General features: G+C 39.0%; 1 pseudogene; it reads right to left on the bottom strand.

The window, feature by feature from the left end:
• Window positions 1–9450: 9450 nt before the first annotated feature.
• LOC134390191 (transport and Golgi organization protein 1 homolog) lies at window positions 9451–33342 on the bottom strand (annotated as a pseudogene).
• Window positions 33343–57888: the final 24546 nt, after the last annotated feature.

Raw genomic sequence — 57888 nt, 5'->3', positions numbered from 1 at the left:
GGTTTCATTGAGCTTCTTAGATCTATGGGTTTATAGTTTTCATAAATTTTGGAAGTCTTTCAGCCATTTTTCCTTCTAATATTTTTCTGAATACCTCTTGTCTCCTCTTCTACAGGGATCCCAGTTACATGTAGGTTGGATTCCATATCCAGCCACGATAGCTTTTTAGGTACTCTCTCTACTCTCCAGTTACATTTAGTTGCTTAAAAGTGTCCCACAGCTCTGACTTCCAGTAGTTTTGTCATACTCATGAGCTAACCAGTACTCTGATGAATGAAGGGGACTCTTAATGGATCTCCAGAGTTTTCTCGGCATGTAGCTCTCTCCTCCTGGTTCTCCATCCTATGAATTCCAGCTGCCCTCTTCTCCATGGACTCTGAGCACTCTCTCAGCTCAGGGTGTCCACTGGCTCCACTTGGTTCTTCCCTTCTGTGCCACAGCCTGGGAACTTTCTTAACACTGTAAGCTGGGACAACTGTACTGACAGCATTTTTTCCTTATCGTTCAGACATTACTGTCCTTTGTTGCCTGATGTCCAGTGGCTGAAAAAATGTTATGTTATTTATTTTGCCTTGTATTTTCTTTTTAGTAGTTTCATTTGGGAGGGTAAAGCCAGTAGTTGTAAAGCTATCATGGCTGGATATGGAAATCATTTGCTTATATTTAAATTGATTTTAAAAGTTACCTATAGGGAAGGGTTAGAACAGACTGAATGGAACTGGGACAAAAGCTAGAGTTCTCCAAATATACCTTGTTTTACAAATTGACTTTGGATCCTGTAAACATCTTTGATAATTATTAAACAAACAAACAAAAACCTTTAAATGTAGGCTCTAAAACTTGAAAGAAAAGTGAAACCACCTATGTATCAAGTTGGTAGCAAGACCACATAAAAGAGTGTTTTTCAAACTCACCCTAATGGGATATATCTTAAAGACAAAGGAACTGCTAAACAGTCTTAAAATACTTTCTATCACATACTGTTTGTGGTAGTGTTGATATGTGTATTTTTAATACTCATATGACTATTGTAAAATAAGGTAAATATATGTTGATGTCATTGAAAACTGGGATTTCCATCATCAGAGGAAAAACAAATGTTAGATGAAAGAAAAATCTCTCTAGCATCCTGAATTTTGATTGGAAGTAACCATATGACATTCTGATGAATATTCACATAAAAACCCCCACATATTTCCTAGCTTTGTCCTCTGAAAAGGCCTAGAAATGATGGCCAACTCAAAAGCAATAAGCAATCTCAGCACCAGAATGTAGTCTCTAAATACAATTATCCATTAAAAAGAACAAGGGCTCTTTAGAGAAACAGTTCCTTCAAGATCTTGGTAGGAAATGTCCAAGATGAGCTGTGATCATCTTGTCATACTAGGAGGCAAGGAAGGTTACAATGACCAGTAGATGGTGACAAAAAAGTCCCAAGAGCCAAGCTGAGGAGCCTCGCAGTAGCCAAAGATGAGAGAAATTGAGCATCACTAAGAATAATCAATATCCTTGATTGGACTGAAACACACCAAATATTTTAAAATCCGTAACATCAAAATGAACATAAGAGAAAACAAACCAAAACCACCCTTTGGGCATCACTGGATAATGCTGGAAAGACAACTCATTGTTTTGAAAACCGTTTAAGTTAAGAAAAAAACATAATTACCCTGCCTTAACTATACATACCAAATCTCAGTGTAAAGAATAGTTGATCGTAGTTTCTCTTTGTAGAAGCATCCCAGACTTTAAATGAAGAAGGAACAATACAAAGAGGCTATCATCATTTTGCAGCCTGTAATATAGTGACAGGTTTAGTTAATGTCACCGACGATGACTGAGATCAGAAAAAAAATAAAATAAAAGAGCAACACCCAGATGTTAAATGTTTCCTGATTCTTGTCAAACAAAATTGGATTTGCATCTAACTACTTTCAATCCTCCGACTGAAAGTGACTAGAAAACTTGGTAAAATATATGAAAAGATCTGTTTTTCAGATAGAGAACAGGCAGCACACACCTGTCATCCATGAGTTAAAGAAAACAAATAGGCAAGCCCTGCGACCACCCAGCTTTCTCCCTGGAGGCACTTTCTAGACCTCTGTGCAGGGAGGGGAAACGCAGGCAGAATACATCATTCCCACTGTGGAGGCGGCAATCAGAGTTTGGGGAGACTAAGGTACCTGAAATACACAGGGAAAGGCACCAGAAAGATAGGAATACAAAGGAACAGAGTTTCAGACTTCTGCAAGGGGTTCTCCTTCAGTTCTGGGCTGAATTTTAAGCAATACCTGTGTAGGGTAATTATTTATATCAATAGGTACATTTTAATTATATGTAATTCATATCTGATTAAAGTTGAGTTAAGATACTTATCAATCTATTACAACATCAGGACCTCAGAAGGATCCTAATTTGAACAAGAACAATTTTTAAAAGGAGAGCATGATGGTTACCAATATTATGAATATATTTAATACCACTTAGCTGCACACTTCAAAATGGTTAAGAGAGTAAATTTTATGGCAGGAAAAAAAGGAGGAAAAGGGATTTTAAATGTGCCAAATATCGAGTGATATTAAGGAATTATTGTTAAGTTGGGTGATGGGCCCATGGCTTCTGTGCTTTAGCATGTTTGAAATGTCCCATGATAAGATGCTAAAAAAAGTAAGACATAACTTCAAATGTTTAAGGGTTCCCTATGTAAAAAGGGAATTAGATTCTAAAGAGGAAATCATGTGGAAGAAAATTTGGAGTCAATATAAGAATGAACTAGCCAGCAGAGGAGTGCGTAGCCTTGGAATGTAGGTGGCTCTACCAGGAACTGCTGATGCACAGAACTAAAAATCACTTGTCAGGGCTGGAGTAGAAGAAATAACTGCAACTAGTGAGAAGTTGGACTAGGAGGCTTCTGAGACCTCTTACATAAGGTTTCACTAAATATTGATCAATGAACCTGACCTCTGGTGCAGGTTTCCCAATCACATCAGCATCCCATTACTCCCTAAGCCCTGTCGAGTAATTATCTACATGATCTATTGGACATTTAAGATAAACTATTTCCCATATTCTTCACATTTCCCGGTTTTCATAGATATTTGCTAAGACATTTACTTAAGCTTTTCAAAAATCAGAATTACGCTTTATACCTCTTGGAATCTTTTGTTACTAGCACAATGTCTTGTACATATTGGGCCATCAAAATCCTTTTTTGACAATCCCTTTCACATCAGCATCTGTAACACTGAGCGAGCACTTCTATCTTACCATTCAAGGCTGTGTCTTCCCTTGTCACAACCAATCACAGACGTGTCTTACAACACATCGTGTCACACAGGCCTACAAGAGGGCACTGTTCATATCTAGACATACAATAAAAAAGAATCTTCCCCACATCTGGAGGTGGTTAACTTTTTCAAGTGATGATGATTCATTCTGATAATTAAATTCTGAGTTCTGAGACTGCCTCCATCACTGAAGATTTCATCATGCTAACTGCATGGATCACACACACCTTCATCCAGGCGGCTGCTACCACCACGACCATGGAAAAAATTGAAAAATGGTTTGATTTTTTTCTCCATCTTTCCCATCTTGGTGGTCTTTCTCCTGAATTCCCAAGGTATTCAATGTTTTTACATTGTTCTCTAACCCTCCAAGTGGGAATCAGGTGGAGAATGGGATCCTATGAAATTCCAGGCACTGCACCACACTTAACATTGTCAAATCATTGAGTTTGCACAACAACTGCAGTAGGATTTGTCTTCATTTTTCAGATGAGGAAGCAGAGGTTCAAAGTTTCGTGATTTGGCCAAACTCCTAAATGATGGCTTTGGGATTGGAAACCAGATCATCCTGGTTCAAAACCCATGCATTTTATAGAACGATAACAGCAACTACAAAAAACAAAAACCCTCTTCCCTACAGAAATCTTGCAATAATAGAACCTAGAGGAAAGTACTGTACATTTGTTGAAAAGGGCACTTTCTCCACAGCCCTAAAGGCAACTGAGCCTTCAACTTCTGAAAGCTTGTACATTTCCATAATTTTCTAACAAAATGTCCAATTTCCGCAAATACCAGAAGGGGGAGCTAAATCCTTAAAAGCTTAGATAAACCTCTAAAGAGATTAAATGCCTCATTTGTGTCATGGCTCTCTTCAGAAAGATCAATCTGAATAAACATTCTGCCATAAATGACTCTTTCTAAGAAACACATCTGACCAATCCCTTTCCCACTTAAAATGATTGGCCTAATGCCACTCTTCACGGCACACATGACTCACCCTGCCTCCCTTCACAGACCATCCCCCTCTGGTCCCACACACTATCACCACCAACCACCCACGTTCCCCTGGCTTCATCAAGTAACCTCGTCTTCAGGCCTCCACTTCTCTGAACATGTAATTTCCTGTCTGGCTGAATGCTGCCCCCGTCTCCCTCCCCCAGCCCTTCTATTCAACAGCAAACTACATGTCAAACTGCCATTTGACTCTGCTTCAAGCCTGTCTCAGCATCGTCCCACCACAATGATCCAATTTATTCAATATACTGTTCTACCTTCAGGTAAATACTTCTTTCTGCCTGTATCATATTATGTTTCAAGTGATTGTCTTTATCTCCCAGCGAGACCAAAAGATCCCTGAGGGGAAGAACCATTTCTTACACGTGTGCCCAGCCCTGGCAAGCAGCAAATCCTCCTCTTGTGCTGAACTAGGAACCCATCAAAGCCATACACCTATGGCTCATTTCAGGGGCTATCTTCAAAGGATCAGTAGCATTTTCATAAAGATATTTTAAGGTCTTTAGCTCATGCTCAAAATCAACTTAAAAACTGTAATAATCAACATTTTACTGTGTTTATAAGAAACTGTATGTGTTAAACTTGCTCTCTTAGTTAAATAAACCATGTATGAAAATAGTGAAAGAATTGTGTTTTTCAAAGGAGTAACACTTGCTGGCTCTTCAGCATTTGTCTCTAGTTGCTTTCTTGCATCAACAGCAGTGACAGGAGTGCCTTCTATTGTTAGCCCTATAGTTGAGGGGAAGAACAAGTATTTTATTTTACACTTTAGAAGAAGGATTCTCTTCAGTTTAAATATTTACTGAGTATGCAGTAAGTACTTGTCACTGTGCCTTGAATAAGTGTTTCTCCTAAAAACAATTACACAGAGGAAAAATCTTTAGAATCCCCATTAGAGCCTTCATACCCTTTAATTATAAAATGAACACATCTCCGTTGGGAAAATATAGGAAAATGGTCAGGGCCCCTCAAATGTTCAGAATCTTACTGAGCATTTGATGTAAATATGCACGTGCACCCAGGTATTCCTTGGTTATTGTCCAATGTAATTGCATATGTGCATCCAGGTGTCCTGGGTTATGGACTTAAGTATAAAGGATGAGAGGCTCTGATCCACGGGGGTCCCCACCCCCGGAATGCCCCTGAGGGGCCAGGGGGAGGCCGCTACTGCTGCTGGAGGCTGTTGCTGCCAGTGCCCCTGGGATGCCCTGAGAGGCGACCGCCGCTGCTGCTGTAAGCTGCTGCTGCTACTGCTGAGGACTGAGCTCGTGTCGTCTGCCAATGGCTCCTGGGATCTTTCCCAATTACCTAGCATGGACCTGCATGTGAGGGGTCTATGACCCAGTCTGTACAATGGGTTTGAAGGGTCTGAGCCCTAGCCCTGACAATACAAATGGAAACTTAGTATAACTAAAATAATGAAATGTTTTTGCTTTAATTAGGAAATGCCTAGCCATACAATTAGTGTAGCTATTGCCTCAACCCAACAACTGGAATAGTTGTGTAGCTTTACAATCTCCAACCCACCCTTCCCCCCACCAGTCGCTCATCACCTCCCTGGCAACAGCACCACTATGGGAACAATAGGAGTATTTACTCATGGGAATTGAGAAAAACAAGAATTTTAAGCTTTTTCCATATAGACAGTCACATTCAACAAACATTTGTTTAGTGCTGGTGAAGCAAATTAGTAAAAACTTCAGAAAAACGAGGAGTGAAAAAGAGTGCATCCTGGCTTGCAGATGTAGGCAGAATGCACTCGTGCTCAGCACAGGGTCTGGCACCCGGCAGGTGTGCAGTAACTGTCCTCTCAGTGAATGAATGGCAGCTCCATAAAGAGAAGAGGGTAAACGCCAAGAGAGACCAAAGGGAATCGCTTACAGGGCAGAGAACTGGCTCAGGCCTCTGAGGAAGAGGTAGATACTTACACCTGAAAGTATCTCCACATGAGGAGGCGGTTGGGGCGTGGGTTTCAGTATGTGTTATATGAGCCTGGGGCATGTCTTACAAAGAGCTAGGAGTCCAAAATGCTGATCAATTAGTGAGGGGTAGGACTAGTTGCCTCTAAGGTCCCTCCCAACCCGAAGGTTCAACCCACTATGGATCTATGAAACCTCTTGTGAAGTTTTCCCAATCAAGTCAGCACCTCAGTGCCTGCAATGCACGGACACGCATTTAGGAAAACTTGCCTGTGAAGGTTGATGTTATTTTGTGGTGGGACTTAAAAGATAGGGCAAAGAATTTGTTAACTCTGGAAGCAGAATTTTGCCTAATCCTGAAAGTTTCTGAGCAAGAGAGTAACAAGTATTAATGTGCATAGCTCATCTTCAGCAGCAGAACATTTTGAGTTAAACAAGTTTAGAAGTAGAGAGTATTATATTTGAATGCAATGTCCTCTGGAACATGGCGGGGGGGCTCTGTGATGTCATTCCTTTGCAAATTAGCTTTATTCCTTTCCCTGCTGTGACCTCCTATACTTTGTGTGTGTGCCAGGGGTGGGCAGGTGTCAGCCCAGTGCTTCCCAGTCCTGTAGTGTCACTGGGTAATGCTGCACCTGTGCTCAGAGATCAGAAACTCTAAAAACACAAAAAACAGTAACGATGTCATCATGCCACCATACTGGACAGACAAAATAACACAATCAGATGTTCTCTGATTCACTGGGTAAATGTGAGCTATGTAAGCATTAGAAAGCTGTTGATACCGTTATCGGGTTTTTAAAAAAATATTTTAAACTTCCTCATCTCCCACTGGATGTTTACTGTGTGCTGCAATGACAAATGACAGCCTACAATGGACTGTCACATGCTGCAAAGTTCTGACTGCTCCCTATGAGCACATAGTATACAGATACCTGGACCCTTCCGTGTATTTTAAAGTATGTTCTTCTTTTTTTTTTTTTTTTTTTGGTTTTACCATGTCTAGGTAGCAAATCAGAAAAAGAACTGTACTACATTGTATCCTATTTATGGAAAAGGGGGTTAAGGTGGACAAAAAACACAGAATCCTTGAGTTTTAGAGCAGTGGTTCTCAAACTCTAACTAGAATCAGGCAAGAACTTGCTGAAGGGCTTGTTAGACACAGACTGCTGGTTCCCATCACCAGAGTTTCTGATGCTATTGTTTTGGTTGAAAACTACTATTTGAGAGTATAAGTCTTTTTAAGAATAATACTTTAGATTAAAATGTTCTACACAGGTTAGTGATAGCCAAACATTGGTTTGTAGGTTAGTTATGACCCCTGGCCTCTCCTATTTTTTATTTCCACCTGTTAGACTGAGTCACAGATCCTTCAAACCCATCCTGTGCAGACAGGGCACAGACCCCTCATATGCAGGTCGTGAGCTAGGTAACTGGAAAGACCCTGGGAGCCATTGGCAAGGATGACATGCTTTATTCAGATGCGAGCTCAGCCCCTCAAGGATCAGAGCCATTGTCTTTTATATTAGAGTCAGATAGCCAATTAACACATGGGTGCGAGTCAGATAGCCAAGGAACACTTTGGTGCACATGTGCAGTTAACGTATTTACAACAGACATGCCGTTGTGGTCAGCCAGGTACGAGGTGAGCGAGCCTGACCAGTCTGTCTCGACTTTCCTCACACCATATTTTTAAACTCCTGCCTTTCTCTCAATTAGCTCTGGGATCTCTTAAAAACAAAAAAAAACACCTCTTATGTATCTGCATTATCTTCCCCTCTATTTCCCACCTTTGACTACAAATCTCCTAGAAGGTTTTCTCTATGAAGTGCCTCTACTTTGTGGAGAAAAATGAGCACGTTTTACCTGGGTCTAAGTTGTTCTCAGTATCTGGCATCTGTGATACCTCTGAGGCTCCTGTGTCATCAGTTGTTGGCTGATCCAAGTTGCTGAGCGCTGCAGTTCCCTGCATACTAAGGTCTTCTTTACTCTCTTGTGGGAGATCTTCACGTGGTGGTTGCTTCTCTACAGGGAGGGAAGAGGAGAGTGCACCAGGCTAGCACATCTTGACACCACCTGTGCAGCCCATCTGCACCTCAAGCCCACCCCCATCTCAGCATTCTCTCCTGCACGCCCACCATGCAGGGCATCCCATGGAGCCCAGCTGGGCGGGAAATAGGAGTTTCAGTTTCTTTTATTCCACTTCAAGGATGACTAATCTACATAATACAACTTACAAAGAAGCCTGTATTCCCTAGTATTACATAAATAAATAGATTTATAGTAGGGACTTCAATAATTTAACTCCCCTTGGAAAACTAACATATATGCACACAAATAAATGTGTAGAAGGGAAATTCAATCAAGGGCAAAAGTGTGAAATGCCTCTTCTATACAGAGTAATAAAGAATTTCATGCACAGTCACGCTTGTCTCACAGAGCTAGTACAGAGAAAGGCATTCCACACGAAGCAGGTGGCTGAAGTGTCTTTCAAATATTCCCAAAGTATCTCAAGGAGCCAAAAGAGTACACCCATCCCTTTCCCTAAGACACTCAAGACTTGGTGCAATGTGATCCAGGGCAAAGACAAATTTCTTTGCAGCCTCACAATTTACCCTGAAAACTCATTTGAATTTTTTATTCCCATCCAAAATATATCTTGTTTGATTAAATTCAAAAACGTTTTCCTTCCCTAATTCTCAGGAATAACTGGCATCCTGGGAAGATATGTTTTTCTGAGGCTTTATGTCCTTCTGTTATCTAACTTATATCTTCAGTTCACATACCTCCATTTGAAAAGCCTGGATACAAAGAATAGTGCATGGAACCAGGAATCAGAAAGTTTATATCAGGATACTGGCTTGGGATCAATTCAGCAAATATTTACTGAATGACTTCTACGTGTCAAGGGCTGTGTTAGGGGCTCCTCATACTGGTTCCACCCTTGATTAATCGGATGCAGGAGCCCTAGTTTAACTGGAGAAAGTGACTGCTGCAAAGAGGCACAAAAGAACATGACATCCACAAAAGACGAGCTTTGGGGGGAATGCAGGAACTCAGGCAAGGCTCGGTTAGAGTGCAGGTAACTCGAATAAGAAATTGTACTCAGTAAAGCCCTTTCAGAATTTTACATGATATCTGTACTTTTTTAACAAATGCAACTCGTATATCATTTTCTTATTTATGTCTTTCTCTTTAGTTTTCTATAAAGTTTCATTTTGAAATGTTAATCAGTCTGAACTGTCCAGGAAAAGTAAGAAATTCTTCTCCATACTCCAGCCTAAACAAAAGAAGGCAGGAAGGAACATGTGGTCACTTGTGTGGTCTCTGTCCTTCACGCACCCTGGAAAGGTGAACAGAGCTTTATGGAGAAGGTATGAGGCACTTCAGCGACCCCTTTCCCCACCTTCTTCTCCAGGCCTGCTCTATGAGGCCACAGGCAGGTACTTTACCTTCCATGGGTCTGCCCCAGCCCTCCTCTAGGGGTGGTGCCATTACCAGTGGGGCAGTCTCGTCCACTGTAGAGTGCTGGTACCTGACCAAATAGATAAGGTCTTGAATGTCATCTAGCACCACAGCCTCTTCAAATATATTATTTCCCTTCATTCCCAGATCTCTGTTCTTGGACACACGTGTATCGAGCATGTTCTCTGCTACGTTCAGAATTTGCAACTCAGAAGCACGGAAGACTTTATCTCGGACTTTTTCCACATTGTCTGGCAGGCTCTCCCGCTGTGCTGACTTCAGGTTTAATGACATTTCTTGTAGCATGGCTTCCAGCTCACGGACATCGAAGTACTTCTGGAACCGCTGCAAGCACTGCTCTTCTTTAAAGAAGCTGCTTATTATACGCAAGTCCTCCCTATGGTCACTGTGCTGATGTATGTGTACATCTACAGGTGTATGTGGAGTCCAGTGGGACAGGTCATCTTCAAGTTCTTCAGAAACAGACCCCTGGTATTCTGTGTCCATGAATTTCTCTATATCCTCGTGGTCCTCTTTTAAGAGTTCTCCCCCAGGCTTCTCTGCAACCCCGAGAGGATCCTGTGGGTTGTCTTTCTTCAGATCATCTCTATTCTGAAATGCTTCACCTTGCTCTATAGTCCTAGTTTTCTCCTTGTTCGGGAAATCAGTTATGTCAGACGGATTCTGTGCTTTCTTATCTACCAGAGGGCTCTCTTCTTTTCCCACCACCATATCGCCTGGGTCCCTGCCTATTGTGTCTACTCCTTCGGCCATGGGTTCACCTTTTTCTTTTAGTAACCCAAATCATACTGGTTTCTTGTTTGTTTTCTTCAGTTTCCAGCTCAGGATTAATGGTTCCTAAAATTGCTCTTTCGGTGACTTGCACATTTACGTCTGCCTGCCTGTCTTGAGTCCCAGGGCTCTTCTCTCTAGACTGTTTTGCAATGACAGCATTTTCATTTTCCAGTAGCTCTTCAGGGGGAGAGTCATCCTCTGCTGCTTCTGGATTTTCTGCATGGGAACCTGGCCCTCGTGCGCTGTCAGTCTGGTCTGCCTCCCGCGTGCTGGAGGAGTCCTCGCTGTCCTCTGCCGCAGTGGCCTCGTCTTCTCATTCACACGCTCACTGCCTGCAGCGGCCACAGCTCTTCCTCGTTGCTCAGAAAGACTTCTTCCCGGAGAGGGAGCCTCTGCTTTTTGTTCTCTCGGCAAACTGATATTATCTGAAGAGGAGAATCTAGGCTTATTTTGAGTTTTAAGAAATACTTGCTCTTTAAATTCCTCATGTTGATGCTCCATTGAAGGCATGTGTGGTTCTGGTTCACTTACCAAAACATTCACTTCTGCCACACTGTCTCTGGATGCATTATGTGGATTATCTCCCCAACGTGGCACAATGTCTAAGGATTCCTGTTTAATATTTCTTTCATTCATTTGATTCCCTGCAGCGTTATGTACAGATCCACTCTCTGAGCCACCTTCCAAAATCTGCTCCCCAGGCTTTTCCCCTTGGAGTGTGCCTTCTGAGATATGAATAGCTGCTCCTTTCTGGTCATTTTCTCTGTCACCGGAGGTGGATTTTAATGTGTCTTTATGCTTTTCATCAGCTAATAGTCAGGGTTACTGTCTGGAGTAGAGCTGTGCACAGCCATCTCTTCCTGCCTCTCACCGTCTAATTCACTCTCACTTTGTACCAGGCCCCTCTCAGGTTCTTGAACTTCCCTCCTTTTGCCTCTAATGTGAAAGTTCTGTGTCCACTTCTGGGTCTTCCCATTATTTCTTTCAGGGACTTCTACAATCAAAAGACCGTCTTCTACATTTTCAGTGTCAGTATACTCTATGGCTGATCTTGGTGTCTCCTGTTTGCTATTCGGGATGAATGAATCATCATCTTCCTTTTCTTCCTCTGAAGAAGGACTCTCTAAATCCATCACACCTGTTTTCTCTTCACCTCCCATGACAATAGAGAATATAGTATCCCCCAACTTGTTAGTATATTTTTATCACCCTTTTTGATGGCAGGAGACAAAGTTATCTCAACCTTATACTCTCCATTTGAATTCTGCTCTTTCTCTGTTGAATATTTCTCAACTCCAGACTTCACTGGAGTTTTATATCTTCTTCACTTGTAAAGATTAGTAATGGTAGCTCATCAAAGTTTTCTTTATTTTCATGTTCTTTTTCAAATGTGTAATACTCAGTATCCAATTCCTCATCAAAATTATCTTCTAAAGAAGTAACAAGTCTGGTTGTCTCATCGTCAGATACAAGTGCATCAGCAGTTGAGCCAAATTTGGTTTTCAAGTCCAGAGACATGTCCTTTTGCAAAAGTTTATAAGCATCAATCTTCTCCTGTTCACTGGAAATCTGAGAGCTATTGCTGGTTTTGTTGTTTTCACTTTGTTTAAATTTAATTGATCTTGCAGCATTTCTTCAAGAAGTTCAAACAAAGACTTCTCTCCCTTAGCATCTCCCATTTGACTGTTTGCATGTTTCTCCTCAGCTATAAACCATTCCTTGAGATCATTAGTGTTTTCTAGAAACACACTTGTTTTCCCCTGAGTCAGCTTCTTCTGGTTTAGGTTCAGGTTCATTTTCCTTAGATACTTCAGGAGTTTTTTCCACATGCACATGCAGAGAAGTTTTTTCTACAGCTTTCTCAGAAACTCCAGTTGCAGAATTGTATAATTCCAAACCCCCTAAAAGTTCTTCTACATTATAATTCTCATAATTGTCTCTTCCCCATCAAAACAAAATCTGTCTCCTGTAAGAGAAAGAAAAACATTGATGTGTCACTAACCAAGTGGCACAAGAGCAAACTCTTACCATGCTACTGACAGACATAACTCCAAGTTCATTTTGGCTCTAGAGGGGCGCCTGTGTCAACCTTGATTGATGACTACTCTTAGGCAGTGGGGGGACAGGAGGCTGGAGTCCACTTTCCCACCCAAGTAGTACTCCTGGCTTCGCTTCATTCTCTCTACCTCAGGTAAGGAATGATTCATGTGGCCGGTGAGTTTGCTCAGCCCCATCCCTGTGTTGTGTTTTCGACCTGCCAGAGGGAATTCACAGATGACTTTTAGGTTGAATCCTTAGCAGTAAGCAACAGGGAGTGTGCTGCCAAGTCACCATCTTTAGTTCTGAAGAGTTTGATTTACATGTTCCACAAATGTCACAAGTATCATGATAATCAAATGAAACAGACACTTGGGAAATATTAATAAAACAAATCTTTATTAACTATTACTACAGAGAACTTCAGCAAGAGGGGAGATAAAGTTTACTAATCTTTTAGTAAACATTTTTAGCATAACAGTCGTATAAACACCATTGTTATGTATTTATCTGGTGCATACTAAAAAGAGGATAATGGAAATACATGTTCTTAAAGCATTTCCACAGGAAATGTTCATATTTTTCATGACATTTTAAATTATTTATCAGAAATAAAGCACTCTCTTGGGCCAAGAGAGCCAAAAGGTCTAAATCTTGTGTGTCCTGGTCCAAATCCCCGAGGGTCAAAAGGCAGGTCCCATCTTCCAGGTGGAACGCCTGGTGCATATTCTCTTAAGTCTAGTGGTGGACGCATACCAGGACCTGGAAAACAAACATTCAGTCATGAAAAGATACCTACGAACATATCTAAATTAAGATGATTCCAGGTACATTAACATATTCTCTAATTTCTCACAACCCTAGAACGTCAAGTGGTGGCATCCCGGTTTTATAGATGAGGCAAACTGAGACTTATCATTTTTAAGTTACATGCCTTTGGCCAGACAGCCACGAAAGAGCATGGGCAGGATTTAAACATGGCTCTACCTAGCTCCACACCTGCATTCTTTCCACTATACAGTCTTGCCATGTTTTTCTCATAAGAGCTCAATTTGTACTTAGACGTACCATAATACCATACCAAAAGTGACAGATTATGAAATAGGTCTTCCCTGCAACAAAGAAATTTTGATAAAGGAAACTCCATTGTCTACTACTGTAAAAATTCATGCAATAGCTCAGCATGGAACTAACATACACCATCAAATTCAAGGTGCTTGCTCTGCTGGAGAAGACCTTCTAGCTTCATCAAATTAAAATCAGCAACATTCACAGGATAGCTATTACATCCTACGTTCTCTTTCAAAACTCCTCATCTATTCCCAAGTGAGGAGTGAGGCTTTAACCTTTCCTTCTTTTGTGTTCTGTGACCCATTTCTTATGCTTCTGTTATGGGTGATCACAAGATTTCTGTTGTAGAATCTATGTGTCTGTGACCTACAGGACATCTTGGGTTAAGGGACGTGTCTTAACCACCTTTCTATCCATTGCAGAGCCTGGTACATAGCCATGGGTGTTTAATAAACAGCTGCAGAAATCATATATCTGTCTATCAATAGCTCCTTTTCTTGTCTAGATGAGATAGTTACTGCCATCTTAGTACAGGGAGACTGTGTAGCACTCCATGTGTCCTAAGAACTTGAGCCAAAATTGAAATGTACTCAGTCAGCTTTATCCTTGTATTGCAAAGCCCTGCAATAGCAACTGTTTTAGCGAGGAACAGAGAGAAAAGATGAATATGCTTTACAAGTCAGTTACTACTATTGAAATCATCATACCGAATGGTGGAGGAAATGGCCGAGGCCAGAAATGCCCGCAGAGGTGAGGAGGTGGTCCATATCGAATGGGTGGTGGGATGGGTCCTCCAATGAGGGAGCTCATGGGGGGCACCCCTGGAAAAGGAGGTGGGGGGTCTTTAGGAGCCATATTACCCTGCAGAATAGAAGCATTTCAAGTTTTGAAAATACTTCGGTAGGACAGACAAAAGCACCAACACCAGTAAAAGCTAAAACCCAAAGAAGCAGATGTCAGACACCTGTCCAAAGAACAGAATCAGTGCAACAAAATTCTATCCCTCCCCCGTTTGTTCTCACTGACAGAGAGGTTATAGGGATGCCACAGGAGTGAACGGTCTCACTGTAAGCATATTACTGTTTGTGTCTGCGAATGGAAGGGAAAACCTGGAGGACTGTCAAAGGTTATCAATGGAGATGACTCCTGATTAATGAAGAAGCCACACCACACACACTGTGATGTCCCTCTAAGGCAGGCACTCCCTCCATTCACCACAATAGCTCTTTATTTTCATATTAAGAATGCAGAGAATAAAAAGGAATGAAAAATCCATTCTCTACGCATGTCCTAATAGCTACTAGTCAGAGTACCTTCAGAAGGGCTTTCATATATCTTGAATTCTCAGAACTCTAAATCTCTAAGTATGAACATCTTATTTTCATTATGGGAGAACAGAGTTTTAGATAATTTGCTGAAGGTCCCCCAGCATGGAAGAGGCCAAGCTGGAATTCAATACCAGGTTTGCCTCCAAGCCCTTGCTCTTTCCACCTCTGCTTCTCATCTCTAACCAAGGGGTCTCTACTCTCTCTAAAGTCTTCCACCTCAAAGGGCTTTTGGGTCTAACCCAAGCTTCCCTTGGATAAAGAGATCTCTCAAGAGATATGTGTTCCTGGAGTCCTGCCCTGGAACTCAGAAGTATCTTCCAATAGAAACAATGTTATATATACAATTAGGCAGGCACAGCTCTAATATTTACCTTCATTCATTAGAAATACTATATATTATAAGATACTGACTAATCATTTCCTATGGTAAACTGGCTTGGAAACTCTAAATATTTAAACTTACTTTGATTTCAACATAGAGAAGCACTATGAGGTATGATCAGAAGACTTAGCAGCTATAACAGCAACAGAAGTAACAAGAGAATACAGTGATGTGAACATATTTTAAAGCCATTGCTGGGAATGGAATCAACAGGTAATTACAGATTTTCATTACTATTTCACTTGCAGCAAACATTCTTCTGTTATCAATCTGTAATTTCAGATCATTCAAAGTAGGCTTTGCCAGGGCCGGCCTGTGGTTCAATTAGGAGAGTGTGGTGCTGATAACACGAAGGCCGTGGGTTCGGATCCCTATGTAGGGATGGCCGGTTAGCTCACTTGGAGAGGGTGGTGCTGACAACACCACGTAAAGGGTTAAGATCCCCTTACCGGTCATCTTTTTAAAAAAAAAAAAACCAAAAAACATAGTGGGCTTTGGTTAGCGTACAAGTGGAGAAATTTTTAAATAGCAGTCTTCCAAGTGAAAATATAAGAACTATGGGTTTTGCAACTTCAAATGAATTTACTTTGCCTGAGAGAATTCAACACTGAATCACACAATATAGTTGAAATGATGACTTTTCACATTTTTAAAGTTAATCACAATTATAGCAGATGCTCTGAACAGGTTAATTGTCTAACCAAAACAGGTAAGAGGAGAAAAAAACAACCAACCAACTAGTCAGATTTCAGCAACATTCCCAAATCAAGGACAAGAGTGAGATAAGTACTGCAGTGGAATTTAAAGCCAAGTATATTAGTACTCCTCATATCCTTTCCAGAAATACACCAAGTAAAAGCCCAGTGCAGTCCTCGACCTCTATGTACTTACTGCTCCTGGATGCTCAGCCAAAGAAGTAATGCTGGGAACTGAAGGGCCTTCACGCTCTTGGGGAACAGTTTGCTGTTTAAAAAATAAACAATTGAACACACAAAGAGGAAATGAGGCAAAGAGAGAGTGCTGTAGGAAAAGCTGAATGTTCCTGAAATACCTAATTGTAATTCACAACAGCTGCAGCATTTACCTTGCTCCCGTCCATCACCTTAGAAGGGGAAGAGCGTCTTGAGTTGCTGCTCATCATGGCAGCTGGACCAGATCCTGGGTCTGTGAAAGGCCAGAGTATTTATTTAGACTGATTTTGATTTGTACACTGTGAAAAAATCCTCCACTCACTGTCCAACATGACTTTAGACACTTTGAACACACTTAGGCCTCTTTCCAGAGGCAGAGGGTTTCCCAGACACCTCAGAAGACCATTAGAATGAGACAGAGGCCTGTCCACTGACCCTTGAGAAAGAAATAACTGAGCCCTTGAATATATTTTTTCAGAAGAAATAAACCAATTGTGGACAGACCTGGGTTCAACTCTAGCTAGAAAGCGGCATTAGAAACGGGACTCCCAATACAATTAAGGAAAATCACTTGTAATTTATGCACGGGCTTAAAGAATTAAAATAAGAACTGTTGTGGATTGATATAACAGCAATAAACCCTGCACATTAGTAGCACTGGTCCTGTAATTCATTTAAGCTTGATATAATTCTATAGGCTGATTTGTTTCACTATATAATTGGACTTCAATATCTTACCTAGCATTATAGACATATTTAGGATTTTTAAAACATACTTATAGTATTTCAGATTATAGTGATGTTATACAGAAGTATATATCCTGCATAAACTACAAAGTTGTAAGGCTAGTTTTATAATATTCAGGAGAGGAACCTCAAATTTAAAGATGTAGGGTGATACTTCCCAGTAAAAAGTTAAAAGAAACCAAAAACAAGAAAAGGACCTCCACAGAAATAATAAATAAATGCTTTCTGTTCTAAAGTAGATCTTGCAGTAGACTATCCACCAACACAAATGAAGAAATTTGCTTCTGTCTACTGGATCGACCCAAAATTCTAAAATGTTATTTGCATTAGAAATCTTGAATAAGAGGGAAAGAGCACTCTTGAAAAGTTTATTTCAAGGTCACATGTGAATGCTCACCAAATTCTCTTCTAGGCATATCTCTTGGGTTGAGAGTATCGGAGAGAGGCTTCCCGGGTGGCTGTGCTGCCAGTGGAGGGGAGCATTGTCCACCACTCACAGGGGATGGGCCAAACGAGCCATTGTGGCTCAGAGGACCTGAAGAAGACAGCGTCTTGTTACCACTTTAAGACCTTTCTTTTCTTTGGTAAGTTCTTGGAATTATTTCTAGGGCATCATAACTATTACACACAAAATAAAAAGTAATTTATATACGCTTTACACCAAAAACCAGAATGCTGCTTTTTACGAAATATTTCCCACCTCTCCGTGGAGGGTTTTGTGTGTTTGGTCTTCCTGGCATTGGTTTTACAGTCATAGGCTCTTCTTGCAGCAGTGCCACCTTCTGAGTTATTTCCAATAATCTTGAATATAGAGAAAGAATGGACTTAAATATGAAATTGAAATCAGTTCCTTATTAGAGACCACATAGTACACCCTTTAAAAAATTAAACTGCATTGAAAATAGAGATATCAAAATCACTGACTTGTATCTCAGGTCAGCGGCTTCCCTTTTCTCTTCAGCTATAGCCCTTTCTGCATCGCGAAGTTTTATCTGTTGGAGAAAATATTTTTAAATTCAGTTGTGGTAGAATACACACAAAGTAAAGGAAAGAAAGAAAAGCTTACCCAGTTAGCATGCACTTTTTTGTCCTGAGCAGCAATCTGAAAAGATACATCAAAAAATATGTTTTGGAACTCATTATAATAGCCATTATAACAGTCTGTATTCAATACCAAAAAATTCTGCAACTGTAGGGCAGTATAATTATTACCTGATCTTTAAATGAACGCTCTGATTTCTGCAATTCTTCCTCCATTTCTTCAATTCTGCGCCTAAGAATTGCACTTGTCTTTACCAGTTAAAGCACAACTAGATAAAAATTCAAACAACCTGGCCACATTCCCAATACTCTTAACAACTGTACCCTAAAAGACTTCATCCATACATATAAAAACATATTTACATGGTTATATAAATAGAGTACAAGAATGTTGAAAGCTAATGCTACATAATTTCCTTATTATTTAATGGCTAGAAATTCTTAGTCGATGGAGATTATGAGTTGATAAATTATAGTTTCCTTATATGTTCTTCAATATGTTCCCAAATAATCCTATTAATATCTTCCTTGATAAAGCTTTTTTACCGCCCTTATTAGAAAACTTCCAAGAATTATGACTACTGCATCTATCAAATGGCACGGTAACTTTAATCACTTTTGATACATCCTATAACAAATTGGTCTCTTAAAGAATCACTGCAATATATACTCCCCTCTCCTCCAAACTGTTTGCATTAACCAAGTTCCCTTACATACAGTCTTGCCAGCACTGGGTATAAAATTTAGTTTTTCTCTTGTGAGAACTTAAGGTATTCATGCCCACTGATATTTATGCTTCTGTACAATTATTTTCTTCTACACAATGTAAAGATGGTTATAAAAAAACTAACACTAGTTTCCTTAGCCATTGACACCACCTTTAGAAGCTGAACTCACTTGTAAGTTTTTACTTCCTCTGCAGCCAAAACCACCTTCTCATCTGCAGTTGACAGCTGCTGCTCTCTTTCTTGCCGCTCATACTCTTCTTCACTCAATTTCCTAAGATAAAATGGGTTGTCAAGTGAAAGTGTTTCTCTTTCTTCCCAGCAGTCTAGCTGAAATCTCTATTCAAATGTCACTTCCCATCCTACTCTCAAACATACACAGACATACAGAGTCTAGGAAGGAATTCAAACCTCCATTTAGGGATAAAAATCAAACTATGGCCTGTTGGAGAATCACCTGCATTTTCTAACTCATAATTCTCTGCTCACTAATGAACAAAACAGATGTAAAAACACAGTGGGCAATCTCTTGTGCTGGAGATGAAGAGAGCTCACGTTACTTCAGTGTGGAGACCCAGTCGAATCAACCTAGCATAGCTAAGCTTATTTGGGATAAGCAAGGGAGAATTACTTCTCTTATTTCTACCATGGAAAGACCACTAGTTACTTTTCTTATTTTGTTATGGATGAACTGTTTCTGAAACCAAGACATGTTAAAGGTAGTCAGCGAAAGAGCCCTTGGAACATGTCATGTAACTATGCAATTAACAGAAAAACATTTTCACATGTCAGATGTGGAACTCCTACTACCTACTTCGATGGAATCATGATTAAGGAAAGAGTCCAATCTGAGTATTGGCAATGTTTATTGAACAGAAAAAAAATCCAAATGGTCCCATACTCAGGGTGATATCTACTAGAAACTGGTTTCAACCTAATAACCTTCAAGTTCATGATGTCAATCTACTATGACATAGAGTGTAAAGGGAGCAACATTTAATGATTTAAAAATGCCATTTTATAGTAACTCTTGTACTTGTTTACCCATAGTTCTGATTCATGATACTTAAATTGAAAGTTAACTTTCTATGAATCAGAAGCAAAATTAGAAGAGCTATAGTAAAAAAAGTTTACTAACACCAAGGAAAAAGGTTTACATAATTTTTTATAACTGCTCATTCAGTAATTTAGCAAATATTTTACGTGTGGCTATAATACAGCAGTCACCTTGTAAGGTGCTAAGAAAAAAGTATGGGTGAAGTACTATACCCACAGTAAAAAAAAAGGAGCTCACAGTTTAATGTATAAAAGATATATATAAGAACTGAACAATCCCTCCCTAACTCTGGTTTAGTAAGAAATGTGAAAAACTGAGACTTGAAGAAAGACCAGAGAGAATTTTGCTTCCTATAGTGGATGAGTTAGTCTGAGAATAATGAGAAAATCTTGACAAAAATAGAAAGAATGTGCTCGAAGGCATCAGAGAGCTGATAAGGCATGAAAGATACATGTGTATGGCCAAGATCCTGTAGGAAAAAGAATCTCAGAATTACAAGTAAGACTGGCATTTTAAGCCACTCTTCCCCTAGGTTCATCCACACACTGAAGACAGTGCAGAGAGATAAGGAGGCTGAACATAGCTCCCAACATATCTCTGGTTCAAATAAGAAAGAGGTGGAGTTCTGGGCTGCTGGAGATGGAGGACCTCTAGTAAAAGCCCTGGGCTTTGAGCTGAGAGTAGAAAGTGCTGGATATGTGGAATATTAAACTGTTAATACACTGTCCTTTGAAGAAACTATGACATTTCTGAATGACCTTAACTGCTGACTGGATTAGGTGATGAGGACTTGCTAGAAATAACCTCAAATATTTCCGGTGGGAAGATCACACCCTCCTAGGCCTCAAATTTCCTTTATCATTATCATAATTGTCACTCAATCTAAACTGAGCAGGCACTCCACAAGACAAGACAATGTGATCAAAATCTAAAATACAAGAGAAATGGACTCAATGGCTTCACATAATGGAATTATTTTTACACAGATTTTTAAATTATTGTGCCTTACATATTCAAAAAAGTGAAAATGAAGATCAGGAATTTCAGCAGAGGATTAGAAATTATAAAATGAATAATAGAAAGTGAAATTAAGAACTCAATGACTGACTTTAGCAGCAGGTTTCATAACTGAGGTGAGATTTTAGTACATTGGAAGACAGGTCAAAAGAAAACTTCCAGAATGAAGCAAATTGAGAATGCAGGAGATAGAGGAAATAATTTTTACAAAGCCTGACATGTTTAATTGGTATCTCAGGAGAAGACAAAGTGAGGCAAAATTAATACGGAAAAAAAATACCTCCAAATTCAAGAGGTGTTCATCACCCAAGCAGCATAAATGCAAAAGAGAGATAGAGAAAGGGGAAAAAGGAAAACCCCACTCTTGGGCACCTCCCCATAAAACTGCTGAAAACCAAGAAGAAATATGACTGAAGGTGCTAGGACAAGGGTGAAACATGTGAAAGAGGGGAAATAAGAATGATAACAGATTCCTCAGGGAAACTTTAAAACCAGAAAATAAGCAATTGGTTATCTTTAAAGTGCTGAAATTCAATAACTGTGAAAAATTCTATAGCCAGCAGAAAGATATTTAAAAAATGGAATCAGAATAAAGACATCTGATGCAAAGGTAAATTCATCAAATCTGTTACTAAAGGATGTTCTAGTAGAATGAAAGTGATCCCAAATGGAAGACCAAAGATGTAGATGAATAAAGAATTACAGGGACAATAAATATGTGTGTAAATTGAATTAACACTGCAGGACAGCACCATGAAAGACAATAAAAAGTCTTGTGGAGTTTGAGGTATACAGAATATTAAAATACACTAGCACAAAATTACCTAAGTCAGGAAGGAAATAAAGCCCAGAAAGAGGTAAATCTATTAATTTATGTCAGACTTTTTGATAAGTCTGGGATATAATTTTGAGGTCTTTTAAGCTATGGTCACGTGTCAATTAACAGGGATACATTCTGAGAAATGCATTGCTAAGTGATTTCATCACTGTGTAAACACCAGACTGTGTACGTACACAAACCTAAATGCTATAGCCTACTACACATCTATAATCTGTGGGCCTACCATCATACATGTGGTGCATCATTGACCGAAATGTCATTACTGGATGAGCAAGATGACCTCGAATTAACTACCAAGCTTGAACAAGGGAAGAGAATAATTAACAATGTTCAAACAATTCAAGAGGAAGAAGAAAAGAAACATAGTACAAACCAACAAACGGAAAGCAAATACCAATATGTAGATTTAAACTCAAACACATATTTAGCAGTTACATTATAAGAAAAAAATGAGTACTCACCCAGTGTCTATGGCTATTTATGCCACCACTCCCTCCAGAAATGATTTTAAGGAGCATAAACATTTGAGTAAGCAGGAGATTGGCAGGTGGAAATAGTTTTAGAATACAGTTTTGCTACGGAGAAAACCACACACATGACGACCAGGAGGCATGGAGTGGTATGAAGGGACTGTACTGTGTGTGGCTGTAGGTCAGGAAGCATCCGAAGGCGCTACAGGAAATGGACCTGGAGAGGCAGCTCGGGACCATGTAAGGGGAGCAACCTCTATACCTGCTGAGGAGTCCAACATGGATACTGAAGAGAATGGGGTATCCTTGACAGAGTTTAGGCACATAATGAAATGGACCCACTTGTATTTTAGGATATTCACTCTTGGAGCTTCAAGAAAATTAAACAGAGTGTGGAGGAAGTTGCATAAGAAAGGGAGACTGAAGACAGGTGATTAGTTAGGGGACTGGCAGAAAAGATGACATGTGCCTGAACTAACACAGTGGCTTTGAGAGAGGATAGTAGAATACAGACCAGACATGGTGACTGAAAGGAGGCTGGAGGAGCTGAATAAAATAGAGCCACAGTGCCTGAGTCCTGAAGAATAACTGTCACTTACATGATTCACACTACTATTAGGGCAGAGACATGCTTATTCTTAGAAAAGGTAATAAAAAGAGGAATGTTTCTCTCAAGTGGGCCCAGTGGTTAGAGCTGGCCTGAACAAAATTCGGAAATCTAAATTGGTTGCTTGATGAGCGCAGAATTAGAGAAAGTTAATGGTGTGCTTTCAGTGTTTAATGGAATCAGGCAGTACAAGCATTTTTTAAGAAGTTAGCTTTATTCAGCAATACAGGCCTTCTCCCAGACTGAGTAAAGTGTAAGAGTAAACACAAATAGCAATGCCACAGACAAGCTATTTTGTAGGAATTCAAATATTTTTGTGGAGGAAAACCTCAAAATTGACTACAAAAATACATCTTTTGAGAGATACTTAGCTCCAAATTTGAGATGGATATTTCAAAAGATTAATACCTAAATATACACACCAAACAGATATTTCTGTATTCAAAACTCCTAACATCCTTACCATAATTATATCATGATTAGTCTGAATATTTGATTTTATTAAGTCCTATACTTTCAGTAACTATATATTCCTTTTGAAATTCTTATTCTACTAAAAACCATGTCATAAAAATCACCTGGAATTTGAAGAGACTATATCAAGCACTAGTAAAACAAATGTAAGACTAATCAGAATTACATAAATGACCACAAAGAAAGGCCAATGGAGTAAGTGGTGGACTACAGACAGGGTGTGCATCTGCAGAAAAGAAGCACGTGTGCAGCAGCAGCCGCTGCTACCAGTAAACCGCGCCCCTCACATGAATTACAGTCAACAATTCCCGATGGCTGGTCAGAACAGAAAGAAAAATGCAAGTTCTGGGGAAAAAAAGGCAAAGAAGGAAAGAACACATACCAATCAAAGGTGGAAAAAACCATAAATAATCATTAAGATAAAATTATCTACATTAGTATACGTATATAGTCATGACAATTGTGTTAATAACTAACAATGAAAATCTTACTTATGCAGAGCCATCTCGTTCTGCTGGTATAGTTCACTCAAAATCTCCACTTTCTGCCTCAGGGTTTTACATTCATCCTCCAGTCCAGCTTTGGCAGACTGCAGTGAACTGCAGTCCTTTTCTAATTGCTTTATTCCATCTGTAAAGGATAAAACAGTTGAGCTCTATGTGTGTGCACAAGGACTTCAGAATGTGGTTGAGAAGGTGGTGCCGACAGGAATGAGAAGGGCAAAGCAGAAAGCCATTCCTCGTCTTCCCAATGATATTTTGTATCTTTCCAACATGTGGTGCTTTGTTTTGAAGAAGCAACCTACCTTGCAGGTTCCATTTTGTGGACATGGAGGCTCTTAGCTTAAATTGTAAGAGTTTTAGATCTTCTTCAACTACTGATATTGTAGTTTGTGTCTAAAAAGTGCAGAAGAGAGAAGTATTCTTAAAAGTGAGTCATCGTTAGTATTCACAAGCACTTATGGGACTCTATAAAAAAAATTATACCTGAGAGACCCCCATCATCTGCTTAATTGGAGTTTTCATTTTCCCATTTTGGTTACCTAAAAAACAGAAGGTTTTAATTGCTTTTTCTTCCCTTGCTTTTTTAACTATATATTTTCTTGACTTCCTCAAAACTACAAAATTATCGTGTTCAAATACTAAAAGGAAAAAGCAAATTAACCAACAGAACTAATGAGACTAATTGACTTTTAAGAGAATTAGAAATATAATTTAAAAAGTAAATTCCTAGTATGTACAATAAAAATGTTATCCATGCTGTTTTTGAGCAAGAAGAAATATCTGAGATGAAGCTCTGTCTTCTCTCTCAGATCTCTGCTTGGGTAAGTGTCTTATTTTAGAAAGAGTCACTCCTCTGTTCTCCCCCAGAATCTGTTATCAGGTATGGTTTAAAACAACCACTAATACAAGCAATAGCCAACTTGGGAAACTGTGTTTAGAAACATTTTCTTCATCAGCAAATACTGCTACCCTGAAGCCTCCACTGTCACAGCCTAAGTTAGTTTATAGCTCCAACCACCTCAGTACTCTTAAAACTGGTTGTAAGGCTTAAAACCGCACAGCTACAGAGACGAGTATTAAAACCATATGTCGTCTCTGTGAAGCTGAGAAACAGGTTTCTCCTATTGCATGGGATCAATACTTAGAGGTATAAAACATGACCCGTACAGTTCTAATGCATGTCAACTAGTTCTCAATGGGATGGGGAAAAAAAGGTCAGTGTTCTTTGCATTCCAATTGCTATATCACAACCCAGCAGACCACCTCTGCCCAATGCAGATAGACATATATAGAAATCTAATGATATCTTTCTATGACTGTAAAGCTTAAGAGGAAATTCTGCCAGCGGAGAAGCAGCATCAGTGTACTAAATTAAAGACAGGAAGGCAACAAGGGGTCCAACTTCCTGAGACTGATCTTACCTCCCACCTCTCCATTTGCTAATTCATCTGACTCCTTTCCTCCTTTATTTTGACTCTCAGATTCAGACTCATACTCTAACTGATTCAACTGTGTAATGCAATTAGTCAAAGCCTAGAAAAGAAGCAAAAGGGGATCGGTAAGAGCCTCTCAATTTTAATCCAGCAAATTTCATGAGAATTCATGAGAATTAAGCATGTATTCATGAGAATGAACTTACATTAATATTATCATCTTTGTGAGTAATAGCTACTTGTAAATCTTTCTGAGACTTCTTCAATGATTTGATTTGCTCACTGAGTTCATCATGTGATTTACTCCAGTCTCTGATTTCCTGCTGCAACTGAAAAGTCAAACATGTGAATTCCCACAGGTTAGGGCTTTTGCACTGAAGACACTAGAACTATGTGAATGAGACTGGGAAGTAAGAAACTAAGCCCCTCCCTGACCTGCGACTATGGGTTAAAACCCTTGCTAAAGGAAAGTGGAGAGTGGTCTTAATGTTCAGAGCTATAGCATGAACACTAGATCTGTCAAGGAAGTTGATCCAGTTCACTGCATCCTTCAGAAAATTGGGGCAATTCAAATAACTCACTTCAAGTAGGAATGGAAGAGCATGTCCTATCGTCTCCAAGTCCAGCCTCTTGATTATGTAACCTTCCCTTGGCCAATGAAGCAGTTAACTAGTCGAAGAAGGGTTAAAAAATACCTACTTTGGTCTAAAAAGCCAATCTATTACACCTTTGAAGCTACTCAAGTTAGTAGTTGGTTAATGTTTGATAAGACAAAGACTAAACACTCTGATCATAAATTGTACAGAAGAACAGGAGCTCTGGAACAGATAAGAATGTAGACATGCACTCAGTTCTGGAAGCAGAGTTTTAACTTTGCATATCCAGGTACAGAATTCTGCATGCTCATTTCATTACCTTTAAAACCAATCTGAGAAAAAATATTCATGAGGTAATGGTATTTGGTTGTCTAGATTACATGATCTAAGACATCCATTTTTTTTTTACCTGCTCTTTCTTCTTCTTAAGCCTAGCATTTTCTTCTTGAACCCAGTGGCATTCAGACTTCATCTTCTCTTCACTAAGCTTATCTTCTTTAAGAGCAATTTGAACCTAATGTGAAAACATTCCTATCAGTGAATTAATTCGAAAGGACAAGCACGTTACAATTTCCCAACCAGAAGTAACGTAGTTTTCATTTTCTGCATATTTTAGCACACATCACATTTTTGCTCCTCAACAAAACTAAAACATAGTATAACTATTCCGTAGGAAGTGTAGTCAGCTTTACCTCTGCAAATTCTGAAGCATTCATGGAGATAAGATTGTTTAACTTCTCTATAGATTTCCTGTTTTCTAATATCTGCCATGAGGAAACAGAACACAAAACATATATTAGAATTTTGGTAGAAACATCAGAATATGTGCCAAAAAGAAGAAACAATAACAAAACTTATCCCCCTGCCATCCTGTATGTTTCAGGTAAAAGCATGTGAACCAATCAAGAACTTAAAGAGGAACCATAATTGAGTGCACAAATATTTCATGACATCCACAGCCTTCCTGGTTATGAGATAATGTACTAGATGACCAGACAGAAAGGTGAAAGCAGAGAAAATGAACAAACTTTCAAGTAAACCAATTCAAATCAGTCATTTTTTATTAATGGCAGAGAAAACAAACAAACAAAGAAACAAACCCAAGAACACTTTAAAAATTCTCTTGCCTGAATTAAAAATGGCAGGATTTGAGGGAGATAAGATAAATGTCACATACAGAAGAAATTCCAAATAATTTATGAAGATACTGGCTCTTCAAGGAGGTGGGGCATAACTCTCCCCTCTTGGACTGTGGGTAACTTCCTTCCAAAGAGTCCAGTATATAAAAGGTGGAAAAAGAGTAATTTCTTAACAGAAAAACCTGGCAAGACTACCTTTGCTAGGTGGTCAACTCAACTGGGTGTATGCCATACAGGAAGCCTCTCTACTGTCTTTGCAACTTTCATGTAATTCTAAAACTAAAGTAAAAAGTTTACTGAAAAAGAACTTACAGAACCAAATGTAAGGACTGTTATGGTTATCACAGTTACAGTTTTTTGGTGCTGTACATGTTTCAGAGGACAGAACCAAGTAATATGAAAATTACACAGAGCTGAGGACAAAAATACTTCCATAAAACCACTTTGAATTATATTAGTCCTTAAAATTCCTCAAAAATGGACAGAAGTAGGTTTAACTTCTCTGACTCCCACTCTTACTTTAGATAACAGCATGGAAAATATCGTGTTCAGCTTATGCAGTATACAGAATATTTAAAAGTGTTACACTACAGTAACACTTAGCAGCAAAACTCTTACCAAGTCCTGATTCCTGACAGTATGTTCTCTCTCAGATTCTAACATAACACGAAGACTTTTAGCTGTGTCATCCAGAATTTTACTAGTTTTTTCAAGTGTCTTGATTTTATCCTACAAAAAAAGTTATTATGATTGGTAATAATTACTCATTACTTTTACTTCTGTTTTCAGAATGTAATCGCAAGAAGGGAATTTTACCATATACTTAATCGCTTCATAATGAAGAATCATATTTTGTTTCTTGGTTTCTTGAATATATTTCTTCGATTCCTTGATCTATATAAAATAAAGCATTCAGAATTCAAAAATATAAATTATAGTTGTACGAAAACTTATTTCCAAATAAGTGACCCCTTCCAGAACGAAGCAGTGCTTTACACATATGATGACTGCTTAAGATCTGAATGGTTGGTAGCAAATAATAAGAAAATATGATTTAACAATACTATAATAACTAAATTTATAGTAACTGTAAAACAGGCAGAAATAATTCAAGTGGGAACAATGGGGAACAAAACTAAAAAAATCATTATACCTTCTGTTCATAGTCTGACAACTTTTGAACAAGTTCTCTATTTTCTCTTGTGATGTTTTTCACCTTGTCAGAAATTTGCTGTTCAGTGACTAAAAAGGGGGCAAAAATCAATATGTCACTAAATAAAATTGTTACCCAATGTATTAGCAGCAAAGACATGTTATTTGGCACTATGAGGAAAAATTACTTCTTTTCAAAAGTTTTATGACTTTTTAAAGAGCAATCTGTAGTTAACAGCAATAAGGATATAAAAATATTATTAAAATTTAAGAAAAATATTCTTATAATAGAATGGCTATTTAAATGAGATTCTAGTTTAAATATATTTCAAAAATGGGAAATATAGTAAAACGTTATAGCTTGATGTTCCTTTCTGCATGAAGTACATTTCTTCTCAGAAAATGGGATTCCTTCAAATACATGTTATTTACAAAAAAACAGAATGAAAATGCAAATATATTGATTGATATTTCTATTCCTCAAATTATCTAGTTTAATAAATGTTTCATGTATTGATTAAATCATTAGCACAGGAACGTTGTTCACCTGTAATAAATCTGCATTGAATCAACATTTAAAGTCAGGCTGCCCCAAATTAAACTAATCATCTTCTCTCTAGTCCCACAATTTACTCATCCTCATCTCCTCTCCATTGGTATCACCACCATCTACTCCATCATCCAACCTAGCAACTCAGGAAAACTAAAACTTTCAGGAGCTAATAAGTCAATCAGACATAAGAAGTCATTATATCTACTTCTAGCTTATATAAAACTCATGACAAACACCAATACAGAGGAAACACTACCAAAGATAAAATAAGTCTAAAATTTTACCTTGATAAACTCTACTCTTTACCTGGAAGAGAGAGAAATAAAATTAAATTTGATGTTAAACATTTTATTAATAAAAATATATAGTTCGTAATATAACGGTGAAAAATCATAACCAAGTGAGAGTTTAATAATTGTTTGACTCAGCCTAATGAATTCATAGGATTAAAAAAAAGAAATGGTTAGAAAGAATTTCAAATTTAATTGGTGGCGATACTTCATAAATAGTCTCGATAGACAAAAGCATTAAGGTAAATATACCTTGCAGCTAAAGATATGTTTATATATCTATTAAATGAGTACCAATCTTACAAAATGAACACGATTTTAACAACAGATATGGCTAATATTTCATAATATACTAATGCTTATTTACCTAAAATCATTTATTTAAGAACCCAAAATAGCCAAGATGAGGTCTAGAAACAATGATTGTTCAAAAAGAGTCTGAGGAAACAAAATTAAAGGTATAATCTTTGTATTAAGATATGCCTCTTTCCTTCACCAGAAAACATCTTTGAAATCTTATTCAAAGTTGGATATTGGCTGAATTTAGAAATACTTCTGGGCGTGTGGTCCCTTTCAGTCAGGTTTGGGTCTTTAAAAACTATGACCTAAAAATATTACTGGAGCTTCAAAAAGAGCTCTGGTCATCCTGGCTAAGGGAGCAGAGGAAATGGAGACAGTCATCCCTGTAGATGTCATGAGACACATTGGGATTAAGGTCACCATTGCACGTCTGGCTGGAAAAGACCCCGTACAGTGTAGCCATGTTATTGTCATTTGTCCTGATGCCATTCTTGAAGGTGCAAAAAAAACAAGGACCATATAATGTGGTAGTTCTCCAGGAGGTAATCTGGGTGCACAGAATTTATCTGAGTCTGCTGCTGTGAAAGAGACACTGAAGGAACAAGAAAAGAGGAAGGGCCTCATAGCTGCTATCTGTGCAGGTCCTACTGCTCTGTTGACTCATCAAATAGGTTTTGAAAGCAAAGTTACAACATACCCACTTGCTAAAAACAAAATAATGAATGGAAGTCATTACAGCCATTCAGAATTGTGTGGAAAATGATGGCCTGATTCTTACAAGCCGAGGTCCTGGGACCTGCTTTGAGTTTATTCTTGCTATTGTTGAGGTGCTGAGCAGCAAGGAGGTGGCTGATTAAGTGAAGGCTCCACTTGTTCTTAAAGATTAGAGCAAAAGAAGTTGATGGTGAGTTAGAGAAATAGGCCTTATAATCCATTCTCTCTGTGTTCACTTCAAACAATAAATGACTGGTTAACGTGCCGAGAAGCTGTCATTACTGCTTTTGTGAAGTGTAGTTGTGAAGTAACAACTCCACAGAGATTTCTCAGCCTATAAATTGTGTCTGTACGTTTCTGAACTTTGTCTGCCAAATAAAGAGGGCATTACATCTGAAAGGGAAGGGAAGACTGCTAGAGCAAAATGCAGACAAGACAAGAGAAATAACAGCTAACATATTTCTAAATGGGCAAAAACAAAATCACCCCCTGAAGATGCTCTAAATTTACAGGAAAATAAAATCTAAGCAGGAACTAATTAAAAAAAATACTACTATATTTCTTTAGAACTCCAAATACGTTTCTTCTTTCAAATGTTATAAATGGTGATGGGATTTTCAGACCAGTCCACAAAATCATCTATGGTATCTCATTATTAGTACAGTATCTAAACACCACTTACAAGAATGCTGTTCTAGGAAAATGCCTTCAGAAAATTCCAACTTGGAAAGAAATGACTATTTCTTTACTGTCACAGCCTAGCTAATGAGAGAGTAAGCTTCCTTTGCTCCCTTTCACCCAAACTAAAAGTCACATTGGGACCAGGTTTCCAAAAGGCAAATGCTAAGGCTGAGAAGCAACAGGACAAAGAGACTACATATCCTTGTGAAAATCAAAACAGGTGTTAGGGTTTTTATGAATGGGAGAGAGAAGAGTAGGAAATATAAAATGTTTTCACCTTTTCCCCTTCTGTTCACACTTTTATTCTCCCTTTTTCCTTTTATGTAAGGAAAAACCTCATGAGGCTAGAGAATCCAGGCAAAAGAAATCCTTCTTGTAGGAGTGATTTTACAATCAATTGGGCAAGGAGAGGAAACTTATTAATAATAATATGTTGAATGTAATACAGTTAAGAAATTAATAAAACAACACAGTACCCAGTTTTAGAAAGAATTGCATTGAATGCTTTTGGCCACTTTAACTGTTAAGGTTCAAATGAAAGCTTTGCATTTGCACAGTTCATTTACACAGAATAATTTCCCCCAATTATGTGAAACAAGTGTGAAGCAGAATGACATACAGTACAATAAAAAGTATGTAGGAGTATACACACATATACATACATATATATGTCTGAAAGTCAAATCCTGTACAGAAAAAAAGGATACAAAAGTTTAATAGTGTCTGAAAATTATATATCCTGTATTTCCAAATAAGATATTTTCTGAGCACATGATCTAATCAGAAAATCTTGCAAACACTTGTATATGTAAGGGGAAAAACCTGAAAAATTACTTCATCTCATAGATATAAGAATTTTTATCGTTCTATTGTATTTACTTGCATTATTTTTTCTGGGTGGGTGCGAGTGTACATATGTCTTTAATATAATGCACAGTTTACCTATACTTTGAAGTCTTGGTTTCTGCTTTTTTCCACTTCATGTTAAATTGTGAGCACTTTTGGTTCCCCAATGTCTTTGAAATATGTAAAGTCACCTTATATCCAATTATATGGATATACAATAATTTAACAATTCCCCTACCATAGGGATCATTTAGGTTGTGACAAGTTTTCACTCTAATAAGTACTGTTCCACTGAATACCCTTGTATTTGATCTTTAATGCATGATTGGTAATTTCTTTAGGACAGATAATTAGACATGATATTATACTATATAAAAGAATATGACCATTTGTAAGGCTTCTTATACATATCACTAAACTACTTTTCAGAGTGGCTGTATGAATTCCCAATTCTACTAACAGTGCATATGTGCACCCTCCTCATTCTTAATCTTTAGGTTTTGATAGAAGGGATTCATAAATTGAACTTTGCCACTTGAATTTATACATGTTATCTTGTTCACATAAGTCTAAAACAGAAAGATTACACTATTTTATAAGGTTAGCTTGAACTATAATCATTAATTAGCATTTATGTTACTGAAAAAGAAGCAAAGAAAAGGGCCAGTGATTATAAAACATCCCTTGCATTTATGAGTTGAAGTATAAATTAATTTACTCACAACAAGGACAGTTCTCCAGAAGAATACACCAAATGAAACAATTCCCAGGAAGGCTGTTATAAGTACAGGTTCCCATGACAGTCCATAGAAATCTGGCCCAGGCTGAACATCATCAGGCAATGTATGAACAAACTGAAATAGACATATTAGAAATAATGGGAAGCCTTAAAGAAATTTGCAATAATGCAGTCACAAAGAGTCAGCCATAGAAATTCTATGCCAAACTCCACCAGATAACTACTCCTTAAAAAGCTTCAATAGCTCTTACTGCTTCAAGAAAGACTGGATGTTGGCCGTCTCATTTCTTGTTTGACTATTAGTGTTTTTAAGTATTACGAGTCTAAATGTCTTTAAGTTGAGCATATATTTCCACTTAGCAGAGACTCTGCCACATCATTTTGTCCAACACATGGCTAGAGACCCTCTGGATCACACTTTTCTCTTGGTTAAGTGGTTTATATTACTTAAAAAAACAAAAAGAAAAACAAAAAAAAACCCCACATAAGACAAAAAATTTCAATCCAGTAGAAGTAATCAACTTTCATGGCTGCAAATAAAACCAACATGATTGTAATGGATGTGTTATTCCTCTCAAAATTTAAACTTTAACTTTATTCTACTCTTACATAAAGAAGGACACATGCTAAGTCAGATAGCTCCTGGTAACTGGTCTAGATCAATCCTGAATTTAACTGTATTCTATAAAACTCGGCACCTTAATTTCAAATGTTTCCTGGGAGATAGTCCATTAAACACCTGCCTGCTCCACACTGTTTCTGCTGCCCTCTACAAGTACCCGAGTTAACTACCATACTGACTCCATCCCCCAACAGTGCCAGCGGTTACTGGGAAAAGACTCACTGGCTCTCAGTGTTTGGATAGTGGCTTTAAACACAACACAGTGTCTGTCACTTCTAACTGTTCAGTAAGAAATGAGCAAGGGATGAAACTTCAAATACACTCCCACTAGCCTCCCTAAACAGCACAGCAATGTCCTGCCTGCCTCAGGCCTGACACGCTCCATTTCCTTGGCCGGGTCGGTCAGGGTACCCACTCCGCTCAGAACTCGTCCACCCACCTGCCAAAATTGGGGTCCCTCCGTGGGAATGGGGATGGTCACCTCCAGCAGCTTGGCTGTGAGGGCTGTGTACAGCACTGTCAGGGGTCCCCAAAGTGCCCTGTCCGACGTGGCGACAGGAGGCACAATGGCAGGGACTGCCTCCATTGCATATGGACAGGCAGAGGGTGAGACGCTTCCCTGCGGAACAGCACATGACTCGTCTCTTCTAATGAAGACCAGCTCACAGAGGGGACTGAACTCAGTCTGCCCAGCGGCCGGCTCTTCGGCCAGGGAACACTGAGAACCTTGTTACCATGGTGACGATAGTGAACAGTGTGAACACCGCGTGGAAGGCACCAACCGCCGAGCAGCGGGGGGTGAGCGCGGCAGCAGAGCGGAAGCATCCAAGTGGGGGAGGCGACGAATGGGGTCGCCCGCCATAGCAGCTGAGAGAATGGGTGACGCAAGGGGCCAGAGTGAGGCGGCCAGTGGGCTCCCAGGAGAGGACCATGTACTGGGGCTGGGGTACAGGAGGAAGGCAGGCCTCTCCAGCTGCCCAAAGCTGGCCCCTATGTCAAAAAGTGCTGAGACCACCAGCTGCCCTCAGGTCCAGACAGAAAAGGAGCCACCCCGTGACCTCCATCCTCTGCTGACTCTGTCTGCCCAAGCTCCAGCTGCTCACGCGGCCTCCCATTCTGGTGACACCACTTTAAAAAGCCTATCCTGCCACAGTCATGCCATCATCACCCCTATGCTAGTGGGTCCAGTTCTGGGTCCCACCTTTTAAGGTTACTTGACTCATGGAAAAGGACAGGGAGAATGAATGGCCTGGAAATCACTCCAAATTTGATGAAACTGGGGATATTTACACTGCAGAAAGAAAAGTATTTGTAGATCTTTAAAGAGATGTCTTCGAGGTGAATATGAAGTTAATTCAGAAGAATGAGCATGAAGCAGGGAAATCCTAAGGAGAAGAGCAATGAAGGGCACAGTGAGAGTGCAGGGCAGGTCCTGTCATTAGTCAGTAGGGTACCAGCCCAAGGACACAGACCAACCACAGGATGGGACAGAAATCCAGAAACAGACTCCGCTGCAGTGGACATCTGTGATACAGTAAAAATCAGCTGAAGAAAAATAGACTTTTTTTTTTGACCGGTAAGAGGATTGTGACCCTTCACATGGTGTTTTCTGCACCACGCTCAGCCATCGAGTGCAACAGCCATCCCGGTATAAGATCTGAACCCATAGCCTTGGTGCTACCAGCACCACACTGTCCCAAGTGAGCCAGGGGGCTGCCCAAAAACCAGACTTTTTAATATGTGGTATTGGCATATCTAGATAACCATATGGAAGTGATAAAATTGTTTTCTTTACTTGTAGAGTCAGAAACTCAACAGCAGGATGGGAGGGTCAGCAGGCATTTGTTATGTAAAAATATTGAGGAAACTGTTGTAGGAAAACACAGTATTTGCTAAGAACAAGCTTTTGTTGGTGGATCAACTTAACCTTTTGCAAATTGCATTATGGAATGTCACTTTGTTTTTCACCGATGTTACCAGCTTCTATTGTTAAACTATACTTAACCATTACTCCACCTATGTTCCTTTTATGTAACTTTCTGGCCTGGAGAATAAATACCAAGGCACAACCCCAGTTCAGGGTTAATTTCCCAAAGGAGGAATGCCTCTCTCTTGAGGTTTCCAGGAAATGAACTCCTTTGGGGTGTCTCACTGCTCAGAAGAGATGGGCTTTGAGTAATCCTTTTTGCATCTCCATCACCCTATGTGACGCAAAGCAAAACTGAAAATGTCCTTGTCAAGTAGGATGATGTGTACAGGGAATAAAAGCAGCATCTCTCATGAGTCTGTAATTTCAGAAATGAAGAAATGGACTAGAAACTATGAGAACAGGAGCAGCTAAAAGATGCTGACCATGAAAAGCAGTGGAACTCCACTGCCTTTTCTCCTTTCCTTCTCCTCTAACCTGGCATCAGTAAAGAAAAGTGGATAAAAGTTCCATTTCTCCTTTTTTTTTAAAAAAAAGTCCTCATCTTTCTTTTTTCCCCTCCATGTAGCTCCTTGCTCTGGTATCCAGAAGTCAAGCTGTTTTTCTGCAGCTGCAGTTTCTTAGTGACTGCATTGCCTCTGAAGGTCTACTCATGGGCCTGTATTCGGTTGAATTGCGTCCTGCCAGGATTCATATGTTGTAGTCTGTCTCAGTCATTTTATGTTGCTATGACAGAATACCACAGACTGGGTAATGTATGAAGTAGAGACATTTATTTCTCACAGTTATGGAGGCTGGGAAGTCCAAGATCCAGGTGCTGGTATCTGGTGAGGGCCTTCTTGCTGTGTCATAGTGTGGTAGGAGAGAGAAAGGGCAAAAGAGCATGTATAAGACAAAGCAAGAGATTGGACTCACAACCTCAGGCTCTTTTATAATTTGCATTAATCCACTCATGTGGGTGGAGCCCTCATGACCTATACACTTTTTAACAGTCCCACCTCTTAGTACGATTATAATGACAGTTAAATTTCAACATGAGTTTTGGAGGGGCATTCAAATCATAGCATAGTCCGAGCCTGCAGTAACTCAGAATGCGAGCTTATTTAGAGATAGAGTCATTGAATATGTAAGTAGATAAGTTAGGATAAGGTCATATTGAGGGAGGGTGGGCCCCTAATCCAATATGCCTGGGAACTAAGACCATATAATGGGGATAATGATAGCACCTACATTGTAGAGTATTTGGGAGGATTCAAAGAGTTCTTAGTATTTATTTATGGCAATTATTATTCTGTAGTGCTGGAGCCATTCAAAACCATGATGCTCTACCCCTGGACAAAACTTGGTTAATTTTCCTTGCAAAGATTTCAATTCACATGGGTTCAGAAAAGTAAAAGCCCTTCTAATTCATCACTTTGCCAGATCCCTCCAAACAGCAATTGTGATATGCTAATAGCTCCTACTACAAGCTCATGTTTATTAAAGAACAAATCCATGGATAAAGAACAGAAGTGTTAATGAATTTTTAAAGTCTGCTAGTTTGATGAACATTTAGGGCCATTAATAAATACGTGGATTTCCATGGGAACATGCATGTACTTTGTCCTCTGCTATCCAAGCACTTAGCTGACACCATAGCAGGTTGTTACCAAAGCAGGAGTGTAGACAAGATTACAGGTGCTGAGGTTGACTGGTGATAACTTATTCAGGGGCTTTTCATAGAATTTTAAATACTCATCTGCCTTTTTGTATGTACATTATAGTATGCTGGAATATATTTGAAGATGTTCTAAGTCGATTGCTGTTTTTCAGAAAGGTGCAGCAATTTCAGCTTCTTTTCGTATTTATTAGCAGGGTTCTGATATCCAGGCCTGCAGATGCCTCTGGATTTTGCTGAATAAAGTTAAGAAGTATTGATTCAGTCCTGGGAAGAGTTGGAGATGAAGGACCCATTTTTGGAAGAACCTGGATTTGGAAGAGAAAGTGGCTCTTGCTGCATCAAATGGAAGATTGTTAGAGAGGACTGGCTATTTGACAATAGGGGTGTGTGTGTGTGTGTGTGTGTGTGTGTGTGTGTGTGTGTGTGTGTGTGTGTGTGTGTGTGTGTGTGTGTGTGTGTGTGTGTGTGTGTGTGTGTGTGTGTGTGTGTGTATTGGTTTAAGTTTCCAAGCTGAGAAAATGACAGTGAAGTTACAGCAGACTGTGTGACTTTTTGGAAAGGGTCCCTATTCCTGCAGCCTCAGGACTGGGCCTGGCCTTCTGTGGAGCTAGCAAGCCTGTCCTGTGGCTTTCTCACTCTTTTCTGTGTTCTTTTACTCCCATATTCTATAATGAGCATTTATTCTCCTTCCGTCTTCTCTGTCCTTAGAACCTTTTCTCCTATACCTCAGCTGAATTCTAGAGGCAAAGGACCTTAGGTTTTTCTCTCTCATTCCAAAACTTGCTCACCCTTAATGTGAATTTTGAGCCAGCCAATGTGCTTCCTCTCCTCGGAGTCATGTTGTTAAAGTGTGGTCTCTGATGGTCTTCTCATGGGACCTGTTATAGTCCCATGAATGATGTCACCCCCAAATTTATATGTTGTAGTCATAACCTGCAGTAATTCAGAATGTAACCTATTTTGGAAATAGGATTATTGAAGATGTAACCCTAATCCAATATGTCTGGTGTCCTTATAAAAGGGGGAAAGTTGGACACAGGCACACACAGAGGCAGAACCTCATGTGAATATGAAGGTAAAGATTGGGTGCTACATTTAAAAGCCAAGGCCTGCAGGCAGATCATCAGAAGCCAGGAGAGACATGGAACAGATTCTCCCTCCCAGCCTTCAGGAGGAGCCAACCCTGCTGACACATTGACCTCGGACTTTTAGCCTCCAGAACTGGGAGACAATTATGCTGTTGTTCTAAGCCACCCATTTGAGGAACTTTGCCATGATAACTGTAGCAAGCTAATACAAATGCTATTTGCTATTGAAGCTGTCTTGGGCAGTTGGGTGGTGGGACAGGTATATGGAAGGGGGGTGGAGCCCCCACGTAAAAGCCGACAGTGAAGCTTAGATCTACTCATGCAATCTGGAAGCAGAATTCATCTTGGAATTTGCTCCAGCTCAGCTCCAGCTAAGCTAACACCATTTTGTGAGGTTCCTTAAGCCAGCTGGAGATTCTTCATCTGTCTCTGTTTGCCCCTGAGTGACAGGATGGCTAGGGGCTAGAGGACCATCGGATAGTAATTGTTTTTATCATCATGAGATGTCATTTCTCACATAACCTCTTGACATGGCACAGATGGGGGCTGTCTTGTTGATTCCTGGGCTACACCAAGTACCTTAAATTTATGAAATGTGTTCTTAGAGAGCACATAGTTTGTGGGGCCCAGTGCAAAATGAAAATGTGGGCTAGGGAAGGTGTGGTGGTGAAGTCAGTTCTTTCTTCCTGCATGCTCACTGTCCTAACCTGTGCCTGGATGTGCTTGGTACCTGGATTGAGGTGGACAAGATAACTTTCCCTCAAGTCACCCACTGCCTTTGATGGGAAGAGTGTTTCCGCTACTTTTATCTGTATACACAGGGCTCTCCAGCAGCCCATAGTCTTGTTACTCACCCCTGTCCCCCTCATGAAGGAGACCCTGGTAGAGAGCAGGAGGCTGGGAATGGCTTCTTCTCATTCAGTATAATTTGATCTAATATGTTTCTTCAGAGAATGTTTGAAAGAGTTACGAGGGAAGCAGATTAGAGCAGTTTAAAGAAAAATGATAAAAATTGTAAAAATAAAACATAAAATCCTTAGATTTTTAGCTTTAGGATCAAGGAGGTCAAGGGTTTTCTATGCTTCCTTGTGGGTCATGAGCCCCAGCTGGCACTTGGGGGTCCCCTGGCTCCTTGCTTCTCTGCTTTCTCACCCACTGGGAGGCCTGTTTGGGTTCCTCTCACTCACACTGGGAGTGTTTTCTTTGCTTAAACAGGGATGGGCAGTGCACCAGGAGGTGAGAGCTTTGGGGAAGGAGAGGCACTCACAGTTCTTCAGAGAGACCTTATGACTGTCAAAGCGGAAGATTAGGACTGGGCTTCTCTGAACACTGGGTTTTCATTGAAGGGAGGATGGAGCTCTCTCTATTTGTGATTTTTTTCCAAGTTGCCTGGAAAGTTGGCTGAACTTTCCCCGATGTCATTGTTTTTGTTTCATGGGGTGAGTTGCTCTCAGGGAGCTCTGCTCTGTATGCGGTGGGGGTTGTGCACCTCAGAGTCTCCTCTGCAGGACTCAGCCAGGGCTGCTACCTTCTGACCCACTCATCTGGGAAGAAGGTGGGGATGGACAGACTACTGCAAAAACACCCCAACACCCTTGTTGGGAAGAGTGGAGTGGGATGGGAAGAAGCCAGAGCCCAGGAGGATGGGAACAGTGAGTGTTGTCATTGCTGCTCAGTGTCTGGCTGACCTGGCACAGTCTGAGGGTCCAGCAGGGCCCGTGGAAAAGGTGGGTCCTGCAGACTCTGTCGCAGTGCCTTATGGCTCCTCGGGTTAGGTCAGGCCTTCATGTCTTGGATTTTTTTTCTTGAAAAGATAGAGTGACCGCGCAGAAGTAACTGTGGCTGTAAATGGAAAGGAGCTACTTTTTTTTCAGTGCTGCTTTTATTTTCACAGTTAATTATTTATTCATAAATCTTGCTTCAGAGATTTCATTTTGGCTCCCAAGTGATAAAAGCTCAAGGTCACAAGGGCAGTGTTTTCAAATGCTTAGTGTTTCTCCTGAAGTAAAATTTTTATTTCAGGACTAGTGTTGCTCACTGGAAGGGTGATAACTTAATTTTAGCTCCCAGATGAAATGTAGACTTTTTGCTGATGAGGGGATGGAAGACGGCGTGAATCAGCCTAATGAGGGCAGCTGAGCTGTCTCCACCCTGACATGGCAACCCCTTCATTGTGGAATGACCCTTACAAAATGATGATGATGATGTATATGTACGTGTGTGTGTGTGTGTGTGTGTATGTGTGTGTGTGTGTGTGTGTGTGTGTGTGTGTGTGTGTGTGTGTGTGTGTGTGTGTGTGTGTGGTGGGGGTGGTTTCGGGGGTAGGGCAGAAGCTTCCAAGATGCTAAGCTGCTTCTGATTCCTGCCTCCATTGGAAACAAACAAAAAACATACCAGGGAAAAGCTCATTTTTTTTTTGTATTCTGTTAGAAAGCTGCACATGCACGTCCAAGAGGAATTTTGCTGCCACATCCATTGATAACAATGGCTTCAAAAAGTGCTGCATTTCCCCCTCATTTCACCATGTGTGCCACAGTCAATCAAAAAGGGTGAAACTCACTTCTATGAGAGGAAGAGGTAACAGGTGCGATCCAAGCCATCTCTAACAATTAATTTTAGAATGGTTGATTTTAAAGTCTTATATATTATTATTTTTGAATGGTTGTACATGAAATAACATTCCAAGGGCACCAAAAGTGAATCCTTTTCCTCTGCACCATGTCACCTGTCCAGTTCCCACTTCCAGAGGCAGCCACTCAACAGTTGCATTGGTATTCTTCCACAAATACCCTATGCTCGTAGACCTTGCATGCATATAGATCTTATAAAAATTAACTAATGATAACATACGAGCAATTTTTAAAGGTTGTTCCACGTTGGTACAAATTTCAGTTCTAACATTTTATGATGTTAGGAGCCCAGCATTCTGTGGCAGGATTGGATCTGGAGTGCAAAGCCCTTCATTTCTCCTCTCCTCCCTTCCTTCAGCCCCAGGTTATTTCCCTTTGCTCCTGAAGTACTCAGTGGAAAGAAAGACATTCTAAGTGTACCACAAGGGGTATTGGCAGGATGCAGTGACAAAGGAACACCAAGGTAGAATGTCTTAAATGATAGAGAAGTTTATTTCTCTCTTACATCACAGTCCAGAGGAAAGTGGTCTAGGGCAGGTAGGGAGGGAATAATATCCTCCATATACAGCTTCCACCTCAGAGTCCAAGGCAGATGGTCAATGTTTGTCATTGCCCCAGCAAGAGGGAAAAAAATTGGGAAAGTGTTTGGGAAGTACAAGCACATTTCTCTCTATGGGCAGGACCTGTAGGTGGCACACATCACTCTGCTCACATCCTGTTGACCACAGTTTATTCACACGGCTTCCCAGGATGCCCACCTGAGATGTGGGAGTTCTGTTATTCAAGGAGGGAGAATGGGTGTTATGAACCACAGCCTTCGTTAGAGCTGAATGTTCCCAGATGGAGTTGGCTGTGGGACCCTGGCAATCCACAGGAAGATGTCTCCAGTCTTCCCAAAAAAGGACAGGATGATGTTTTGTTCAACAGCCTGGCTGCAGGACTAGGTCTCACCACAAATGGAAAAAGGAACATTGGAAAAAACGTAGAGGGCCCTTTTTGATGAGGAACCTTAGAAGGCTTTGTGCCCAGGTGACATGGTTCCAGGCAGACACGACCAAAGGTGCAGCTGTCCATCATTTCTTTATAGAACACACTGGTATCCTCCATTGGAGAAAGGAATTTACATTCTAGTGGGAGAGAGAGACATAAACCAGACACTGCAGTAAGTTATAGAGCATGTTTGGGGAATGCTTGGAGATAAATAATGAGGAAGGGCAATAGGGAACAGTGGGGGTGGGGGGAGATTGTTGCAATTTCTAAAGAGCAGCCTAGAAAGGCCTCCCTGAGAAAGGGACGTTTGTGCAAAGACCGGAGGGTGTGAGGGTGTGAACTGTGGGGCTACCTGGAGGAAGCGCATTTGGGCAAAGGGAAGAGTGAACCTGAAGCACTGGAGGTGAGAACATGCCTGGGCATTTGCAGATGAGCAAGGAGGCCACTGTGGTTGGAGCAGAGTGTGTGGGGGGAGAGAGGGAAGCACGTGGCATGGGGCCTTGTAGGCCATTGTGAGGATTTTGCCTTTATGTAGAATGAGATGAGGAGGCAGTAGATTCTGTTATGGAGGGGTGACATGACCTGACTTACTTGAAGCATCTCTCCAGCCTTTATGTTGAAAACAGATCCTAGAAGGGCAAGTGCTATCGTGATTATGTAGGTGAGGGGTGATGATGATTTCATTTAGGAGACCTAGTAGGAACATTGCATTTAGAGTATATTTTGAAGGTAGACCTGAAGTATGATGAAGGATTGGATACGGAGAGTCAGAAAAAGAGAGGGATCAAGGATGATTCTAGAGTTTTGGCTTGAATGACTGAAGGATGGAGCTGCGAATCACTGAAATACAGAAGATACAGGAGGAGAGGAGCTTGAAGGAAGATCAGGAGCTCAGGTTTTCACATGTTAGGCTTGAGATGGGTATTGGATATCCAAGTGATATAATTTGAAACCCCAGATTTAGCTGTGCCTTTAGTCAGATACATCTCTTAAATTTTCCAATTCTATGAGCCAATATAATCGTTTTTCTGGCTTTTTTTTTTTTTTTTGCCTTAACTACTGTAGGCAAAATTCCTGGTTTCTTTGCTGTCTTATCTAGTCATCGACTGCCTCTTTTTCGTGTCTGTCCTATAGAAGTTCACATGACCATCCATGTCTCTCTGTATTGTCTGTCTTAGGTTATAATCCATGAAAAGGCAAGAGTTAAGACTGTTAACTTCTCTTCATTGCTCCTCCTAAGTTTTTATGTGTGTGTGAGAGAAAGAGAGAAAATGTTTTGAGGCAAACCATTAATGAATTATTTTTGATGATGATTCAATTTAAAAGACATTTATTGAATGTTCAATAAGACAGTGACTGCTTTCATGAGCAAGGAAGACAGCTACATAAACAAATAGCTGTAATGCAATGTGACATGAAACATAATAGGAGTATGAGAATACAGATCTGAGGAAAATTAATCTGAGTGTAGAAATTTTGGCATTTCTGTCTTTACGCCAGAAGAAGTGGTGTGAGAAAGCATCACATTTGGAGACTACCATTCAGGTCTCAGTCTCGCTATGAGCTGTGTGTCCTTGACAAACATTTGACTTCTCTGAGATGAATATTGTATATCCAAGTGATATAATTTGAAAATATGGATTCAGTTGTGCCTTTAGTCAGATACACATCTTGCATTTGCCAGTTCTTTGAGTCCATAGAACTCTCCTGGGCCTCATCTACTAAATGGGCACAATAACCTCTGCACTGCCTATCCCATGGACTGCAGTGAGAATTAAGTGTTATGATAATTGTGAAGGTGCTTTATTATCTGCACAAGGCCAAGAAGATAGAGATTTTTATAATAACCAAAAAATTTCTGTGAAAAACCCAAATTTCTTTAATTGTAGGATTTTTTTTTTCAAACAATAGACAAAAAAAATCCACATCGGAAATAAGATAGTCTATGACTTCCTTCCCAGGGACCCTCTATTTTCACCCCTCAAGTAGTAGTACATTGAAGGCATGAAAGCCCAAAGACCAAGTCTTGTGACAAATGGGATTGTCTACAAATGGTCTGAGAAATGTGGCTGCTGTTGGTTGCCCTTTATCCTAAAGTGGTTAAAGAGCTGTGAATTGCACTTAGTGCCTGCTCTGAGTCTGGGAGGTCAAGGGAGAAGAATGAAGGTGTGTATGAGGTGTGCGTATGGCTGAGTGAGTCATATTTACAGAACTTGTGTTGTATTCTTGCATCCACAATGTCAACAGAAGAGGAGGTTAGAAGTCAGTCTTCTTGCTAGGTTTCTTTTTCTCTAAAACAGCATAAATGAGTCATGTTTTATTTCTAAAAGTTGAAAAATACGTATGTTATGGGTTGAAAGAACCTGGCAAAAGTTAATGTATTGGAAACTTGACCTCCATTGTAACTGTACTAAAAGGGTGGAAAATCCATTTTGGCATTTTAAAGGTAGGCCCTGAAGAGGTGATTAAACTGTGAGGACTGTGCCCTTGTGAATGGATCGATCCATTCATGGAGTAATGGGCGTGGTTCTGATGCTTAAAAAGGAGATCCAGTGAGAAGGTTAGCTCTCTTTTGCTCAACTCATTCTCGCCATGTGACACCCTGGTTGCCATGGGACTCTGCAGAGCTCCCACTCAGAAGAAGGCTTTCACCAGATGTGTTAACTGGACTATGGATTTCCCAGGCTTGGAAACTGTCAGAAATAAATTCTATTACTTTATAAATTACCCAGTTTCAGATATTCTGTTATAAGCAACAGAAATGGACTAATGTAATGTACCTGAACAATTGACCCCACAGATTCCTGAAGCAGCTGACCTGGGGTGTCCTAATGAGGGTGGCTGAGCATGAATAATCTGGAGAGTCAGGCAGGGCTTCTCTGCTCTGGTTTGGAGTTCAAGAATATATGAAAAACTTTGAAGGTGGGAGGCAGGGTACAGAGGATAAATGTGAAGGATGGGCCTCAAGAGGACTAATGAGGCAGAGTTGATTTTTTAAAGAAATATTTTATACACACAAAAATGTATAAAAAATACAAAATGATCACATTTACCCACTGAGGTGTTTTTTGAAGGCAGGTTTTCAAGATTTTTGAAATTAATGCTTGCATTTTTATCTTGGTGATGCTTATCTTCTTAGACATGGAACCTTAAAGATGTAAAATTTACAGAAGGATTATCTTAGTCTGCAATGCATGGGGGTCATTTGAGGCTAAGCTAATAGAGAAATTTACAAGGACGGAATGTGATAAAGCATGTAAAAAGCAAGATCAGACTATTATTGAATTTGGACCTTACTAACTCTTTTTATTTCCTCCTTTTCATAACACTTAATGTGCAATTAAGATGATGTGGGGTATTTCTAGCATATATTTGGATTTTGACTTGGGTCCAGCTTAATGGTCCAACTTTTGGGTGTCATAGATTAATAAAATATTAGGGCGGGAAGTTATCCATCATTTTCTTGCTACTTTTGTCATCCTCACTTGGCCTCTGCTAGCACCTACAGTCTACGAAATTGTTCTTTAAAATGTGCTGCATGGACACTAGTTCTATAGGATATTAATAGTTATCTGGGTAAAGGGGCTTGGGTCAAAACAAAGTTGAGTAAGTTTGATTCTTCAGGACGGGTGGAGTCTTGTGCATGCTAACAAACATGGAGAATGTCCAAATGAGGTGAGGGTAGAGAGCAAAAGAGTTTCCCCAAGTTATTTATATTTGTTAACAAAGATATGCTTAGACTTTTCTCTGCTTTATGCTGTGTCTCAGCGAAATTTTGTGTTCTGAAACACTCAGGTCTTAAATGGTGGTGGTGGTTTTTTTGTTTTGTTTTGTTTTGTTTGTTTGTTTTATTAATTTGCTTTAAATTAAAAAAATTGTTTCATTGTTTTGAAACGAAGTAAAAATGATAACCTGCCCTATTTTTTAAAAAGCTTTTTTGAGGTATGGTTGGTATCATTTAAGTGCACGTATTTGATGTTTTGAGATATGTATACACTTGGGAACCCACCATCACAATCCAGATGATAAACATCTCCACTCCTTGTGCCCCTTCCCTTCTCCCTGTCCTCTCCTGCCAGCCCCTACCCCACCCCCAGGCCAATGCTGATGTGCTTTCTGTCATGACATATCAGTTTCTATCACCACAGATTAGTTTTTATCACTACAGATGAGTTTCTATCACTAAAGATTTTTGTGTGGAATTCTACAGTATGCACTTCTTCTATTTTGTTTTGGTGTCTTTCATATAGCACAGATATTTAGAGATTTGTTGTTCTGTGTTGTTGTGTTTTCAACAGTTAATTCTTTTTTACTGCCAAGTAGTGTTGCATCATATTTTTATACCACAATTTGTTTATCCATTAACCTCATGATAGATATTTGATTTGCTTCCAGTTTTTGGCTATTACAAATAAAACTGCTGTAAACATTCAGGTAAAAGTCTTTATATAAACACCTGCTTTCATTTCTCTTGGAAATACCTACCAGTGGAATGGCTTGACCACATGAAAGATATATTTTTATACATTTCAAAAACTGCCAATCTGCTTTTGAAGTGGTTCTGCTATTTTACATTGCCACCTGCAGAGTATGAGCGTTCCAACGCTTGGTATGATCAGTCTTTTACATTTTAGTCATTCTAATAGGTATGTAGTAATATCTCCCTGTGGTTTTAATTCGCAGTTATTTAATAACTAATGATGCTGAGCATCTTTTCATGCATAATGTACCATTTTTATGTCATCTTTAGTGAAGTGTCTGCTCAAATCTTTTGCCCATTTTAAACATATTAGGCTGTTTTTCTCATTATTGAGTTTTGAGAGTTATTTACCTATTCTAGATACAAGTCATTTATAAGACATATGATTTGCAAAATTTTCCAGGTTTTGACTTGTCTTTTAATCTCTTAACAGTGACTTTCAAGAGAAGACATTTTAAATTTAGATGAAATTCAATTTATCAATTTTTTCTTTATGAATCTTGCTTTAGTGTCATATCTAAGAAATTCTTTGACAAACTGAAGGTCACAATTTTGTTTTCTTCTGGAAGTTATAAAGTTTTAGGTTTTATATTTAGATTTATGATTCATTTTGAGTTAACTTTCACATATATTGCACGAGGTTTAGATCAAAGTTCACTTTTTTGCATTTGGTATCCCATCATTCCAGTACTGTTTGTTGATGAGACTATCATTCGTCCATTGGATTGCCTTGCACTGCACTGTCTTGGTTACTGTAGCTCAGGGGTCAGCAAACTTTTTCTGTAATGGGTCAGATAGTAAATATTTTAGGCTTTGTGGGACACATATGTCTTTTGTAGTATTTTTTAAAACAACCAGTTAAAAATATATGACCGGAGTTCCGGTCAAGATGGCAGAATAGATGGTCCTCAGCATAACTCTCTCCCACGAATCAACCAATTTACAACTATAAAAATGTAGCAACAGCCAAGCTGGGGCCACTAGGGCTCAGGAGAAGAGGAGGAGAGACCTATAGAGTTCATGAAGTGGGAGAAGCCACGATGAGAGAAATAAAAAACTGCTCTGAGCATTTTGGGCTCTGGCCACTTTAAGGCTGGAACTGCTGAGTGCATGGAGCAGGAGCCAGGAGAAGCTGCAGCTGTGCCCTTCGAATGGAGTTGCTTGGAGATGGCAGAGGAGAAGAGGGCCTTGGACAGCAAGACCACTAACAGGGTTCCCATGGAGCCATGCAGGAGTGAGGAGCCAGAACAGGTGAAAATGGGGAGCCATTCAGAGGCCAGTGAGTCATTGCAAGGGACCATCCCAGGGCCCATCTATGGGAAATGTTTGGAGCATGGGTGGTGGGGGAGAAAGGCCCACTGGGAGAACACTGGTACCCAGCAAGGACAGCTGATCTGCCCCCCAAACAGTGCAGGACCACTCAGAGGAGACTGGTTGGGAATGCAGAATTGCATGGGGTGTGGTTTGATGAAAAACCTCAGGCCCAGATCAGAGTTTCTGCACAACCCAGGTGCACTGAGTCTCTGGAGAGCTGGAAGCACATATAAGGTCAATCATTAAACCCTGAGCTACACAAAAAGCCTTCCCTAAGGAAACAGCAGCAAAGCAGCAATTTAGTTCAACCACACAGCTCAAGTACTGATTCCCACAGGAAGTTCCCCTGTTTTAGAAGTAAGCAAAGGACAAAAAATTAGTACCAGCACAGGCATACCACCAGCGCCTCAGGGCCCACCAGGGGACCTAAGGCTTGGATCCGGGGACTGGATCCCTCCCCATAACCACTCACACCACCAGCATCTCGGGGACTGCCTGGTGACCCAAGGTATGGAGAAGGGGACCGGACTCCACTCCTACAAACAGGAACTGTGCCAGTACCTTGTGGCCTGCCTGGCGACCTGAGGCATGGACCTGGAGGACAGAACACTCTCTTACAACCAGGCAAACCACACCAGTGCCTTGGGGTCTGCCCAGGGACCCGAGGCATGGATAAGGGAACTAGGCCCCCCTCCAAGAATCAGGCACACTGCCAGCACCTCAGAGAATTCTAACCATAATGTTAGCATTTTATCCAAGTACATTTATCAAAGTTAATAAATTAACATTGGTACAACAATATTAACTAAGCTATAGACTTTATTGAGATTTTACAAGTTTTTCCAATATTGTCTTTTTCTGTTCCAGGGTCCAGTCAGGGATATTACATTACATTTACTCATCAGGTTTCCTTAGTCTCTTATCTGTGACAGTTTTTCACTGTTTTCTTGTTTTTCATGACCTTGATGCTTTTGAAGAGTACTAGCCGAGTATTTTATAGAATGCCCATTGATTTAGATTTGTGTTATGTTTTCTCATTATTAGATTGAGGTCATGGATTTTGGGAAAGAATACCGCAGGGGTGAAGTGCCTTTATCATACCATATCATACCATATCAGAAGGTACATGCTACAATATATGTGCTTCATGATATCAGCAAGTGCGTGCTATCAACAAGACCTAGTACTGTCGATGTTAACCTTGGTCACTTGATACATTGGTGTCTGTCAGGATCCTGCTTTGAATACCTTTTCCTTTCCATATTCTGTTTGTCAAATGTGAGCCCCTACATCCAGCCTGCACTCCAGGGGTGGAAAATGAAGTGTTACCTACTGCAGGGAGCAATCTCAAAGAATTCATGGAAATGCACTAGAACGACCACATGATTAATAAATATTTTGGGGAAGATACTTTGAGGCCATGCAAACATCCTGTTTCTGCATGAAGTTTTTCCCACTAATTTTCACATTTCTCAGCCAATCTTGCCTGCTACAATTATTTATTGCATGTTCTAATAATGTTCGATTTCTTTTGTTCTGTCTACATTTTTTTGGAATTTTTCTTCAAGGAAAATTCATTTCTTTTCCCCCACTTATTTATTTATTCAAACATTAATTAATATCAGCATAGACTAATGGATATTTATTTTATTCTTTAGATTACAATCCAAAACTATTGTTTTTATTTTGGTGCACATTAACCTCATATTTTAACACATGCAAATACCGTGGGATAAAAATAAAACAAAAAGGCTTAATGTTCTTTTTGTAAAATATTGAAAATTAATGGAAAATTTTATACTGAAAAATTTAGAAAATGCTTCTCAAATTTAATGCATAATGGAATCAGCTGAGGATCTAGACAAATGCAGATTCTTGCCCTTCCCTCCCTATATTATGATTTAGAAAGCCTGTGGTAGGATATAAAATTGGCATTTTAACAAATATGTCAGATAATTTTGATAAATGTACATAAAAATGTTTGATATATATTGCTTGGAATAATCATCAATAATATCCGTCATCATTATTATTTGTGGAAACCCGATCATAGAAGATTGAGGAAAAATGCTTAAAAATACTTGCACATGAAGTAAAGATTTTCAGAATGTCACAGTTTGGTGTTACACGTACTATTATTTCATGTTTTCATTATGTAAGTAAAAGAGTAAAAATCATATCTATCAATTTGAAAATGTTATAATACTGAAGAGTTCTAGAAACATAACTTCAGTAAGAATAACTACATGAAAAAGAAGATTCATGATAAATAGCTAGCATGAGGACAATTTTCATCTTTTTGAATATTCTGATTGTCTTCCATTTATTTTATTGATCTCTTTGTGGTATTTGTTACATCCAAGGGGTGGTTGCAAGGGGCAGTCATATGAAAAATAAATGTATGTTAATTATCTGTTCACTATATTTAATAAGGAAATTTAAAAAGAGGCATGCAGCTTAATAGTGCTTTATTTTCCTACTATTTTTATCTTTCCAAAAAGTTCAGATGAGCCTTTACTGTTGTAATTCATGAAATCAAATGCCCTTAGACCTGAAAAGACAGATGGTAGTGGCTCTTTTAAGTGACACCGTGATGTGGACAGAAACTAACCACCTGGTAGAAGATGCTGAAATAACAAAAATTCACGACTCCATCTAATGTAGCTATTAATAGTGTGTATTTTCAAAAGTTCTCAGGAGGCAGAATATTTCCTCTGTCTATGCAAATTTCACTTAGGTGCTAATAATGTCTCTTAGCTATGCAAAGATCTGAAATAAAAGCCACCTGCATTTTCAGAGTAAAATCAGATTCTTTTATCCTAAGAAACGTAGAGGTTGAAAGAAGAGTTCTTAGAAAATGGACTGAGAGGAATGACGAATCTGGACCTTGTAACTGCAGTGCTAGTATAAATTTTTCATCCTTTTATAACCCAGATGAACACAATCTAAACCCAAACTGCTGAGGTCTGGGGATGGAGGTAGGGAAATGTATTCTCCGGCAGCTGTGGGATGAGAAGTAAGAGAAGTAAAACGTGGAGCTACATTCTCAGCAGAGGCATGAGAGTTAAAAGTAGAATTCCTGTAGCTGTTAGGGGACCTGGCTGACGGGATTGTTAGCATGCAAGGAATAGAATTAAGGGGCAGTATTTATGTCAGGAAGAGTTTCTCATTCAACATCTCCCAGCAATGAATACATTTATCATGTTTTCAGTCTCCTTTAATATATTTATGAAAAAAGAATGAGAAAATTACTCATTTATTGACTCTTCCTAGGTTTAGCACGGGAGGCTATGCTAACAATGAATTCAGAAAAAGAATGTAAAAACTCCATCACCTTAAGAGCTCCAAGAGCGCAATAAAGAAAATTAAGATGAGAGGATATTTATTCACTACCTGAATTAAGGCATAAAAGAATGTGTTTTCTTCTCGCTGAAATGTACCATACCTGATTTAGAAACTTAGGACACATATGTGGATATATAGCTATCATTATACATTTTAAATGCTGCTATTACATTTATTCCATTACAGTAATTTTGAACATACATTAGATATATTCAATTCTTGAGAGAAAACCATTAACCAACATTTTATTTGATTTGCCAAGGGCCTGTAGTCTGTAACTTTGCTCATATTTTCTCACCAGGACCTTCTTGTATTTACAAAAGAGAGATAATAACACAACGTACTTCTTTCCTCAGGTGAGAATGCTTACCATGGCATGGATCAGTTAAAGATACCCGGTGCTTTGCTCCAGTCACCGTGAATGTAATGCGACAGAAAGTCATTCTTCTCACTACCTAATAGTGACCTAAAACTTCTCTTTCACATGATAGAGATGAATTTTGTGGCACATTCAAGTGCTAAAGTAGGTACTGTTCACTACTTGACTCTCCCTTAGTAAGTCTCTTCTTAAAATATTACCTCTGACTCCCTAGACCTTAAGGTCTGCTGAATTCTTGCTAAAATACTCCAGTTTGAATATCCGGATGGAGTGGTCTATATGGCCATATATCATTGGGAAATTATTTCTAACTATTTTAAAATAATATTTTCTCAGTGTACGCATGTACTTACAGAGTACATCTATTTCCTTCCCTGACTCTACAGGTGTCTTTAAACTTTGCATTTTAATTAAATCCAATGAGTGTTAAACAGCCTTTAGCTTTGCCATCACACTCTCTTGCATGTAATACTATGTACACAGCTCAAGCACAGTGCCCACATGAGATTATTATATTGTTAATCAAAGATGTTATGCATTTTTACTTGAAGCTGAAGTCAGTTCTTTTTACTGCAATGTAATAGTAACAGAAGTATCTTTCCATTTCAACCCTATGTGGGTTGTGTTGATTCCAACTGCAACCTCAGGAGTGTATTTTAGTGAAATATTTCTATATAGGTACATTCTTAAACTTACACTAACATGAGTCCATCTTAGAAACATTTGAAATCACTTGTAAACTTAGTACTGTGGCTGGTTTCTGCAGCTGAAACAACAGCAGCTTCACAAAACATGCTTCTTAAAACATGCAACATGGCAGACATGCTTTGATTCATTTATTTTTCTCGGTACACCCTTCCTATTCTAGACAAGTTAATGTTTAAGGTGCACTTTTGACTGAGAAAGAAAGAATCTTTGAGAAGCAGCTCTTGAGTGAAACGGAGATTACAGTGAAATGATCTGTTTAAAGAACTATCACATAGGACTACCATGGGACAACTCGTAGATATCTTCGCTTGCCAGGAAAACCATATTACCACAGGTCTTGCACATTTTCACACTAAACAGGCACCATCCAGAGACTTGGTTCACTTTTTGAGTTGCAGTCAATTCTATAGCACTGGTTCTCTAAGTGTGGTTCTCTGACCAGCGTCAATATTGTCTGGGAACTTCACAGAAATGCAAATTCTCATGCTCCATCCCAGACCTACTCAAGCAAAGACTCTAGGGTTGGGGACAAATGATATTTTTTAACAAGCTCTCCAGGACATTTTGATGCACACCAAAGTTTAAAAATAACTGTTTAACAGAAATATTAAGTTAACTAATTTTAAAATACCTGAAAGAAAAATCAGTGGTCCATAATTAAACCCTATATTAAGAAAGTCAATAGACTAAATCAATATAATTAAAATTTCTGTTTTGCAACCTCTTGTAAGAACAGTAGAGGACCAATAAAAAAATTTTTATCTCCCAGAGACCTACAGCTATGAATAAAATGACATTTCATGCAAAGTTGAATCGGTCACTCATAGAGCTCCAAAATTTGTGCTAATGCCTACTAGCTGGTACTTTAAAATCATAAAAATTTAGAAATAACTTCATTTGCACCTCATCATCTTTCACATTTCCTTTTAGTCATCTCTCTGTCCTGTCTTCATTTTCAGCTACATACCCAACTCTCATTGCTCTTAATCTCCTGTTTCAAATGATTCACTTTAAAATACAACCCTGGTGGAAATTTCAATAATTCCAATTTTGAAGTAAGACTGAATAAAGTTATCCACTTGCATAAGGCCTGCAATAGACTGTTTTTTCCACCTTTGAATAATTGCCCAGATACATTAGCTACCTGAAAGGCATGATGGAATTCTGTAAATAGTGCACACACACACATCTATGTACCCATTTTTTAAAAAAGATTCAGCAAAGCAAGAATGTAATTAATAAAGTATGAAAAACATGGTTTCTAAAAGGTATAAATGCAACTCAAAAGCTATGTTTTTGTTTCAGCAAAATTTGGCATGGCACTTTTGAGCCCCAAATATTACACTTAACTTTTCTCACAGCACAGCAGTGCCAGAGTGAAGAAGAAGACGTGTTAAATGGTAAATTTCAACTAGGTTTTCCAAATTGAAAGTAAACATGTGAGGACATCAGTCTCTAGAGATAAATTTTTAAGCTTCAAATGTTCTTTATGGTGTGGAGGACTCACGTTTGAAATCATTGGATCATGTTGCTCCATGAAGAATTCAGGCATCAGCATACGCTGCATCACCACCTTAGGTACCGTGGTGTGGTAGTGCGCTGACGATCAGCTGTGGACTTAAATGGTCACAATACCCACACAAGCAGAAGACTCAACTTTGGAAGCCTCTCTCCCCTTGTTCTTCTCTTACCTCATCAAAATGCTTTACCCAGATTTTTTTTTTTTGAGAACTCTGAGGATTCTTCTTTCACCAATCCATTAATCATTATGATTCCCCAGATCCTAATTCTGGATTAACTCTACCCACTCAGGCAGGAAAGATGTCCTGTATACTTAAATCTGCCTGTCCTTGGGGAGATACTCAGATCCGTTGTTCATCCATGTACCAAGTTTAGCAAGGAAGCCTCTTCCCGTAGGTGCAGGTCTGAAGGATTAGAAGTTTCACACTAAGAACATCACTGTTGGGCAAAAGACATGCTGTCTTCTCCAAAGAGCACTGTAAGCAATACAATCAACGTGTTAATCAGCATCTGCCTGATGTCCTTCTTTTGTTTCTCAGTTGGTTCCACATTATGGGGAAGAGGAAAGAGTGGGAAGGGTAGGAGCATGATTAGCAACCTCTGTAGGCCCCAAACAGGGAAACAAATTCAAACAGAACATTAAAGGGAAGTCACATCCCACCTCAGTGCCCCAGTCCCATTTTGTTCACCCAGAACTTTTCTTTTCCAGTTAATTGCAAAAACCCTTCCTTCCCCTTTGGGGTAACTATTTCCCTCCCGTGCCAGCCATTTGGTTCAAGCAGGGGCTGCTAATACTGGTACTTTGACCTACTTTGGTCACTGTGGTGGATGCATGACCTGTGCTGTGACAACTGACATCCATTCTTAAGAATGCTTTAGCAGGGAGGGACTTACTCTCTGGCGGCAAAGCTGTGAGGATGTATACCGCCAGTCACCATCTCCCAACTTCAAGGAGAAAATGAAACTAGCATGCAGAGGGGATGAGAGACGAGAGAAAGCATCCTGGTGGCATCCAGTCCCAACCACTCTTATCCCCAAGTACAGTGTTTCTCTTCCCAGTTTCATGGACCAAGAAACCTGCCCACCTTAATCCAAAGCAGTGTGGCCACAAAAAACAATTCCTGATTAATGAACATTGCTCAACAAACTAAATTCCAGATGGATTAAGGAGATAAGTGTAAAATCATACTATAAAATTTAGAAGAAAGCAAAATGTATATCTAGCCAATCTCAGTATTGATAAAAATTTTCTAAGCTTAAAAATGAAAAATGCCAAAAGGATGTCAGGTAAAATAGATAAAATAAATAACAAGAACTTCAGTTTGTTGAAAATCCTAAATAAAAATGTAATTGGATAAAACAAACATATCACAATATTTGCTGAAGTTTTCACAAAGGGATTGCTCTGTAAAATGCTTATAAAAACTAGTAAAGAATAGCACTGATGTCCCCAGTAGTAAATGTGTCAATATATAAACACTTTACAAAGAGAAACATACAAGACTAATAAACATTTAAAAATTTATCACTGATGAAAAGAAATGTAAAATAACTTACAGCTTTTTATCAAATGTCATATACTGTGGGTACATGCATTCACATGCAATGGGTATTCATGTACTTTTTATGTGTATTTAAACTGCTATTTTGGAAGCAATTTAGTACTTTTTCCAAGAGGCTTTCACAGTCTTTATCCCATTTATCATCTTATGACTTTATTTCTAGAAATTTATTCCAAGAAAATAATTTAAAATTACAAAAGGAATTCTTATGCCCCAAGATGTTTGCAGAAGTGACAAACTAGAAGTAATTCAAATGTAATGCAGGAAGGGCATTGTTAAATAAAATTTGACATATCCGCTTAACAAGTATTACGTAGTTATTAAAATAATGCTAATGATGAATTAATGAAATGCTTCTGTTTTGATCTAAAGAATAAAAATTTGGTATTTTATATATGGAATTATTTAACTACATAAAAATAGATATAGAACAAATAATGGAAATAAATATACCCAATACTTAATGGTACTTTGAGCAGTAAAATTATAGGTAATTTTTTTGCTTCTTATGCTTTTCTGTATTTTCTCCATGAAGTATTTTTTAATTTTACTATAAAATTATCTATGCAAGGGTTTAACACTTCCTAGCAGTATTTTTTATAACTTTTGTTTTTGATTTACAGAATGACTCTTCAGTGATTAGTCACAGGCAATGTGGGTAATGACAGCAGAAAACAAGCTGTTTCCTTGTATTCTGTCCCTTCACTCCTACACACATTTCCTTCACTGCTACCTTTCTGTTGTGCTAAGTTGTGGCCCAATATTTTGAGAGCGAAAAAATTACATGCAGACACTAAGAGACGTTAGTTTATCTCCAACTAGGCAATGTAATTGTACTAAAAACTGCATCTGACCTAAACCCAAAAATAAATCCTGATCACATAAAATAAAACATCCATTTCACTAATCACATTCTGTCTGGAACATCCCTTCTCCATGGTAACTACCTGGCTTCCCTTGATAAGCATTTCTGATTCAAGTACACAATTGGCAGTTCTGCCCCAGCTTGATTGACCTAGTTTAGCGGAAGTTCCACAGCCTGAATTTGAAATCTACTGCTGAAGTGAAATATGAAATGTAAGTATCAATTAAAATGAGTTTTTAATGTGTGTCTTAGAAATTTAATATTGGTTAACAAAACATGTTTTTCAGAATCAGAAACAGCATGGTAAAATGAGTTCAAAAGGGACCTGGGATCTGGAAATAGGGGAAGGACACATGGAAATGCCTTTTAAATCCACTTTAGTATTTATGGAGAAAATGAGATATGTTGCTAGGATGAAGGTCAGATTAGACTGTCTCATCAATCTCATGCAGAGTTGGGATTTCAGAGCCCAGCACCATAGCCATCACCTCATCCCAAACGCAGCAAGCTTCTCTTTCCTATTGTCATCTCTTCCCTCCCTTCATGCATCTTTGCAATTGATTTCCAGCTTTCCTTCCACCTTCCCTTGCTGAGTTCATCTAATCCTATGCTGTAAATGACAATTAACAACACATGATTTTAAATTTTCAATTTTAAAATACTTTGATATTGTGAAGCCAATTAATAAATATTCTCTAGAAAACTTTTAACAAGAGTCATGATTTGTGTGGGACTAGCATAGCTATGGATTATGCAAAGTTGCTTGCTAAGACTAGGAAGAAAAACTTTTTACCAGTGTTTATATTTATAAAGCAATAGGCTTAAGAAAAACCCAGCTGAGACCTCATTGTCCAATTCACTCTGCTGTGACATTTGCATTTTATAATGGCATCTATAATATTCCACACTTTTTCCTATTTATTTCAAAATAGAATTTTAGTCATAAATACCATTTCTGCACATCTCTTTGGTAAGAAAAATCTTCCACAAGAATTGAAAATGTTAAATTGCTGTTTGGCTCACCCTATCCTAATGCGAAGTCCTCCGTGATTTCAGAATAAGTCAGAGGAAAAGGTCACAATTTGTTTTGAAAGCCAGGACTACAAGAGGTGAATAATATCTGCTAAGGATCTTAGGTGGAAAAAGTATTATTTCTTTTGTATGCTTTTACATAACACAGATAGTGTGTCTCTCTACACATATATGTATATACACACATACATATAGAAGTGAAGTACACGCACATATATAATATATATGTGGTCAACTTTTAGTCAAAATAAGAATATTTTAAAATAAAAATATAGTTTTAAAATGTTAAGGACTGACTTGTGTAAATAATGAAGTACCAGAAAAAAGCAATGCTATAGATTTTCAACAAGGTTTATGATCTTACACTGTAATCCTTTCAGGTTCATTAAAGTATACAAAATTTTAAAGTTTTTCTGTCTCAGGATTTCCTTTGGTAAGGTTTTTATAAATGGTGCCATTTCAGAGCTCTAAGCAGAAATCATCAGTTTGTCATACACCTCCAGACTGACTGCATGCACGCCTGGTTATAACTGGAAAGACTGAGATCAGGGGACTGGCAGTCAACAATGGAACATTTCAGAGTCAGCCTCCAGGACTGCTCTTGTAAGTCTGCACTCTGTCCTTGATACAGACAACTGAGGTTACTGAGGTTGTACAAAGGGAAGGGACAAGGAGGATAGTGGGGACCGTTCAGTGTACAAGTCTGAGGATGCCTCCGCTCTAGAGTGATTTAAGAACCTTAGCAGTGCTAAGCAGAGAACAATCATGGTGCTTTCTACAATCTGTAATTAAACAGCATTTTCAAAAATCATTAACCATAAATAAATTTAGGAATACCTAACAATATTTTGAACTTGCCCACAATGTCATTTTTTGCCCTCAATGATCTTTTACAAAGCAGCAAAAACCAACTTCTATCTAAAAATAACCAGGTTCTACTGCTTCTCTGGGACCTAAGCAAGAAAGCCTGAGGCTGGATCCATTTCTGCCTCTCTGGCCTACAATCTCCCAGGTTTACAAAGTCTAGGTGGTCCCTGAAATCCTTCAGCACATTATTCATATGACAAGAATTTCTATGATGGTCTAAAAATTTTTTCTAGGTTAAAATTGAGATTGAAGTTCTCATCATAAAAAAAAAATAATACTCACTCAGAACAAAATACTATTTGAATTTAAAATTTAAAATACCAAAGTACAATTTGATTTTTAAAATATTTTTATACATCTGAAATGTTAGTGTTTTAAAGAAATGTGTTTAATATTTTCCACTATGTAAGTAAAATATAAATATGACATACTGTCGAGTTATAAAGAAATTTCATCCGTGGTTAAGGAGTCACTTCAAAGTCACCTTCCTCCACTCCTCTTCCAAAAAACACACAAGTGATTGAATTTGTTTGAGTAGTAGTGACTCAAGTGCTGCTGTCAGTGCCAAAGAGGGGTGGTAAATATCGCTGCTCTTGGTGTGTTTTTGTTTTTGTTTTAATTTATTTTGTTTCATTTGGATTAGCTCAAAGAAGTTTCACTGCAGTAACGGGAGATCTTATTGAAAACCTGTCAGTATTTGCCTGTTTTTCTTTTATAGAACACAGTAGATAAGATTTCAAGCTTTTCATTTGGTCAAATCTGGA

The sequence above is a fragment of the Cynocephalus volans genome, chromosome 11 (assembly GCF_027409185.1).
Source record: "Cynocephalus volans isolate mCynVol1 chromosome 11, mCynVol1.pri, whole genome shotgun sequence".
In the NCBI taxonomy this organism is placed as follows: domain Eukaryota; kingdom Metazoa; phylum Chordata; class Mammalia; order Dermoptera; family Cynocephalidae; genus Cynocephalus; species Cynocephalus volans.
Note: the sequence above shows the minus strand (reverse complement) of the source record. Positions and strands in the feature narration are given on the sequence as shown.